Source organism: Phocoena phocoena, chromosome 2, assembly GCF_963924675.1.
Source record: "Phocoena phocoena chromosome 2, mPhoPho1.1, whole genome shotgun sequence".
NCBI classification, from domain to species: Eukaryota; Metazoa; Chordata; class Mammalia; order Artiodactyla; family Phocoenidae; genus Phocoena; species Phocoena phocoena.
This window is the reverse complement of record NC_089220.1, coordinates 105,958,078-106,030,166: the sequence shown is the minus strand read 5'-3', so window position 1 is coordinate 106,030,166 and position 72,089 is coordinate 105,958,078. Positions and strand designations below refer to the sequence as shown.

The 72,089-nt window shown below is 40.1% G+C and overlaps 2 protein-coding genes and 1 pseudogene across 3 annotated transcripts; 2 read left to right on the top strand and 1 right to left on the bottom strand.

The window, feature by feature from the left end:
- The first annotated feature begins 17,895 nt into the window (after positions 1-17,895).
- On the top strand, positions 17,896-21,330 carry RPS27L (ribosomal protein S27 like). The gene is made up of 4 exons (XM_065871913.1): positions 17,896-17,964; positions 18,849-18,957; positions 19,918-20,028; positions 21,136-21,330. The coding sequence occupies exons 1-4, from the start codon at positions 17,959-17,961 to the stop codon at positions 21,162-21,164; spliced, it is 255 nt and encodes an 84-aa protein (XP_065727985.1). The 5' UTR covers positions 17,896-17,958; the 3' UTR covers positions 21,165-21,330.
- A 9,687-nt stretch (positions 21,331-31,017) lies between these two features.
- LACTB (lactamase beta) lies at positions 31,018-46,448 on the bottom strand. 2 transcript variants are annotated; one of them, XM_065872109.1, is made up of 6 exons: positions 46,015-46,448; positions 45,518-45,584; positions 43,858-44,048; positions 43,222-43,573; positions 42,130-42,295; positions 31,018-31,811 (listed from the first exon to the last, which is right to left on the bottom strand). In XM_065872109.1, the coding sequence occupies exons 1-6, from the start codon at positions 46,375-46,377 to the stop codon at positions 31,280-31,282; spliced, it is 1,671 nt and encodes a 556-aa protein (XP_065728181.1). In that variant the 5' UTR covers positions 46,378-46,448; the 3' UTR covers positions 31,018-31,279. The 2 variants fall into 2 exon arrangements, with proteins under 2 accessions (XP_065728181.1, XP_065728182.1); XM_065872110.1 differs by lacking the exon at positions 31,018-31,811 and having other exon boundaries at positions 42,245-42,291; positions 46,015-46,377.
- Positions 46,449-60,016: 13,568 nt separating this feature from the next.
- Positions 60,017-62,905, top strand: LOC136118487 (heterogeneous nuclear ribonucleoprotein A1-like; annotated as a pseudogene).
- Positions 62,906-72,089: the final 9,184 nt, after the last annotated feature.

The following is a 72,089-nucleotide window of genomic DNA, read 5'->3' as shown; positions in this document are numbered from 1 at the left end:
TCAGAGGGCACCAAGCGGCGGGTTTAATTAATGACGAATGTGATGGGCTTTGTCATGCAAAGTCATATATAAATGAAAAGGAGCACTGGAGCTATTTTATCCAAAATCTGGAGCGCATCCTGCTTTCCACTGCCATCGATAAGACTTTACGTCCTGATCACAGACCACTGCAGACTTCAGGGGTGCAGAAGAACGCAGCTGGGCTCGCCTTACCTGAACAGAAAGCAGGGTTTGGTTGCGGAAGTGGAGCACAGAGCAAGCAATCGGTGCATGGTTCAGATTTCTGGCAGCAGGCAGCACTGAGATCCACTGGGTCCAGCTGGCGGCAGACGATGGACTGGTTTCTGCAATCAAAGTACAAAGAACAGGTGTACCCATTTATTCCTGGGACTGTTCTGGAAAGATCCTTGAGATTGAAAGTGTCACGTTGAGGGGAGAGTTCTTTCCAAAGATCTCCCCTGCCTCTCTCCCTGTTGTCCCTGCCTCGGTTTGCTGGCTGACAGCTCACAGCAGTGGTGTTTTCTTCAGGGACAGTGTTTACTGAGAACAGGCCACAAGGATCAGTCCTGTCTAGGATCCATTTCTTCCTTTAGTCTTGTGTCTTATTCATAAGGATCACAACCCACAGTTCACTTAAAGACACGGGTACATGATTAACCAGAAGTTGTACTGGTCCTGCTGAGAATTGTTGATTACTTTGGCTAACAGGGGATTTCTGTTCCCTGACATGATTCAGCTAACAGCAGCAAATCGTAACTTTTATATACTTAGTAGACATGATCATTCCTTCCCTTCATCTCCTAGAGCTAGGATGTTACTGGAATGAGACACCATATTCAGCGTTATAACTATTTTGTACCGCCTCTTGTTAAGGATTAGATGACCTTGAGCTCCTTGAGAAACCCAAGAGGGTCGTAATCATTTTTGCATTACCCTTGACATTAGTGCCTTCCTTGTAGGAGACAAAAACAAAAACAAAACCCCCAAGAACTTGTTCAGATGCATTGAAAATGAAAACTTCTCATGAGATAAAAAATGATAGGAACTCCCACTGTCCATTAGGGAGCTTCATTTTCAATTTTTTATAAAAATTTCTTGTTGGATGATCTAAGTATTTTATATAGGTTAAGATCTTCAGCTTCAGCCAGACTTGGGCTTATATGCTTGTTCTGCAAATTACCATTTGTGGGACCTTAACTAGCTTGGTGCCTTAGTTTCTTCATCTGTAAAGTGGGGAAAATAATACTGTCTATCCCAGCGGTCCCCAACCTTTTTGGCACCAGGGACCGGTTTCGTGGAAGACAATTTTTCCACAGAGTGGGATGTGGAGCGGAGGGTGGGGGAAAGGTTTCGGGATGATTCAACCACATTCCATTTATTGTGTACTTTATTTCTATTATTATTACATTGTAGTATATAATGAAGTAATTATACAACTCACCACAATGCAGAATCAGTGGGAGCCCTGAGCGTGTTTTCACTTGCCACTCACTGATAGGGTTTTGATATGAGTCTACAAGCAGTTGATTTATTATGGTCTCTGCACAGTCAAACCTGTCTGCTAATGATAATCTGTATTTGCAGCCACTCCCCCGCGCTAGCATCACCGCCTCAGCTCCGCCTCCTGTCAGATCAGCAGCGGCATTAGATTCTCATAAGGAGCCCGAAGCCTAGATCCCTCACATGCGCAGTTCACAGTAGGGTTCGCGCTCCTATGAGAATCTAATGCCACCGCTGATCTGACAGGAGGCGGAGCTCAGGCGGTAATGCGAGCGATGGGGAGCGGCTGTAAATACAGATGAAGCTTCACTCGCTCAGCCCCACCGCTCACCTCCTGCTGTGAGGCCCGGTTCCTGACAGGGTTGGGGACCCCTAATCTATCTCATAGAGAAATTATAAAGATGAAATGTGATAATCTATGCAAAGTGTTTAGCACAGTGCCTGGCACAAAATCAGCGCTCAGATAATACCATCCTCCTCCTCCTCCTCCTCCTCATCATCGTTAGAGATTATAAGGGAAGGAGTCTCGGTTGCTCTCGGAGCCTAAGAGTACAGCCTTCAGATTTAGTAACCTGCCCCATGGTTCCATTAATGTTACCTTATTAATCTGAAGCAGGAGCCCATGTAAGTCAGAACCTCCAGATTTTCTGCTTCTAGTCTTTGACTTCAGGTTTTATTCTTTGGATACCTAGAGAAGAATGAATAAGATAGCTTTCATTCAGACATAATTTGAGGGCTGTTTAAAAAGGCACTTTGCAAATTAACTTCTTGTACATATGCCTCAGTAATTTTGTTGGTTGTAAAATATATTGTTAGGCGATGTAGATCCTTGTAAACAGGCTCATTTCCAATGTCCTTGGTGGGCCTTTTGTTTAAACTGGTTTCTCCCCTTAATGTGTGGTCCCTAGATTTGAAAATAAAAGTTTTTGTTGCAGACATTCATCATCAATGAAGTTCATGATGAAGGCCTTTTCACTTAACAAACTATGTTTAGGTACTGTTCAGTGTTTGAAGGCAGCCTGAACGGGAGGACTTAGAGCCACTGGCTGCCTTGACAACAGTTTGGAGGGAGTAGGCACCTTAGGGGGTCTTAGTTCAGTCTGTGCCTCCTTTTCAAAGAGCTTCTGTGCATCCACTTCCACAGGGGTGGGCCCCAGGAGTCACTACCACCCCAAGTGCCTACGGCTGATTGGAGGAGACACTCCTGACCCAAGCTGAGATTCTGTCTGCAGGACGTCTGGAATGCGGACACAACCCTTCTGGTCAGTCACTATTGGCCTAGATCTAGGACAGCATACAATAAGGGGCTGGCATGGCCATTTTCACGATGTACTCTGGGAGGCAGAAAAAACTGGAATGTAGCAAAAGATGACTAAAAGCGTCAGGGAGAAGTAGAGATGAGAAACCAGGTCGCCCCTGGGAGAAAAGGGGAGGTGGCAAGAGAATAGCTGTCTGCGTTCCCATGGGCCTCTCAGGGCTTTGTTCTAACCCCCTTGAGGCCCAGCTGCCCTTCCGGCTCTGGCCCATGTCCAGTCCACTCTCTGTTTTAGCTCAGGCAAACCTTGAACTGTATCTGTTACGTGAAACCCAAGAAGCCTTGGCTGAGTGAGTGAGCTGGCACCGAGAGAGAGGCCACACCAGGCGGGGTCCACATGGGGATGCCCACCCAGGGGGATCCCATCACACTGGCCTGCCAAAATCAGACATGCATACAAGTAATTTTTGCTGATGATAAAACTGAATAGAACAGATTCATAGTTATTCCGAAACAGTGTTCTCTCCTAGTCACTTCCTGAAATGCTTTTTTGTGTAGTAGGAAGCAGCTGGCATTATAGATGGCACACCCATAATTGCGTCTAACCCTGAATATTTTTAAAGGGGTACGTGTACCTACAGCTGTCATTGGTCATGCATGTTGCAGGAAACAAAGCAAAACACAACGCGATAGGCACTGGTCTCTTCTAAGGAGCTATCAGTCCCCATCACTGTGCCACTTGACATTCATCTATAGCTTTGGCCTTCCCCCAGATTCAGGGCCCAATCCTGTCTCTAGCTGAAGGCTTTAAGGAGCCCTGTTTCAGTAGTTCAGGGGACAAAGTTAGGATATCCTGTGACTTGTCCTGCTCCGATCAAATGCCCTGGTTCTGGCCTCTGGGCTTTTGCCTTCAACCAGGCTTCGAGTCCCTGTTCTAATTCCCTGTTGTAGAGCCTGAGTTCTTGATTCCTCAGGCTTTAGCTCCTGCCTCCATAACCTGACCAGAACCCTGGTCTCTTACGTCTATTTTCTCCAGGTAACACCCCTGAAAGGCAGACCGAGCTGGGAGCTTGCTGTCACTTGTCCTGTCTGTCCCACACTGCCCACACTGTCTAGGTCACTCCCACTGTTTCTCCCATTCCCCCACCCCAACTTTCACCACTGCCAATAATCATATTTGCTCCACGTATGGGACACCTACCTTTTGCTACCTTCTAGGTCTTTCTAACACTGAATCTCTCTCAATTATCATGTCACCTGTTACTCCTCTCAGGACCCATGTGGTCCTCCAGCTCTGCCTGCCTGGCAGACCTCCTCCACTGATTTCAGCTGGGCACCAATCACAAAGCCTTGCACACAGCAAGGTGGCAGGGAGGTGGGGTGGCATGGTGGAATGAGCATGACATGAACATGGGCATCCCGAGCAGACCTGGGTTCAAATCCTTGCTCCTCCACTTGCACCTGTTCCCTAATGCTTGTAGGACTCAAAGGAACAAGGTATTGTTGAAAGAATTATATTATGAGATAATGTGCCTGTCAAAATATAGTAGTTATTTTATAAAATACCAAATTTAGCTTTTTGGGGGGGGGTGCAGGGCCTGCACCGCGCAGCATGTGGGATCTTAGTTCCCCGACCAGGCATCAAACCTGCATCCCCTGCATTGGAGGCGTGGAGTCTTCACCACTGGACTGCCACGAAAGTCCCCACCAAATTTAGCATTTAATAAAACACATCTGTCTTTCTTTCTTGAACTTATATTTCTAACAGCTTTATTGAGATATCCACATATCATTCAACCCACTGATTTAAAGGGTACAATTCAATGGTTTTTAGTATATTCACTGGACTTAGATTTCTTAAAATGTAATTATAGCATAAGGGATATGAGGATTAATAAGTTAAAAAGATGTAGGATTTTACTCAGCTATAATTTTATATAAATCAAGAGTGTGATACCATTGCATTGCCAAAAAACTTATGCGATTTTGGGCTGTACAGATACACATGTGATGATAAGAACAAGATGGATAGTGGTTCCCTGTTATTCTGAGCAGGACATGTGTTCAGTCCTTGGGCCTAGTTTAAGAGGGATATGGGCAAATTGGAGCATGTCCAGAGAAACATGAAAAGGGTGACGAGAAACAGCAAATACTGTTTGTAGGAGCCTATGATATTCACCCTGGAGAAGTAAATCCAAAGAGGAAATGAAACCCCATCCTCAATTAGCTCTGGGTTGTCATTTGGAAAATGAATGACATGTATTTTCTACGTTCTTTCGCTAGGCCAGAACCTCAATAAATGAATTTAAGTTAAAAGCAAGCAGATTTTTTCTTTTTAACATCTTCATTGGAGTATAATTGCTTTACAATGTTGTGTTAGTTTCTGCTGTATAACAAAGTGAAACAGCTACATGCATATGTATATCCCCATATCCCCTCCCTCTGCGTCTCCCTCCCACCCTCCTTATCCCACCCCTCCTAGTGGTCCGCAAAGCACCGAGCTGATCTCCCTGTGCTATGCAGCTGCTTCCCACTAGCTAGCTATTTTACATTTGGTAGTGTATATATGTCAATGCTACTCTCTCACTTTGTCCCAGCTTACCCTTCCCTCTCCCCTTGTCCTCAAGTCCATTCTCTACGTCTGTGTCTTTATTCCTGTCCTTCCCCTAGGTTCATAAGAACCACTTATTTTTTTAGATTCCACATATATGTGTTAGCATACGGTATTTGTTTTTTCTCTTTCTGACTTACTTCACTCTGTATGACAGAGTGTATGTATGTATGACTACAGAGTGTATGTATGTATGACATCCGCCTCACTACGAACAACTCAATTTCATTTCTTTTTAGGGCTGAGTAACATTCCATTGTATATATGTGCCACATCTTCTTTATCCATTCATCTGTCGATGGACACTTAGGTTGCTTCCATGTCCTGGCTATTGTAAATAGAAGCAAGCAGATGTTGACATGATATAAAGGAGCAATTAAAGCTGTCTAAAATTGGAGTGGATTGTCCCTTCCTAACCTGAAATTCTGTATTTAATATATTACCTCTTAATAGGAAGTCAGAGAGCTACACCTTATAGAGCTTTGACTGTGTTGAGCTCAGGTGGGTAAAATGATCAAGTAGGTCACCCCTTGTTTACTTAAGGCCAATCATTCACTTTGGGTGAGTCTAAGTAGTCCATTCTTCCTCCCATTTTTCATTCCCACTCTCTGCTTTTTGATCAGAGGAAAGAGAAAAGGAAGCCCCAAATCGTCAATATGGGTATTTTATTAGCACTTCTGATGACAATGGAAATATTTCTAAAATAAGACTTTGGCATTACCTGATCAGGATATTGTGCTCATCTCTTCCCTGCTCTGTGTAAGGAACTGCATCTTAGCACTTGAAACTGGCCATGGTGGAAACATCTACAGAAATTAGCAAATACGGCAGACCATCTTCCCCCACTCCCCCAGCTCATCGACCAGTGCCCACTGCTTTAGCATCCACACCACCCAGTGATGACAGAGCTGGCACTGTTAATAATGATGACAGACCTTCTACTAGATTTTTGGACCATGTGTCTCTATAAGAAATACATTTATAGACAACGGTATTTAACTTTCATATAAGGGCAATTTGGAATTTAAGTAGTTTAGTGTAATTAACTAGTTTCAGATGAGTGGAATCTTTAGGGGAAAGTATTTGGGAAAAGCTGGATTCATTCTCAACTGCTTTCTAGACCACATCTCTTTTTTCTTTAAGGAAACCCCATAATAACCATGGTCTGTATATTTGAAGTCTGTTATGCACAGCTACTTATGGAGTGACCATGTGACAGACTAGGAAGACATGTCCAAGATGAAGGCCCTCTGGAAGTGGGAAGATAAAGCTCTCTGCTGGCCAGTACTCCTTGTGCCACCTATTGGATTTTGAAAGAACAATCTCTCAGCTTTTGATTCAAAGGTAAGACTCCAGCAAGTATTTTCTGCAGATGGAACATATTCGTAATCTTCCTTAAGGCAGAACTATTGTAAAAACTTTGCATTGTACGCGTTGTTATGAGGGAAATCACCATCAGCCCAAGATTCCCAGGGCCAACTGGTTTCTTTATCATCAACAAGCTCCAGGAATTATAGTCGGCATTTACTGAGCACTCGCAGTATACTATGTACCTTACAAGCATTCTCTCATTTTATCTTCATCTAACCTTATGTAATGGGTATAAATATTTTCATTTTACAGATAGGGAAACAACTTCAAGTGGTTAAGTGGCTATTAGAGTTAAAAAGTTTCTGTGATCCTAGGAAACAGGATTTACATTGCCTACTGCTTTGTATACAGCAGACATTCCATACATAGTTGAATCAGTTTTTTAATGTGAATAAATAGAGCACCATTCTTCTTAATACTTGGAGCCCTTTGACCTATTAGCCTTTTAAGCAGCTTTTATCTAATGGAAAATCAGAATGATTTTCATTTATTTTGCTTCTACATACATTCCAAGGGCAGAGCTCCCTGTAATATCTCATTAACCCTACAATGACATAGAATTATTCTCCCAATTTTAGAAACAAGTTAATGGAGGCTTAGCTGGAATTAGGTTGTCTTTTGATGTTTTCATCACACCAAGTCAAGGCAGAGGAAAGACCAAAGGCATGCATTAAGAAGAACCTAGTTCCTACTGTACAACACAGGGAACTATATTCAACATTCTGTGATAAGCCATAATAGAAAAAATAGGAAAAAGAGCGGATATATATGTATAACTGAATCGCTTTGCTGTACAGTAGAAATTAACACAACATTGTAAATCAACTATACTTCAATAATAAAAAAAAAAGAACCTAGTAAAGTTATGACCAGAAAAAAGGGTTCTAGATAAACCCGGAGGGAAACAGTCCTCAGAGAGTGACCACAAGTCAGTTCTGCTGAGTATGTCACTCAATGGACAGAGTTCTGTGCTTACTAAGCACTGTAGTAGGCATGGGGGAGATAAGACCAAATCCTGATTTTGAGAAGCCTATGGGCTTTTAGGGAAGAGAAGACAGAGACACATATACATAAGGAAAGTGAATTTGCAGTACGAGAGACTAAAAAGGAAAAGCAGACAAGACAGCGGTGGTCATTGAGAAACAATTAACACAGGCAATAAGCATTGCAGGAGTTCAGAAAAGGGAGCGATTATATTTGCATAAATTTACGCTGACCTCAGCATCTTCACTATGAGCTGTGGGAAGACAATGAAGTTTGAGAGAGCACCTGGCTTCCAAGGAGCTCACTTTCTTCCCTGGAGACTTGAGCAGATCATGAGAGGGCTTGCAGGAAGTAGCCAGAGAGATGAGGAGAAGACCAGAGACCTGATGATCAAGACCAGCAAGATGGTGCTGGGACAGCTCACGTGGCTACTGAGCCTGGATGTTCTGAATTATTAATGATGTTTCTCTCTCTGTATTTTTCCCGCTTTCTACCTTTAAGCAAAAGTAGCCTGGAGTTCTTCCTGGACTTTGCTTTTGAAATTTTTAAGCCCTCCAGAGAACTCTCAACCTTGGCTCCTCTTGGAATCACCTGGGGAGTTTTTAAAACACTGCCACCTGGGTCCCACGCCCAAATACTCTAATTGACCTAGGGTGCTCCTTTGGTGATTCTAATGAGCAATCAAGTTTGAGTATCATTGACTTAAAGCGTTCCTTGACAGGAGAAGAGAGAATGAAATTTGCTAGAATGAACAAAGTATCTCGGAGAAACCGGAGAGGTGGGGAACTTCCCTGCTCCAATCTAGAGAAATAGCCTTGATTTGCTACTCTGGAGTACTAGGAATCTGGGTCGGGCTTCCCCACAGCCCCATGGGGGAGGTAGGAAGACTCCAGAGAGAGTGGCTGTGTGGTGGCCAGGGCTTCTCACACTGGGATATACACACAGATCACAGGGGATCTTGTTAAAATGTAGTTTCTGACTCAGTAGGTCTGGATGGGGCCTGAGAGTCTGCATTTCCAAAAAGTTCCTAGGTGATCCCAATGCTGCTGGTCCACAAACTGGCAAAGAACTGCATAGCCAAGACCTAGGCCGTCTACCTTAAGATTCTCATATCCATCTAAAGCAACAAATAGGAGGAGCCATGACCCGTCAAACCTGAAGGGTTCCACAGACAGGGACAGTAGACATCTGTGCAGTGACCTGGTTAGACTGACAACCAAGAAGCAGATGGACCCCATCTGCAAAGCCTTCTAGACTAAAAGAGGAGCATATCCTGTCAGGGGGTACTGGCAGATCACAGATGACCCATTCAAAAGGGGTCTAGAAACCAGAGGGCAAGAGAAGCCAGCTGATATGGCCCATCAAAGTCAGCCTCCTGGGCACAGAGCAGGGTGAAGGATGGGCACAGACCTGGTGGGGGACACATACAGGAAACTTAGCACAATCCTCAAGAATGAGGTGAAGTGTTCGCCAGGCCAGCTATCTTAGTCTGTTTGGGCTGCTATAACAAAATACTATGGACTGGGTAGTTTAAACACTAGACATTTATTTCTTACAGTTCTGGAGGCTGGGAAGTCCAGGATCCAGGCATCAACAGACTTGGTGTCTAGTGAGAGACTGCTTCTTGGTTTATAGATGGCATACTTCTGTGTCCTTACACGACAGAAGGAGTGAGGGAGCTCTCTGGGGCCTCTTTTTTAATGGCACGAATTCTATAATGGAGTAGGACCCTATGGGGCCTTCCCGGAACAGACCCCCCCACCCGCTCAACGTCCTCCCCCCCGCCTCTTTGTAGAAAAGCTGTAGTCTCCCAGGCCCCCGCTGAGTCACAAAAGCCTGCCTCAAGAATTAATGATTGAAAGGATGTGAACATGTAATGACAAAAATAGCAAATTTAAACAGTCAAACAGCCATATGGCAGTCACAGAATTTTTAGTTCCTCCCCGAAGTACCTGAATAACAATATCTGATGCACATTTCCTGAGTTGTTTTACAGATGCTAAAACCGCCACCAAATGGAAGAAGTTAACTACTTGACGACCATAAGCACTTAGCCCCCAGACCTACTGGAGCCTAAGGATTGGTAATGTTGATCCCTGTGACCTCACCCTGTTACCTCACCATCAATCACAACTCTTCGATTCACACTGTGAATCCCCTCCCTCACCTTGCCTTTAAAAATGCTTCCTTGAGGGGCTTCCCTGGTGGCGCAGTGGTTGAGAGTCCGCCTGCCGATGGAGGGGACACGGCCTCGTGCCTGGGTCTGGGAAGATCCCACATGCCGTGGAGCAGCTGGGCCCGTGAGCCATGGCCGCTGAGCCTGCGCATCCAGAGCCTGCGCTCCGCAACGGGAGAGGCCACAACAGTGAGAGGCCCGCGTACCGCAAAAAAAAAAAAAAAAAGCTTCCTTGAAACCCACTGGGGAGTTCAGGTCTTTTGAGCACAAGTGGCCTGTTCTCCTTGCTCAGCCCAGCAATAAACCTTTCTTTGCTCCCATCCCAACTCCAACATTTCAGTTTGTTTGGCCCCACTGCGTGTCGGGCACACGAACTTGGCTTTGACAACAATTCCAACACGAGGGCTCCATCCTAATGACCTAATCACCTCCCAAAGGCCCCACCCTCCAATACCATCACATTGGGGGTTAGGATTCAACATATGAATTTTGTGGGGGATACAAACATTTGGTCTATAGTACCAGCCCAATGGGGGCTCAGCCTCAGTCAGAAATTAAGTTGGTATGGAAAATAAAGAAAATGACACCAGCGTTTGCATCTGAGACTCTTACCCCTTAAGATTGGAGCTTACCTTAAGTGTCAAGGATCCTCATGAGTGGCAGATGAATCACAACCCGAACAGCAGAGCTTTGGGGATAATACTTGTGAACCTGTTGGAGAACTGATGTGCAGAGAAGATGTGGGTTTCAGAAGTTACTGCTGCTTTCAGGAATGTGTTGAGAATAAGCCACACGTGCTTTGCAACCTGCCAACAGGTGGACAATAGAAGGAAGAGAAAAAGAATGCTGCCTTGTTAAAGTTTTGCTGACAATGTGGATTTCTTTGAGCTTCTCAGAAAAATACTTAGAAAGGCAGGGGTAAGTAAAGTTAACTTTAGGGCCCCACCTCACACCCTGAATTTCTTAAACATCAAGACTAAACTAAACCTCTGACCATCTTTCTGGGAAAAGGAAGGGCACAAGCCTGAGGAACTCCAACCTAGGGGAAAGTGGCTAACTGACCTATTTAGAACTGGTTTTGGCCGGCTTGAGATTTAGCATCAGTGGGTTCCTGGCTTACCCTGAACACCTGTGACTTTTCCCAGCGTCTGAAGTTTGGCAAAGGAGGAAGGGGGTGGAAATGGCCACACACTTTTAAGGTGAAGTGCTGAAAAGGAGGGTTCAGCAGCACCTCCTCAGACCTGGCCAGATAAAACAGCTGGAAAGTCTCTAGTTGCAGAGAGCGGGGGCTACTCTTCGTTAAGGTGCGCCAGTTTCTCACTGCAGTGGCTTCTCGTTGTGGAGCACGGGCTCTAGATGCGCGGGCTTCAGTAGTTGTGGCATACGGGCTCAGGAGTGGTGGCTCAAGGGCTCTAGAGCGCAGGCTCGGTAGCTGTGGCGCACGGGCTTAGTTGCTCCGTGGCATGTGGGATCTTCCCAGACCGGGGCTCGAACCCATGTCCCCTGTGTTGGCAGGCGGATTCTTAACCACTGCGCCACCAGGGAAGTCCCCAGCACACAGAATTTCAACTGGCACTTCTCAGTCCTTTGGGAAGCCAGGCAGGAGTTCCTTGTGCAGGCCCTGAGAGTAGGTTGCCAAGGCAAAGGGACTCTGTGTCTCTGCACCTGCCTGCATGTCCCTTTACCTGCCATCAGTGCAAGGGCCTGGGGACATGTTACAAGAAACTGAGCTTTGGACGAGGAGGCAGAGTTATAAATAGAGTCCAGGTCTTCTTGACCTTGAGTTTTATTTCTCACACTATTACAGTGTCTCAGAAGTTGAAGGCTTTTGACAATGTGACTGTACTGGGCATTGGTTAAGTAACTGAAACAATAACTAGGCCTGATGATTAGATATTGTTCTGAGACCTACTACACATCAAGTGCCAAAATAAATTCCAGGTTAGGGAGTTCTGTGGTGGGCTAGTGGTTAGGATTCTGGGCTTTCACTTCCATGGCCCAGGTTCAATCCCTGGTTGGGGAACTGAAATCCTGCAAGCTGAGCTGCATGGCAAGAAAAAAAATTCCAGGTTAATTAAAAAGTTAAAGAATAAATACTACAACAAAAGAATTAAAAGAAAGCATAGGCAAATATTTAGCTGATCCTAAGGGGGCCAAGGCCTGTCTAAACACAATAGCAAAAAGGAAAAAAATTATAGATTTGAAATATATATAAATTCCTCTATGATTAAAAAATTGCCAAAATTTAATAGGAAAAAAGTTGGGAAAATATTTGCAGTATCTATGATCAGTGGTTAATATCGCTAATCTAGAAGGATACATAAAGAAATAGATGATCATCTCACTTTAGAAGTGCTAATGGCCAATAAGCATTTGAAAAATATTAATGAAGACAACAGTGAAATATAAAAAATGTTTTGCGAGGTTAATTTTATGTGTATTTTACTACAATAAAAAATGGGGGCTTCCCTGGTGGCGCAGTGGTTGAGAGTCCGCCTGCTGATGCAGGGGACACGGGTTCGTGCCCCGGTCCGGGAAGATCCCACATGCCGTGAGCCATGGCCGCTGGGCCTGCATGTCCAGAGCCTGTGCTCCGCAGCAGGAGAGGCCACAACAGTGAGAGGCCCGCGTACTGCAAAAAAAAAAAGAGAGGGAAAAGGATATAGTTATGTGCAAAGAACTGAAATCTTAGGTAGGAAGAAGAGATTAAAGAGCTTACAGGAAAGTGAATTTCCTTTAATACTCAGTCTTATCCCTGCATGTGTTTGGAGACTTTCCAGAGAGTAGTTCCCAAACTCTAGTAGATGGTGAAGTTTTTTTACTACTCTATGGGGAAATGAGAAGACAGCATAGTCAGCTTTTCCAAAAGTTAAACATTTTCAGTGTTTACCATGAGCGTAGTCTTTCACACCTGTTTGTTATTACAGGCTTTTTTTTCTTTTTGTAATTTGTAGTGATAGTGTAAGATAATTTTTTGAGAAAGAGAATATGTATGGGTCTCTAAAATGTCTGCATCTGGCTCACAAGAGACCTGACAACACAATGTTCTCCCTCAAATTAGGGGAAGACAGTGACAAGTCCAGACACTTGCAAACAACTACTCTCAATTTTTATGGAAGACTTATAGCAAAGTTTCATTTACTATTCCATAATACATGATATTATGACAAAATACCATTTACTTCTTTTGGATTGACTGAGATAGGGAAAAACATAATATCCAGTATTGTCAAGGTTGTGAAGAAAGGGGCATTCTCAGACATTTACATCTGGATTGTAAATTGGTTTGACTTTTCCGGAGGGTAATTTGGCAGTTTATATTATAAATCTTAAAATGTGCATAACTTTTGACTCAGCAATTCCTTTTTAGGAATATCCTAAGGATGATCAAGGATGGACACCAAGACTTATCTACAAGAATGTTTACTATAGCGTTATTTTAATAGTGAAAAATTGTGGGGATGGAGTATTGAGTGTTATGTTTGACAGATTTGGGCGGTGGGTAGAGGGGTATTCATTATTGTATTAATTTTCTATTGTTGCTGTAACAAATTACTACATAAAGTTAGTGGCTTAAAACAACACAAATTTATGTGCAACATCATGGATGGACCTTGAGCACCTTATGCTAAGTGAGATAAGCCAGACAGGGAAAGACAAGTACTGTATATTATATGTAGAATCTAAAAAAATCAAACTTGTAAAAAATACCCCAAGAAACAGAGTAAAATGGTGGTTACCAAGGAATGGGAAGTAGGGGGTAAGATTGATGGTGTTTAAGGGTACAAACTTGTAACAAGTACTAAAATAGCCATAAAGATTTTTTTTAACATCTTTATTGGAGTGTAATTGCTTTACAATGTTGTGTAGTTTCTGCTGTATAACAAAGTGAATCAGCTATATGCATACATATATCCCCATATCCCCTCCCTCTTCTGCCTCCCTGCTACCCTCCTGATCCCACCCCTCTAGGTGGTCACAAAGCACCAAGCTGATCTCCCCAAATGATGCAGCTGCTTCCCACTAGCTATCTATTTTACATTTGGTAGTGTATATAAGTCCATGCCACTCTCTTACTTCATCCCAGCTTACCCTTCCTCCTCCCCGTGTCCTCAAGTCCATTCTCTATGTCTGTGTCTTTATTCCTGTCCTGCCCCTAGGTTCATCAGAACCATTTTTTCTTTAGATTCAATATATGTGAGTTAGCATGTAGTATTTGTTTTTCTCTTTCTGACTTACTTCACTTTGTATGACAGACTCTAGGTCCATCCTCCTCACTACAAATAATTCAATTTCATTTCTTTTTATGACTGAGTAATATTCCATTGTATGTATGTGCCATATCTTCTTTATCCATTCATCTGTTGATGGACACTTAGGTTGCTTCCAGGTCCTGGCTATTGTAAAGAGTGCTGCAATGAACATTGTGGTACATGACTCTTTTTGAATTATGGTTTTCTCAGGGTATATGCCCAGTAGTGGGATTGCTGGGTCATACGGTAGTTCTATTCTTAGTTTTTTAAGGAACCTCCATACTGTTCTCCATAGCAGCTGTATCAATTTATATTCCCACCAACAGTGCAAGAGGGTTCCCTTTTCTCCACACCCTCTCCAGCATTTATTGTTTCTAGATTTTTTGATGATGGCCATTCTGACTGATGTGAGGTGATACCTCATTGTAGTTTTGATTTGCATTTCTCTACTGATTAGTGACGTTGAGCATCTTTTCATGTGTTTGTTTGCAATCTGTATATCTTCTTTGGAGAAATGTCTATTTAGGTCTTCTGCACATTTTTGGATTGGGTTGTTTTTTTGATATTGAGCTGCATGAGCTGCTTGTATATTTTGGAGATTAATCCTTTGTCAGTTGCTTCATTTGCAAATATTTTCTCCTGAGGGTTGTCTTTTCATCTTTTTTTACGGTTTCCTTTGCTGTGCAAAAGCTTTTGTTTCATTAGGTCCTATTTGTTTATTTTTGTTTTTACTTCCATTTCTCTAGGAGGTGGCTCAAAAAGGATTTTGCTGTGATTGATGTCATAGAGTGTTCAGCCTGTGTTTTCCTCTAAGAGTTTTACAGTGCCTGGCCTTACATTTAGGTCTTTAATCCATTTTGAGTTTATTTTTTTGTATGGTATTAGAGAGTATTCTAATTTCATTCTTTTACATGTAGTTGTCCAGTTTTCCCAGCACCACTTATGGAAGAGGCTGGCTTTTCTCCACTGTACATTCCTGCCTCCTTTATCAAAAATAAAGTGACCATATGGGCATGGGGCTTTCTATCCTGTTCCATTGATCTATATTTTTGTTTTTGTGCCAATACCATACTTAGCATACTGTCTTGATTACTGTAGATTTGTAGTAGAGTCTGAAGTCTGGGACCCTGATTCCTCCAGCTCCGTTTTTCTTCCTCAAGATTTCTTTGGCTATTTGGGGTCTTTTGTATTTCCATACAAATTGTGAAATTTTTTGTTCTAGTTCTGTGAAAAATGCCAGTTGTAGTTTGATACGGATTGCATTGAATCTGTAGATTGCTTTGGGTAGTAGAGTCATTTTCACAATGTTGATTCTTCCAATCCAAGAACATGGTATATCTCTCCATCTGTTTGTATCATCTTTAATTTCTTTCATCAGTGTCTTATAGTTTTCTGCATACAGGTCTTTTGTCTCCTTAGGTAGGTTTATTCCTAGGTATTTTATTCTTTTTGTTGCAGTGGTAAATGGGAGTGTTTCCTTAATTTTTCTTTCAGATTTTTCATCATTAGTGTATAAAGAGTTGATGTAAAGTTTATTGAACATAGAATATTGTAAGAATGTAATGTGATAATTATTGTTACAATGGCAACCATATTACATAAATATATCAGAGTAACACATGTATACCTTAAATTTATACAATGTGACATGTCAACTGCATCCAGAAAAATAAATAAATGATAAAAATAGATAAAACAACACAAATTTGTTATCTTACAGTTCTGTAGTTCAAAGTATGACCTGGGTCTCACTGGGAGAAAAATTGAGGTGCTGGCAGGGCTGTGTTCCTTCTGGAGGTTCTAGGGGAAAGTCCATTTCCTTGTCTTTTCCAGCTTCTAGAGGCTGCCTGCAATCCTTGGCTCACCACCCCCTTCTTCCATCTTCAAAGCCAACAACATGGCATCTCTCAGGCTCTTCTTTCATCACCACATGTCTCTCTCTTTCTTTCTCTTCCACTTTTAAGGATAATCCAGGATAATTTTCCTAGTTTAAAGCCAGCTAATTAGCAATCTTATTCCCACCTGCCATATAACTACAGGTCCTGGGGATTAAGAAGTCTTTGGGGGCCATGATTCTGCATACACAATTGTATTATTCCATATACTTATCTGTCTGAAAGTATATAATATTAATATTTTAAATATTAAGTATTTAAAACCCAGCTGAAATGTCTATTTTACTTTATTTTATATTTTTCCAGACAGAATTTTTATTTTATTTATTTATTATTTTTGGCTTTGTTGGGTCTTTGTTGCTGCACGTGGGCTTTCTCTAGTTGCCACTATTGGGGGCTACTCTTCCTTGTGGTGCACAGGCTTCTCATTGAGGTGGCTTCTCTTGTTGCGGAGCATGGGCTCCAGGTGCATGGGCTTCAGTAGTTGTGGCATGCGGGCTCAGTAGTTGTGGCTCACAGGCTCTAGAGCTCAGGCTCAGTAGTTGTGGCGCATGGGCTTAGTTGCTCGGTGGCCGGTGGGATCTTCCTGGACCAGGGCTCGAACCTGTGTCCCCTGCATTGGCAGGTAGATTCTTAACCACTGCACCACCAGGTAAGTCCCCCTAATGTCTATTATAGTGTATGGATGAAATAAGGACATATATTCACAGGATGAATGCTATGTGCCCATTAAAAGTCATAGTGTAGGAGAACATGTAGTAACATCGAGTGATTTTCATTATACAGTAAGTTGTGGGGGGAGGGGATCAAGTCTATAAAAGAATATGTACAAGATGATACCAATTATGTAATACCAAAACCCAAAACAAACCTACATGCAAGTGAATAAAAAAATGTCTGGAATGATAAAGGTCAGAATATTAACAATGCTTATCTCTGGATGGTGATTTAAATTTTCTTCTGTTTTTCTGTATTTTCCAAAATGTACATTACACATGTACTATCTTTTCGAAGAGAAATAAAAATTGATCGAGAACGTCTATCTAGGACAATTTTCTGATGAAGCGTCTCCTTGGTTTCTTAGGTTTTGACGACACGCATTCACAGGATGGTCCTCTTCATCAAAAATATTTCAAGTCTGGCCATCGGCGATACTCGCTGTTTTTTTCAGGCTCCAGCTGTCTGCTCTGGAAAGTGTGACCCACGGAGGACAGGAAGGAGCCACACGATGAACTAAGCACGGCAGCGAATCGGCGCTTCTTAAAAACTTTTTTCAAGGCCAAGCAAACCCAAGGCACAGCTACATCCCGCAAAGAACTTAATAACCGGTACCGGTACCTTGGAAGCAGGATGCGCAAGTAAACGAACTTCTTTCATAATCTCGCTGGCACGTGTTAATGGTTTTAATTAATAATATTGTTTTTAATACATAAAAGAACAGAGGCATCACCCGTGTGCCCGCCCGCAGGGCAGCCGAGAGCGGAAGGCTTGGCGGCGGGACCTACAAGTGACCCAGCGTGTCTAGCCGGGTCCGCTCTGCAGCGGCGCCGGCGCTCCCGAAGCCCGAGGGGGCTTCCCATCCGGGCGTGCACCGCCTGAGCCTGGCTCCAGGAACCACTTGCCCAGGGCGAAGCCCTGGGGACGGCGGCCTTGGCCCAGGAGCCCGTTAGGTTCGCGGGCTTTGGAACTCGAAAGGGCTAGGGGCTCGGCACCTCCCCTCGCCCGCCGCCCGCGGACCCCGGCCGGAGCCAACCCTCACCACAGAGAGGAGCGCCTAGAGTCAACGGGCCCGCCGCTCCGCTCCTCCCAGTCTCCTCTATCCCGGAAGTTGACGCCGCGCTCCCGGTCGCGTGCTGCTTGCTTGGGGTGTCAGCTTAGAGATCTGCACGGGCTGGGCTTGCGAAAGGATCAACATGCCTGTGAGTTGTTTACTTTCGGGCTTCGCGTGTCTGCCTTCTCTGTAGGCCGAGGGGCCCCAGGGGCGGGCTAGCTCGATGGCTCCGCGGGCCCCCGGGGCTCCCGGCCGAACGCGGCTCGGCGGCTCGGATCCCGCGGCTCTTTCGCGCGTGGTGGACTTGTTGGGACTTGCCCGGCGGCGCGGCAAGTCGGGCCCTGCCTGGGCGTGGAGCCGTTGGGACTGCACCCGGCGCCGCCCTGGGTGCAGTCTGGAGTCGATGGCTGGGAGGGGACAGCTCCCCGGGTACCTTAGTCAGCTCTCCTGGGTTTCGGTGGGAACCCGCGAGGCTGTGACCGCTGAAGTCTTCTTGCTCTTCTTTTGCTTCGTGGGTCTTAACCCCCGGTGCCTTCTTTTGGAAGCGATTTCCTACTTGTTTCCTTTTTGGAAACTGTCTTCGCAGTTGCCTTACAAATTATTAAGGACCGTCTCGCGTCAGCCACTTAAAAGAGTTCTTATCAGATGTTGAACCCTGGGGGCAGAAATCACCTCGGTGTTGGCATTCGCCGGGTCTACCTCAGCGACTTGTACTCTCAGCGGGTCCAGGGTCCGGATCACGTTCTTACTTAGCACCACAGTTTTATTTTCACTGGCGACTGTTACTAGTTAAGAAGAACGGAGCTAACCTTACCACGTTTCCTGATCGTTCCCCTTAACCGGAACTTGGAGAACACAAGCATTATAAAAAAGTGTTGATGCAAGTTAACAGGCTTTAAAATAAGTAACATCTAAAGTGTTGTCTGCTGAATATGACTGTTATTCCTATTTTTGCATGTATATTTCACATATGGTTAAATCGGCCAGAGTTGTGGTGTCATTCTAGTAGTAATAATATGCTTTTTTATTCAGTTGGCTAGAGATTTACTGCATCCTTCCTTGGAAGAGGAAAAGAAAAAACATAAGAAGAAACGGCTGGTTCAAAGTCCAAATTCTTATTTTATGGATGTAAAATGTCCAGGTAAAATTTCAAACTTTAACTCCTTTCCTAAGGAAAATTTCTATAAGAATTACTTACAGAATTTCTCTGTAAGGGTTACTCATAGTGTGTTGTGTATGATATTAGGACCCGAAGTGGGATTACAGAATTGGAATGTCATAAGGGTTATTTCCATAATAAACCACTTTAGAAACATCTGGGTGGTGGGGGTGTGTGTGTGTGAAAATGGGACTCCACAGGGGACATGACGTTGGACTTACTAAGTCTTTAAGCTGTTCAGATGATAAGTTTTCTTTTTCACGATGCAATGAAAAGTATATTGATTCTTCAGTGTAAAGCTGCAGGGTCCGGTATGGTGGTCATTAGCCATATGTGGCTACTGAGCACTTGAAATGTGGCTAGTCAAAATGGAAAAATTCTTTCTCATTCTTTTCTTCTTGAGGTATAATTGACATAAAACAATATATTAGTTTCCGGTGTGTGACCTCATGATTCCATATTTGTATATATTGGGAAATGATCACCACAATAAGTCTAGTTAATATCTGTCACCATACATAGTTACAAAATTTTTTTTTCTTGTGATAAGAACTTTTAAGATATACTCTTAGCAACTATAAAATATTCAATATGGTATTATTATTAACTATAGTTACCATGCTGTATCTTTTTTTTTAATGCTGTATCTTTAAGTGTGAAATATACACCAGATTTTGAAGATGTAGCATTGAAAACAAAAAGGCTTTGATTATATGGTGAAATGATAATATTTTGGAAATACTGAGGTTCAATAGAATATATTATTAATTTCACCTTTAAAAAAACTTGTTTTTAATGTGGCTACTAGAAGTTTGTTACATACATGGCTTGCTACTGCACAGCACTGAAGTTCCTAATCTTTTACAGGGTCTTTACTAGAAATATGTTGAACAGGTACTGTGTTTTTTTCTGCTTTTCACTTTTAACACTTCCCTTTTTCAGGCTGCTACAAGATTACCACGGTTTTCAGCCATGCTCAGACAGTGGTGCTTTGTGTAGGTTGTTCAACCGTGTTGTGCCAGCCGACAGGAGGAAAGGCCAGACTCACAGAAGGTAAATCATTTGGCATTTTCTAACCCAGTGATCAGATTTTATGATTTTAAAATCTCTCTTTACTAAAAATCAGTTTAAAAGAAATCTTAAATTCATAATTACCAAAATAATTATCTTTTACTGCTCTTTTAGTATAGAGTGCCCTGTTCAATTAGATAAATTTGTACTCTTGACCTTGTAAAGAATTGCTTTATCTATTATTTTTCTTAGTTTAGAGCACCTGATTCTGTTGTATTTAGTTTGCTTAACTTGGAATGTTAGACATAAATCAGAATGGAGCAAAAGAATAAATACATAAGATATCTAAAAACATAGGATTTAAAAATTTCTCCTGTAAATATTTTGTTTCAAATGTACTTGGTACATATGATTTAAGACAGTTTTAATCATTGCTAGCTAAGCAACAGATAACTATAATGAAAATGTCAGAGGTTTGATTTCTCTGAGCAACTTATGATTAATATAGTCTAATTTTAATTCTTTCACTTTTGTGAAGAAAAAATAATACGTATGTATATAATTTTCCATAGTAGTACTTAGAGATTTACAGTTCAATAGTGATATTTGAAATTTGCTTGTGGTATTTTGAGGAGCTGTGAATTCCATGTTATTCTCATTGGAAGAGTTATAAGTGGATTGCCAATAAATCCAAGATCTATTTGGTGTGACTTTGAGAGATCTAACTGAAATTAGCACAATATTTAAATGCAGTATTGCTCTTAAAAATGTACTTGCAAGATTGCCAAAACCTTTATATCATGCCATGATTTTAGAACTTTGTGTCCATGTGCTGACAGATGATTAAAAGGGTGCATCTGTACCAGAATTATCCTAAAAGATCTGAAATGAACTCTAATCAGAATTATTTTCTTGAACTCCATTATAACATTTGAGAATCGGGAGTGACAGTCACATCAGAGTAAATTCAAATATAAAAGATATCTTTTAGCAAATTTCTGGTATAAAAAAAATAAATAACCTATATATGAATATTGCTCTACTATTTCTAAAACTTAAGCTTTTATTTAAAAAGTATTTTTTGTCATTAAAACTGTACCAAAGATAGAACAGACTTGTGTTTAATGTGCTCTTGTGATTCCTTTGCAGGGTGTTCATTTAGAAGAAAGCAACACTAATGATCCACACAACTTCCTGAATTTGTGTTCTATCACAGAAAGCCTTATCAGTTCAGTAATTCCAGTTAATCTACCAAGATAATGTAATTATGTTTAATTTTGTAAGGTATACAACAGCGCTCTCCTATTTTGGTGTCAGTTTTTCAATAAAGTTTTGATTATGGGCAAACTTTTTTTCAAGTATGTGTTAATGTACTATACATTTATATATGCTGTGTATATGAATTTGGTTTAAACATTTTTAAAAGGGTATTCTGATTAGTTTGTGTCTCGCTTCAGGAGTAGAAACTTTATTTGATTTTCAGTCCTTTTCCAAATTTACGTGAGGGGGCTAAATACAAATGGAAAGAAGTTCATTATTTATTAATTCTAAATATAGTTTTGGTATTGTAACTATGGAAACATTTATAGAAGTACATATTTAATGCAGTACCAATCACAGTGTAATGCCTTGGATTTATATGCCCATAAATACTGTATACTTTAGTACAGTAACTGCAGCTGGGGTCTGAGTTATAGAAAGCTCGTTTTGGGGCAGAAAATTTGAGAGGAGAAATCAGGAGTAGCATGATTTACCTGGGATGTTCTGGCAGGGGGCAGTAGATGGTATTGAATTCTCTGGTCCAGACAGGTGAGCACTCCTGACTGAAAAATGTGTTGAGTGGTTGTTATCTCATTGTCACTTTTACGGTTTATGAAGTGGCCCTCGGGAGTTAGGGGGTAGAGTGTATCTTTCCCTCTCTAGCACCTATATGACTGCTCATTAGATTGGGAAGATAACTGCTTCTCTTTTACCTGTTACCTTTAAGGCAGGCACTGAAGACAGTCATTTCCTATCAAGAGGTGTTCCTACATATATACACCCCCAATCCGAGAGACTGATCCTTTAACATACGGATTGGTATATCAGAGGAATGTTGCATGAGAACTGAAGAACTATGGAAAGTTTGGAGCGTATTTAATATACGGAGAAATAAATAACTCAGAGCTTCCCAAACTTTCTTGGTTTATGGCATCTTTAGTCTCAGTAATTTTTTCATGGAGTCCCCTGGCCAAAAGAAATACCTAACAGTTAAATTTATTAAGTAGTTAGGTTCTAGCAACTGTAGTAACCATTTGAAAAAAAAGAGCACATGAATTAAAAGCAAAGTGATAATTTTTACCTCATTCTTAAATTACCTACTAATGGAATGAGTGTGCCTTTTGGGCACTGCAGTTTCTCAAAATTGGGATCATGTTGGACACAGCCATCCTCATTTTGTTTCACATTGATTTTTGCATAGTACTAGCTTTTTATCACAGCAATGGCCCAAAACCCAGCTTCACAAAGATACATCATCAAAGGGAATGTGGTGCTATCTAATGTAACAATTACCTGGAACTAGAAGTTTGCATGGTATCCAAAAGATGTCAAGTATCAATGTTTCTCCCATGATGCTCCAAGCCACCTCAGCTTGCACAGTTTAGGAACCTTGGAAAAATCTGTGGTAAATAAGGAGCAAATTCCTGAAAATTTTCTTGGAAATAGTATTGGAAGAAAGTATTGTACTTTAAAGAACCTATCTAAGGATTAATTTAAAGAGATACTTGGCACTGGGAACTGAATGATATATTAAGTTTTACTTCATTATTAATCTAAACATACTACTGGGTTTGAAAAATGCTCAGTAGAGAACACTCAGACTTTTCCAAACTTCAAGGTTTGCAACATACATTATTTACTGAATTTTTTTCTTTAATACTATTATTTATATTGTCTTCATTGAGCAGGCTCAGCGGCCATGGCTCACGGGCCCAGCCGCTCCGTGGTATGTGGGATCTTCCCGGACCGGGGCACGAACCCGTGTCCCCTGCATCGGCAGGCAGACTCTCAACCACTGCGCCACCAGGGAAGCCCTGTCTTCATTTTTTAATGTAAATGTATTTTTTAAAAAAACCTTATATCTCTTCCGTAAATTAAAATAAAAAGGTTACATAAAGATAATTAAAAATAAAATGAAATTCTTGGCTTCTGACCTGGTCGGGTGACAAACGGTTTCTTATCTGGTTGCCCCTGTAAGTCACCTGATAAAGGTCAGTTTTTTTTGGTTTGAGATATAATGTAGATACCATAAAATTCAACACTTTACCGTGTAAATTTCAGTGGTTTTTAGTATATTCACAACATTGTACAACCACTACCACTATCTAATCCCTGACAATTTTCATCTCTCCAAAAAGAAACTCCATACTCATTAGCATTCACTCCCCATTTCTTCCTCCTCCCAGCTCCTGGCAACCACTAACAGACTTTCTATCTCCTTGGACTTGCCTACTCTGGACATTTTATATAAATGGGATCATACAATATGTGGCCTATTGTGTCTGGCTTCCTTCACTAGCATAATGTATATCATGGCCATTCATGCATGTATCAGTACTTCATCTCCTTTTTGACTGAATAATATTCTGTTGTAAGAATATACATTTTGGACTTCCCTGGTAGCACAGTGGTTAAGAATCCGCCTGCCAATGCAGGGGACATGGGTTCAAGCCCTGGTCTGGGAAGATCCCATGTGCTGCGGAGCAACTAAGCCCATGCGCCACAACTACTGAGCCTGCGCTCTAGAGCCCGCGTACCTAGAGCCTGTGTTCTGCAACAAGAGAAGCCACTGCAAGGAGAAGCCTGCGCACCGCAACAAAGAGTAGCCTCCACTAGCTGCCACTAGAGAAAGCCCGCACGCAGCAACGAAGACCCAACGCAGCCAAAAACAAACAAAAAAAAACCTATTTAGAAAGAAAAAAAGAATATAAATTTCGTTTATCTATTAATCAGTTGATGGACATTTGGGTTGTCTTCACCTTTTGGCTACTATAAATAATGCTGCTGTGAACTTCTGTGTACACATTTTTGTGTAGACATGCTTTTTGTGTGTGTGCGGTACGCGGGCCTGTCACTGTTGTGGCCTCTCCCATTGCGGGGCACAGGCTCTGGACGCGCAGGCTCAGCCATGGCTCACGGGCCCAGCCGCTCTGCGGCATGTGGGATCTTCCCGGACCGGGGCACGAACCTGTGTCCCCTGCATCGGCAGGTGGACTCTCAACCACTGCACCACCAGGGAAGCCCTGTAGACATGTTTTAAATTCTCTTGGGTATATACTTAGGAGTGGAATTGCTCGGTCATACAGTAACTCTGTATTTAGCTTGTTGAGAAACTGCCTGTTTTCCAAAGCAGCTGCACTATTTTACATTCCTACTAGCAATGCACAAGCATTCCAATTTCCTACATCCTTGCCAATACTTGCTATTGTCTATTTTTTTGATTATAGGCATCTTAGTGTGTGTGAAGTTATCTCATTAGGGTTTGATGTGTATTTCCCTGATGACTAATGATGTTGACCATATTTAAATGTGCTTATTGGCTATTTGTGTATCTTCTTTGGAGAAATGTCTATTCAGATCCTTTGCCCATTGTTAACTGGGTTGCCTTTTTATTTTTGAGTTGTAAGAGTTCTTACGTATTTTAGATACAAATCCCTTATATACATGGTTTGCAAATATTTTCTCCCATTCTGTAGGTTGTCTTTTCACCTTTTGTCCTTAGAAACACAAACATTTAAAATTTTTATGAAGTCTAATTTATCTAATTAGATATGGAAAACAGTATGGAGTTTCCTTAAAAAACTAAAAATAGAGTTACCATTTGATCCAACAATCCCACACCTGGGCATATATTGATATCTGGAGAAAACCATAATTCGAAAGGATACATGTACCCCAATATTCATAGCAGACCTATACCAGGTTGACTGTTATTTTCTTACCTAGCAAATCCTCACATTAGAAAAAAATTAGGGAGACTAGTCCTGTCCGATTTAGTTAAAAGCCTACATTTTACATTTTTCTTAGGGAAGCAGGTTTAGTTTCACTTATTCTACAGGAACAGAATACTGGAGCTGCCACTGCCTTCTGGACCCAGAGCTCAGGAGACGCCAGCTTCAGCCCTGGTCGATGTTTTGTGTTTGTATTCTGAAGTCCATGAGTGTCTTTTTCATTTTTTCATTTCACATTTTATATATCATGCTATGTATATAAGAGAGGGGGTGTGTAAAAGCATGACTCTACTGTGCCATCTTTGTCTTTAATTTGCATATTAATAACAAAAGTGTATTTTTTATTTGCAGCCAGATTTACTAATTAAAATCCCAATACATGTTTTTTTATTCATTTTATGTGACTTTTTTATTTTTGCTAAGCACTCCATCTATAAAATTGCACGCCACTAACTGTCCTTTTATTGGGTCTGTAAATTTTTAGAGATGCTTTTTTTATGGGAAGACAAGATAATTTTAGAACAGGCTGTTGAGTCAGATATGCCTGAATTTGAAATGAGTTCTAATGGTTAATGCTTGTGTGACTTTGGGCAAAATAAGTACAATAGTTTCTATTTAATCGGGTTGTTTTGAAGATAACATATATAAAGTGCTTAGCACAATGCCTGACACATAGTAAATACTCTGTTAATAGTATTCTTTTAAATAAAAAAGGATCCTGTGTATTCAAAATCAAGCACTTTCAAGTTCTGGTTTTTTCTTCCAAATTATTTACCCACTTCATTACCACACTGGAGCATAGTTAACTATTGCTGCAAATGAAGTCACCCCAAAATTTAGTGGCTTAAAATAATGATGACATTCTTTTTCATGATTCTGTGGGTTGGTCTTACCTGGGCTCACTCATGCATGGAGGCTCAACTGGACTGGAAGGTCCAAGATGGCTTCAGTCACATGTCTGGTACTGGCCGTCAGCTGGGTTATCCAGTAAGGTAGTCTGGTTTCCTTACGTGGCCGTCTTGGGGGCAGTGTTCTTGGAGGGTGAAGATGCAAGTTTGATGGCCTCTTGAAGCCTAAGCGCTGGAACTTGTGCAGCATCATTTCCCTGGGTCAAAGCAAGTCACAAGGCCACCTCTGGTTCAAGGGAGTGGAGAAATAGACACCACCTCTGGTTGAGAAGAGAGGCAAAATCACATTGCAACGGAGCATGCACAATGGAATGGGAGGAATTTGTGGCTATTAAAATTTTTACCACATGTTGGGAGAACTCCAATATTTATCAAGGTTATTCATTCTCTAACCCATGAACATGTCCACAATCAATTCTTAAAGAAATGCTGTATTCATTTCCCTATTCTGGATGAGCACAGAATATAAGTGGGAAATTTACATTAGAGGAAATCCAGATGGCCAATGAACATATGAAAATAGGTCTAACTTCACTAACAATAGGTAAATGCAAGTAAAAACAACCAGATACCATTTCCCATCCATTGCATAGTCAAAAATTGAAAGTCAGTGTTGTCATATAAACAATAGAATTAGTTTCAACCATATAAAATTGTTTATATTCATGCATTTTTGAGGTAGAAAAACTGCAATTTCATACGGTCAAAGGATGTTCCTTATAGCACTGCATATAATAGTAAAAAAAATCCATCAATAAGAAAATGGATAGTATAATGTGATATAGTCATACAGTGTAATATTTCATAGCAGTTAAACTGAATTTATATTTACCAACTTGACCAGATCACAAAACAATGTTAAGTTTAAAAGGAGAGTGTAGAAAACATCTATACTATGGTGCTATTTGTGTAAATGTAAATAATACAATTTAATACTATATCAGATATGAATATATATACTTGGCTGTGAAAGTATTAAATAAGGGACTGGAAGGATATACCCCAACTCCTGACAGCAGATTCCTGCAGGGCAAAAGGAGTGGGACTTTGGGTGGTGGTTCTAGGAGTCTTCAGCTTTATCTAGTATGTTTTATCTATTAGTATTTTTTAAAATATTTATTTATTTGGTTGCACCAGGTCTTAGTCGCAGCACGTGGGCTCCTTAGCTGTGGCATGCATGCGGGATCTAGTTCCTGGACCAGGATACGGAGTCTTAACCACTGCACCACCAGGGAAGTCCCTAGTATTTTTTTTTTTTTTTGTGGTACGCGGGCCTCTCACTGTTTTGGCCTCTCCCGTTGCGGAGCATAGGCTCTGGACGCGAACGCTCAGCGGCCATGGCTCACGGGCCCAGCCACTCTGCGGCATGTGGGATCTTCCCGGACCGGGGCACGAACCCGTGTCCCCTGCATTGGCAGGCAGACTCTCAACCACTGCGCCACCAGGGAAGCCCCCTAGTATTTTTTAAATGAAGAAAATTTGACTAAATGTTAACATTTTAAATTCTGGGTATTGGGATCATATGGGTATTTGCCATGTGAACCTTTTGTGCTTTCTAGTATTTTTTTTTTTTCACAAAATAAAAGATCAATTAGCTATTCTGGTATCCTCTAAGAAACAGAACTCAGACTATTTGAACCTGAATCAATAGCAAATAACAATATAATTCTTTAAGCCTATAGTTATGAAAATGTAGCTGTAAAATCCTAAAAGGTTACAAGGTGAGGTTATTATTCTATAAAAGTAATCTTTTTTCTTTATAAAATGCAACAATGAACTCTAACCCATCTATGTTTTTTCTATTAAAAATTACAAAGACATATTTCCATAATCTCAGCTTTCAAATCTGGGGTAGAATTTTAAACTTTTGTATTCTGTGATAGGAAGGTAAAGAAAATCATTTGTTGTCAATAATCACCTTGACAAGTTGTAAATTTCAGGAAAAAAAAAAAACTAAAACACAAGAAATTTGTGTCAAGTTCTCTTGTGTTCTTTTCCCTAATATTAAGGATCAGCCACACCAGAATTACCACTTTGGAAGATGTAGAAATTTATCAATGCTGTTTCTAACAATATTAAGTAAGAAAATAAGTTATCATAGCAGACAGGAATTCCATCTGAGGTCTGTGAACCCCTGATGTTTGTACATTGGTTCATTTTCTGAGAAGATTCCCAGCTCTTCTCCGAGCTTCAACAAGAATTCTAAAAGATGAAAAACCAGTCTAAAGCAAGTACCCTGCTCATAATGCACATTCACTAACTTCACAGGGCTCTTCACACTTCGTGGCTCTTCCTGCACAGACAGTTCAGTCACGCTGCACTTCTCCCGGACACCCAGACAATGCTCTTCCCTCCTCTCCCAATGTAAATGTCACCTCCTTGGCAGCTCCAAGCAGTTTGCTCTGTGGTCTGTGCTAAGGTTCAAAGCTCACATTGATATCACATGATCAAACTAAAAACATGTATCTGCCAATATCGGAAGTATTTTTTAAATTGCCATTAATTTGATTTGCTTTTAGTCACAATATTTAATGTTTAAAATTTAGAATAACATTAAAGGAAGGCATTTTATATTTATCAAAGACAGCATGGATCGAAAATTTTGACAAATATGAATAGAAGACCTAAAGGTCAGGAGAAGCCAGAAAGAAATAAGGAGATGAAATGCATCTGTTGTAGGGAGCTGCTTTCTCTGTACTTTGACCCCTCAGAAATATCCATCTACTTATCTTCACAGATCAAAGTGGAGTGAAGAAACAGGCTGAGAGCTCAGAACTATAGAAAAGCCCTCTTTTATTAGACTGTATAAAAACTTTGATTTCTTTTTGAATTTTCCTGAATTCAGTCTCCAATATTCGTCATCTATGGCTGTTATGCAGTATTTCCCAGTACCTCAACACTACAATAAGCCATCCATGGAGCCAGTCTCCAAGATAGTTCCCAATGAACCCTATCTTCTGGTATTTAGCCTTTGTGTAGCCTTCTCCCACATTGAATCAGGGTGGGTCTGTGTGACCAGTAGAATTTGGCATAGGTGATAGTGTATGACCTCCAAGGGAAGATTATGAAAGACACTGTGGCTTTTGCCTTGTTTCTCTCTTTAATCACTCAATCTGAGGGAAGCCATAGGACAGTCAAGCAGACCTATGGCGAAGTCCATGAAGTGAGACATTGAGACCTGTTCCCCAAAGCCAGCAAGTAACAGAAGCCTCTTGCCTATAGCCACATGGGTGAACTATCTTGGAATGAGATCCTCTAGCCTCAGTCAAGCCTTCAGGTGACTGAAACTCCTGCTGACATCTTGTCTGCAGCCACAGGAGAGACCGTGAGCTAGAACTATTCAGCTAAACTGCTCCCAGAACTTATGAAACAGAGAATTTGTGAGATGGGGTAGTTTGTTATGCAGCAATAGATAACTAATGCTCATTACGTTAAATAAAAGAAGCCAGACACAGAAGGCCACATATTATGATTCTACTTACATGAAACATCCATAATAGGCAAATCCAAAGAGACAGAGAGTAGATTGGTGGTTGCCAGGGCCCGGGAGTAGACAGGAATGCAGAGCAAATGTTAATGGGTATAGGATTTCTTTTTTGGGTGAAGATGTTCTGGAATTGAATGGGTACACAATCTTGTGATTATACTAAAACCACTAAATTGTACAGTACACTTTAAAGGTTGAATTTTAAGGTATGTGAATTGTGAATTCTATGTGAAATTACCTATTTTTTTTACATTACAGACTTTGATACCTGGAAGTGGAGTGCAGCTGTAACAAACACCTGAAACGTGGGGGTGAATTTGGAAGAGAACAGTAAACAGAAGTTGAAAGGACTTTGAAAAGAGTGTCAGTGAAAGCCTGAGGAACCCTGAAGAAACTGTTTAGAAGTATGGTGGCCTTTGAGGAGGCTGCAGGCATGGACTTAAAGGAGAGTAAGGAAAAATGTTACTGGAAATGGGAGGGAAGAGGATTATTGTTCTCCAGTGGCAGAAAGTTTAGCAACACTGTTGCCTGCAAGACCACAGAAAGTAGAAAATATGCCTAATGAACTGGGTGAATCTAGCTGAGATTTCCAGACACAGTGTTGACTCTTGGCTTCTTCTTGTTGCTTATGCTAAAAAGAAGGAGAGAGAGAAGCTAAAGGAAGGACTACTAAACAAAAATGAATCAATAATTGATGGTTTGGAAAGTTCCCAGACTCCCCAGATGGCAAAAGATGCTAAGATTAGGAAACAATTTCAAAGCAAAGATAAAATTTACGGTACTTCCAGGAAAAAAACAGTCTAAAGACAAAGTTGAGGGTATAACTATAAAACCCTTTATGACTGTGGAAAGAACCAAGATGGTGCCTCGAAAGCTACTTAAACAATAGGCCTTAATAGAAGCTTAATAGAAGCTTAACAGTGTTTTTTCCAATTGTCTCAGCAGAATTCTAAGTTAGAGAGGGGTATATTTTGAAGAGATTTGGGGGTATGGCTTTTTTTTATTAGCATGAACCTCAATGAGATTAGCAAGAACCTCAATGGGACTCACAAAGTTTTTAAAAATTATATTAGCAGGAAGACTGTTAACTTAGACTGAAAGGAGAGTACAAAAGAGCCCTCTGGACCCTCAAACTTGTACAAGCAGAAAGCAGGCTGAGAAAGCCACTCAGATACAAACACATACTGCCTTTCATGAAAAAAACAGTAACTCAGAGGGCAGAACTAAGAGCTCTGAGAACACAGCCAGGAGCCAAGAATTATTCTCAAGCCTTGAGTACTAATCAAGCAGCTGCCAACCTGTGTCTGGTTGGATGTGGGGAACAAATAACATCTTCAGTTCACAGGTCTTAGGATCTGTGAGTGAATGAGCCATTTGGGAAGGATTTCCTCCAGGACCAGAGAAGTCTTTAGAAGACTACAACATCTTATCCGAAACCTCCTTACAGACTGCCACCCAGCCAATCTACTCCTAAATTCCTGAGCCTCAGAAACCATGGGATAATAAATACGTGTTCTTTTAAGATGCAAGAGATAACTAATATACCATTTCTCATAATCTTGTTTCTGCTGTCATATTAAAAGTACAATATTATGAGGTTCCTGTCAAATGAGATTTTCTCTATACTATACATTTAAAAAGTACATTTTTATCAGAATGTTTTATTTCAAGAATTAACACTTTTTTCAAAAAGTAAAAATATAGTTACTTCCCTGAGTATAAAGAATTCATCTTACAATAAAAGACAATTACAAAATTAAGCAATTAGAGGTACATAATTCTCTGCATTCAATTATACTCTATTACAAATTTATTCTTTAAAATCTCATGTATTTGGGGACTTTAATGTTTCAAAAAAACAAACAAACAAAAACAAAATCATAACGGCTCGTTTTGCACCTGTGATGTTAAGGCATGTCTGATCTGTCTTTATCAAATTCCAGAGCAATCTTTAAAGCAGTGTTGTTGAGGCCAACAGATTGCATGTTACATATGATAGAAACAACTGTTCCTCTTGGGGGAAACTTGTTATTTATAGCTTCTGCATCCAGTTCTTCAGGAAGGACCAGTAGGACACTACTGGCACCCACTGCACCTCCAGTGTGTGAGGCATAATGCCGTTGCTTCCTACAAGAACCATATGTTTGCTTCTTTTCCACAACACCCCATGCCATTGCATATTTACCCTCTTTATCCCAAGACATCTCTGTGTTAGGCACTGGTGTCCAAATCATAAGCATTGTTTCTGGTTTGAGATATCCAGGTAAAAGATTTTCATTTGAGTTCTTAAACAGCCCGACTTGGTAACCATACAGCATTGCATTCCCAAATTTCAGAAGGTCACCTACTGTAGACAGAAATCCACCACCAGCCCATTTATAGGAGTTATCCACGTAAGGTGTGTTGACAAGACGTCTCTTTTTATTGTAAACATAAAATCTAAAATGAAATAAGAATAGTCATTAAAAATTTGATAGTCTATTATTGACTTTATACATGAAGATGAACAGGAAAATGTATACATGAGACAGATTGTATGTAGTGAACATACTTTCTCAGAAACTAACCACTAATTTTCAGTATGAAAATGAAACAGAGATAAGTGAGTAATTAAAGTATAGAAAGTGGGTTGTTTTTTCTATTGGCAAGGCTTGCCCATGCTAAGTGTATCAAACTTCTAATACCTGTAAAAAATGTACTGATTAATACTACACATGATATTTTCCCCGTGCACATGCAGAAACACCTAATGTTTGGTAGACATTTTCAGTCCCTGGGCTCAATGAATCATGTGCCACATGTAAATTTTATAACTGAAAATGTATATATGGGGATGTTCAGAAATAAGATTAATATTTGTAAGGAGACTATTTCTCCTGGTTAAAAATACATAGAGATACTGTGTATAATGACGTGATGTGGTACTTTCTTGGTGTAGTGGAAGAAGCAGGAGTTAGCAAATCTCAGTTTGAATTCCAACTCTCACCCTTACTGGCTATACTTATTTGATTTAACAAACACTTATACCAGCGGTCCCCAACCTTTGTGGCACCAGGGACCGGTTTCACGGAAGACAATTTTTCCACGGACCAGGGCGGAGGGGGGATGGTTTCGGGATGATTTAAGCACATTACATTTATTGTGCAATTTATTTCTATTATTATTACATTGTAATATATAATAATTATATGACTCACCATAATGCAGAATCAGTGGGAGCCCTGAGCGTGTTTTCACTTGCCACTCACTGATAGGGTTTTGATATGAGTCTACAAGCAGTTGATTTATTATGGTGTCTGTGTAGTCAAACCTGTCTGCTAATGATAATCTCTATTTGCAGCCACTCCCCAGCGCTAGCATCACCGCCTCAGCTCCGCCTCCTGTCAGATCAGCAGCGGCATTAGATTCTCATAAGGAGCCCGAAGCCTAGATCCCTCACATGCGCAGTTCACAGCGGGGTTCGCGCTCCTATGAGAATCTAATGCCGCCGCTGATCTGACAGGAGGCGGAGCTCAGGCAGTAATGCAAGCGATGGGGAGCGGCTGTAAATAGAGATGAAGCTTCGCTCGCTTGCCTGCCACTCACCTCCTGCTGTGCGGCCCAGTTTCTAATAGGCCACAAACCAGTAACGGTCCGTAGCCCTGGGGTTGGGGACCCCTGACTTATACAGTTCTTACTATGTTCCAGCCATTGTTCTAAGAACTATATAAGTATGAACTAATTTATTCTTGTAACAATGTTAGGAGGTAGGTAATATAATTCCTGTTTTACAGATGAGGAAACTGAGGCACAGAGAATATAAATAACTTGTCCAAAGCCACAGTTTTTAAGAGGCAGAGTTGGATTAAAATCCAGGCAGTCTGTTACCTCTCTGCTTCCATCCTAATTTGTAAAATGGGGACAAAAACATCTACTTTGCAGAGTTAGAAATAAATGTATAAAGCACTTTGCATATTTCTGATAGGTACTTAATAAATGGTAGCTGTTATTCATTCAATCATTCAACAGTTATTGATGGAACACTATGTGCCAGGCACTGTTTGGATGTTGGGATAAAGTGTAAACAAAAGAGAATAACCTCATGGGATTTCCATTCTAATATGAGGAGACAGTACCATAAACATTAGGTACATGAAATGAAATCACAAAATAAACAAAAAAAGGACACTTGGCTCATGAGCCTCCTTCCTTTCAAGTTTCATAATAAAATGGTGTTTTAGGGCTTCCCTGGTGGCACAGTGGTTAAGAATCCACCTGCCAATGCAGGGGACACGGGTTCGAGCCCTGATCTGGGAAGATCCCACATGCCGTGGGGCAACTAAGCCCGTGCGCCACAACTACTGAGCCTGCGCTCTAGAGCCCGTGAGCCACAACTACTGAGCCTGCGTGCCACAACTACTGAAGCCTGCATGCCTAGAGCCCGTGCTCTGCAACAAGAGAAGCCACCGCAATGAGAAGCCCGTGCACTGCAATGACGAGTAGCCCTTGCTCGCCACAACTAGAGAAAGCCGCGTGTAGCAATGAAGACCCAATGCAACGAAAAATAAATAAAATAAATAAATTTATTTTTAAAAAATGGTGTTCTTAGGTTTTCAGTTTGCTGACAGTCTCACCCGTAATGACCTTCATCTTCATCCTAACTTGGTTGTTCATAAAGCACTGTCAGACCTGAATCTCACCATCACTTTAAACTGTTTTTATCACTAAGGTCTCAGACTCAGACATTTCTTCCTAGGACTATGACTTCCAACCCTTCCAGCTCTCCAAATGAACCTGCTTTCTGCCCTCAATGGGACCTTCATCCATCCCCCTTGGGTCATCCCAACTTTCCCAGGTCTTTTAGTTCCCAGTGGTTTCCCCTGATTTTCTCTTCTAGGCTGAACTATATCAGCTGTGGTCTCATTAGCACTCTTTTGAACTAACAGTACACCAATCCATCAATCCTAAATAAATCTAGGTACCCCTTATCTATCAAGAAAGGCTCCAGGAATTCATATAACAAAGCTGACTGGTATAAGTTCATACTCTTGCTAAGGGTCTTCACTGCTGTTCTCAAATCCTTTTATTCTTTTCCTGGGTACTCCCTGGTATACTCTTCATAATAGGTATTCCCAATCTCTTCCACCCTCAGTCCTCTACCCTACCTCAGGCCCAGTCATTTTACTGAGAAGATTGAGGCCATCCAAAGTGAGCTAGAAACTCCCATCTTTATCTTAAAATGCATTTACATCATCATCCAATCTTTAAAAATTTTCCTATTGTTTTTAAGAGGCATTTTTTAAGTTGTCACAATTATTAGAGGGCTCTTACTGACATTTAGTGGATAGGGGCCCAAGGGTCCTAATGACCTGTGGTGTATGGGAAAGTCCCACACAGTGGTGCATTCTCCTATATCCTGTGAGATCAACTATCCTACGAGATACCCATGTAAGTAAAGAATCTGTTTATAACTAGCTGAGCCTAGAACCCTCTCCATTTTATATGTAAATACGAAGTACTTTGTACTCTACAATGTATTTTTCTTGAATGTAACCACTGTGAAAATTGAAGATCACACTCTATTTTGCTCAAAACTTCAGCCAGAGTTAGCCACCAAGGACATGAGTTGAAGCACCAATGCAATAAACCTGTATTGGTCTGCATTTTGTTGTCACATTTAAAGTAATTTTATGTATTAAGTTGCAGTTGACTTTATTATGTCTTCTCGTGTTGTTGTGAGTAAACATTATCCTATTGAGATATTATTATAAATTAAAAATATTCCTTTTATTTCTTCTTTATATTTCAGTTAGAGTATTGAGTGTAGGTTATATGATCTCTTTCATTTCAGATATTAAAGGAGGTGTTATTACATATTTGTTAAATTAAGGGGCAGTGGGTCTAAAGGCACTGATACTCACTGTTCAGTATAATCTAGCCCTTGCTTACCTATTTGACCTCATCAGTACAACATCTTGCCTTACTTTTTTCATGCCAGACTTCTTTCTGTATTTGCAATAAGGCACACTAGCTTTCCTTATTATTCGTGTTTCAACTCAACAAACATGGCCTAAAACTAATATATTTTAAATAGATCTCCCCACTAACATCCTCTCCCTCTACATCCCATCACCCTGTTTTATTTTCTTCTCATATCTGAGATTCTTAGTTTACATATTTGTCTGTCTCTTCCCATAGAATGTAAGTTTCATAAAGGCAGGAATCTTATCTACCTGGTTCATTGATGCTTCCCCTACCTATAACAGTACTGGCCATCCACTAAGTACTTGTTAAATATGTTGAACACATGAAAGCATCATTTGTTGGCTAGCATTTAATGGAGACCCCTTGCAAGGAACTGGAGAGAAAAGAAAAACCATACACCCGTGGCTGCTCTCAAAGGGCTAACTGTCCAATAATCTTGTGAGACAGTTGTTAAATTTCAGAGCACCGTATGAATCACCTGGAGATTTTGTTACAATGCAGATTCTGCTTCAGTACGTCTGGGGAGGGCCCCAAATTCTGCAGTTCTAACAAGCTCCCACGTGATTCCAATATCGCTTTGAGTAACAGGTTGTGGGATGACTAGCAAGATGGATGTGAGGAATCCTGAGCACTAGTGAGAGCTAGCCTTGTTGAAATTGTTCCTGGGGAGCAAAATAGTTCAGTTTGACTGAAGCAGAGAGCTTTAAAAGGTGATGCGGAGGAGTAGATATGGGACAGGGCACAGCTCACAAAGGACTTTCTGCGCCATGCTAGGAATTTTGACTCCTTCACCTTAGTTCACAAAATGCTCTAGTTTTCTATATCCTAAGGGGAAAAAAAACCTTTTCTTTTTTGTTTTACCCCTGTTACAGCTTCCAGCTACCAGTCCTTTCACTCTCATTTATTGCCAAACTACATAAGACAGTCCGCACCTGCCGTTTCCATGCACTCACCCTCTCCATTCATTCAATTCTGTAAAATCTGGCTTCTGTTCCCCCATCTCTACTAGTCAGCTCTCTTGCGGGTTATCAAGATCTTCTAATTCCCTTTTTATGGTCCTCATCCTAACTGCCCCTGTAGCACTGCGACCCAGCACTTCGCTGACACTCCCCGCAGGCCACTTTGCTCTGTGCTCTCTCTTCTCACTCTCAATCCTATGATTCCCCGTATCCCTCCAATCACCAGTGATTCCAGTGTCCCAGGTCTTCTCTTCTACAGAGATAACTACAAAACTGCAGCTGTACCACAAACTCTGTTCCAAATTTACCATCGAATTTTCTACTAGCATTAATAATTCTCAGATTTCTTTTTTTCTCAATGTTGTTTATCAGAATCAGCATTGGGCCTCATCCCTCCCTTCAAAATTCGTAAATTTGAAGGGACAGTGGGCATATATAATTTGAAAAAGGACTTCTCTTTCTTCTGTCAAGATTCTTATATGTCCCCCAAAAGTCCAAGTCATAATATTGGGTGAAGCAGGAGTGACCACAGGTATGTGCTCTGAAGGTTAAAAGAGAAAAAAGTCTACAGAGGATCTTAATACGCTCTCCTGAGAACCAATGATTTGATACGTGGTCTCCTCAGTTCTCAAAATGAACATGTCCAAAACTACTCTCTTCTGAACCTTCGTATATTTCTCCTCTCCATTAAAACCTTTCTTGCCTCTCTTGCCCTCAAATCTCTCATATCCAATAATGATAAATCCTCATTCAACCTCAGCTTTCTGTCCGACCATTCTCCCTCCTTCCATTCCTATGGCCACTCCTGTATTTTAGGTCCCCATTACTTTCTGCCCCAACTCTGATTACACTTTTATTTCCTGCCAATCAAATCTCAAAGAAGCCACAAAACAGAATAACAAAAATGTTTTCTCACTGAGAAATATATTTATTAGAGTGAACTCCAAGTTTTTAAAGTAGGAGAGAACTACCAATCTATTTTGGTTAATAATCAGCTTTGTGCAACTTTTAATAAAGCATTTCAAAGCACCTACATCAAGGTTGGAAATTAGGATGACTCAGTCACTCCTCTTTTAAAATACAAATTTATGGAGAATTTTAGACTTTAATCTAGAATTCTAAACTTTAAAAAGGTAAATTCAGCCTTTAATCTTTTGATTCCTCTTCACAGAGGACAAATTAATGACTTTTCATGAAAATAAATTTGTCCAGCTGAATGATAACTTTATTATTTCAAATTCTTAAGGAATTTCTGCACTAAAAAGAATGGAATTATAGACACGAGTTCTTAAGTTACTGGGACATCTTTGTAACTGAATAATTGATAGAATGATGCCAGATGACAAACAGCCTCTCCCCACTTATTTAAGAATCCCTAGTTTCTACACAAGATTATATTATCACAGAAATATACATCTACAAACTCACAAATTCAAAATAAATTTTTAAAAGCTTCTTAGGGCTTCCCTGGTGGCGCAGTGGTTGAGAGTCCGCCTGCCGATGCAGGGGACACGGGTTCATGCCCCGGTCTGGGAAGATCCCACATTCCACGGAGCGGCTGGGCCCGTGAGCCAGTGGCCACTGGGCCTGCGCGTCCGGAGCCTGTGCTCCGCAACGGGAGAGGCCCGCGTACCGCAAAAAAAAAAAAAAAAAAAAAAAAAAAAAAAAAAAAGCTTCTTAAATGCCTTTACAAACAGTTATGCATCACTTTGTATTTTATTGCTATGAGAAGTTTAAAAAACCACAAAATTTAAAATGCATATTATAAACACCCAATCCCACTCTAACATTTAGCATTAACATGGACTGAACCTACTACTAGAGTCCATCAGCTAAAGCATAGAAAACAGCTTCATAAGAAACAATGCTTAATTTTAGAAGATACTTCAGAAAATAAAGATAATAAATAATAATTAAGATAATAAGAAAAGGTAAAGACCATATCTATACTGTCAAAATACAGCAAACCCTTCAGAAAACATTCATTTTATTTGATTTTGGTCCTATCCAATTATGAAAGAGATTTTTGTTGCAAGTATTGTGCCAAACACAAAGAAAATATGAACAGAGTCTAATAATAAGCTAATGCATTGACTAAGGATTCCCCCCATCAACAAACTGAGTGTCTTTCAGTGGCAAGAACATTCACTCCATTCCCCTGTGGTCTTTGCTTAAAGAGTTATTTAGTTTACTTGCCTATACAGACTATACTTGAAATACAGAATCAATATCTATTTACATATACAGAATCAATGTTCCCAGTCTTCCATTTAAGAAACCCCAGTTTTATTCAGGACAACAGTGCACCCAGCTAAAAACTAATTTCTCTGCATTCCTTACAGCTGAATGTGCCCTGTTGCTAAAATTCTGGCCGAAGAAATGTAAGTAGTATTTTGGAGTGGGATTCTGGGGGAATACCTTAAACAGGTGACAGGCACTGGGAGGCACTATTTTAAACACACACACATACATACAGAGAAATGATAAAGATGATAAATATTTACTCTTGGGATACAGTAACTCTAAGAAGCCTAGGTCAAGATAATGTAAACATATTTAATTTATGATTATACCAAGGGGTCAGTAGACTAGATAACAAAGCTGCAAACTTTTGCTGGAAATTTTATTTCTTGTACAATGGTACCATAAAACAAATGAACAGAAACATATGCATTTACTAAATTTTACTTTAAGGTTTTTTTTTTAAAACACACATCTTTGAGAAGATTTCTTTTACTCCCTGAACTTCTCCCCAAAGCTGGTGAAATAATTACTAAGCTCTTTTGAAATAATTACTACAAAAATAAAAAAAGAATCAGAGTTGAGCTTTAGAGGCCCAAACAGATATTGTATCAAGTAAAATAAAAACAAAGCAAATGGACAGAACATTTTCCTTGGTAACATATTTCCTTCTTCTTTTAGTGTCCTATTTTATTTCTGCAGCCTATTTAATCTACCTATAATGAATCACTTACCCCTTTAGCACCACTGGGCATAACTAAAACCTAAAGAAAAAACCCAGAGTTGACAGCAACCTTTAACAGTAGAAACAGAAACCCACTGCCTTTTTCAAAGAATGGGAGATAAAATGAAATTAACTCAATCATATGCCATATTTTGATTTCTGTGCATCATAAATTAATCACTCATTAAGAAAACAGTAAATGATAGCTGCCTTGCAGTCTGCACATTCATGGAGCCTTAATTTTCAGCTGAGAAAAGAGGCTCAATGCTTCTCCCTAATATGTAAGTGTAGGCATCTGTTATCAAATGCCTAGATTTGAATCAAAATACGGTCATGCGTCTATGCCATCTTTATTAGAGAATCTTTTCTAGATTCAACTGACAACTTCAGGTATTTGTCATTTTTTCTTATGCTTTCCAGTAGAATATAATGTTGGACCTAAAAATAATAAACACTGTCTGAAGTGGTTGAAAACTACAGGCCATTTCCATCATTACAAAGTCTACAAATAACAAATGCTGGAGAGGGTGTGGAGAATAGGGGACCCTCCTACACTGTTGCTTGGGAATGTAAGTTGGTGCAGCCACTATGGAAAACAGTATGGAGGTTCCTCAAAAAACTAAAAATAAGAGTTAGCATATGACCCAGCAATCCCACTCCTGGGCATATACCTGGATAAAACTGTAATTCAAAAAGATACATGCACCCCTACGTTCATAGCAGCACTATTCACAATAGCCAAGACACGGAAACAATCTAAATGTCCATCAACAGATGAATAAAGAAGATGTGGTACATATATACAATGAAATACTACTCAGCCATAAAAAAAGAATGAAATAATGCCATTTGCAGCAACGTGGATGCAACTAGAGATTATCATACTAAGTCAGAAAGAGAAAAATACCATATGATATCATTTATATGTGGAATCTAAAATATGGCACAAATGAACCTATCTACAAAACAGAAACAGACTCACAGACATAGAGAACAGACTTGTGGTTGCCAAGGGTGGCGAGGAAGGGAGAGGGATGGACTGGGAGTTTGGGGTTAGTTGATGCAAACTATTACATTTAGAATGGATAAACAACAAGGTCCTACTGTATAGCACAGAGGACTGTATCCATAATCTCCTGGGATAAAACATAATGGAAAAGAATATAAAAAAGGAATGTATATATGTGTATAACTGAGTCTCTTTGCTATACAGCAGAAATTAGCACAACACTGTAAATCAACTACACTTCAATGAAAAAAAAATAGAGAATAAAAAAGAAAAAAACTACAGGGACTTCCCTGGTGGAGCAGTGGGTTAAGACTCCAATGCTGCCAATGCAGGGGGCTTGGGTTCGATCCCTCGTCAGGGAACTAGATCCCACATGCACGATGCAACTAAGAGTTCGCATGCCACACTAAGGAGCCTGTGAGCCGCAAGTAAGGAGCCCGTAAGCTGCAACTAAGGAGGCTGCCTGCCACAACTAAGACCCAGCTCAACCAAATAAATTAAATAAATATTTTTTAAAAACCACCCAAAATAAAAAAACTACAGGCCATTTAAAAATTAAAATTCATTGCTTGCTGCTAACCTAATTTCTTTTAGGTTCAAAAAAACTTCTTTCAGGCTGATTTGCAATGCATATTTGATCCTTTTGAATAAGCTGGTAATTTAAAAATGGTAACTTAACGAAATACAACAGAAAATTGAACAAAACTAGTATGGGGATAGGAGGATAAAGCTACAAAATCTACCATTTCATCTAGTCAAGTACCATTTAGCCATTTGTAAAGCATGTTCTCTAATGGAACCGTAAAAAGTAAAAGTAACAGCTGATTTAAACACAGTTAAATGTGTTGTTACCTTTCTAACAAACCAAATAATAATAAGAGTAAAATGGAAAAGAAAACACCATAACAGTAAAACTCATGTTACGTCTTTAGTCCCCAAATTCTCTTCCAATGCCTTTTTTACAAATTACTTGTAAAAATTATGATAAAATTTTAGTTTGATATATTTCAATAAAATGATTTTCAAACTTTTACAGTGGAGAAACCTGGTATATACCACCTCAACAAAGTGATTAAAATTACCATCACCAGTAATGGAACAAATTGAACTCATGTGACTTCTGAGAGACTTGACGACTAAATGTAATGTGTGAGCTTATATTAGACTCTGCACCAGAAAAACAAGTTTTTTTCCTTTTGTTATAAAGGACATTATTGGGACAACTGGCAAAATTCGAATAAGGTCTGTAGACTTGATATGAACCTTGTGTTGATATTAATTTCCTGGATGTCCTTATCTTTAGAAAATACACATTCAAGTATTTATGGGCACCATGTCTGCAACTGATTTCCAAACGGCTGAGAAAAAAACAACATAGAGACTGACAGATAAAGCAATGTGGTAAAATAATTAACATGTGGGGAATCTGGTTGAAGCGTATATGAAAATTCTTTGTACTACTTTGTGTAACTTTTCTATAAGTATGAGACAATTTCAAAATTAAAAAAAACAATTAAAAAAAGGTAAATAAAGCATGAATGAAAACATAAAAAAAGGGATGGTGGAAGAGCAAATTATAGATGCCCGTGATGGGTGCAATTTTAGTTTAATTATTCATGTGCTTAAAATTATTATTGCTATCTTTCACCTAAGGATCTTGGGGTACTTCAAATATATGTGTATTTGAAAAATAAAATATATTTTATTTTCCTTACATTATAGGTGGAAAAATAGACATGTAGAAAAGCTCCCAAAATGTGGCAAGTTGATTCTGGAATGGAGACAAGCAAAATGTGACTTTAAATTGATAACAGTATAAAGATGTGATACAGCCAGACACACCAGAAGGTATTCATTTACCTTGCTCTATTGTAAATCACTGGCTCATTTTCTTCCTGCACAGTTGTCAGCATATCCAAGTCATGGAATATTTTCTGCATATAGTCCAAATATTTATATCCTGAAGCTCTTTCTACTATGGCTGCCAATAGGGTATAGCCAAAAGTTGAATACAAAAACTGACTACCTTGAGACATCATTTTAAGGGGGAAAAAAAAGAAAATGCTTCATTATTATTTAAAAACATGTAAAATATTTTCCCACTGAAAATTGGCATATCTTTAAAACTGGAATATTTTACTTTAGCGTTTAGGTAAAGATCATGGATGATATATTAACAAATTTAGTCAACTTTGCAATGGCCCTGCTTATTCCATGTCTCTAACACAAGAATAAAATGATGATCCATATACTTATCAGTTTTTTTGTTTGTTTTTTTGTCTTTTTTGGCTGCACCGAGTGGCCTGTGGGATCTTAGTTCCCCAGCCAGGGACGAACCCCGTGCCCCCTGCCATGGAAGCACGGGAGCCCTAACCACTGGACCACCAGGGAATTCCCACAAACAAGTTTTAAAATGAAAATGGAATACAAGTACATAAACCTGCAATAAATTTAAAGATAAAGTGGTTTTAGTAAGCATGATATCAAAAAATATACAGAAAAAGTTATTTTTATAGATCAGCTTTTTGGGAAATAGAATTTAGTTGATGCATACTAATTTAAGAAATGAAAGCACAAAAGAAGTTGAACAATTTAAATACTAAGTTAAATACTAATGAAATACTAAAATATTAGCAATACTTTATCATGCCAACATCGGTTTAGATTTTATTTGGAGAATTATTCCAATATTTAATTTTTTCCATGAATATCTTGATACTGAGAATCCTCTAAATGTCTAGGTAGCCTCCAATGAAGCTAAATCAAACAACTAGCTGCCTGGATGCTAGGCTTTGTTAAGAACTACAGACAAAAAAGCAAACATCTGACAACAAAACCCATGCCATAATCATCAACCACACTGAATGCACTCAGGATGGTATCATTTTGCATTTTCTGAAAATTAATACTTCAGTAATGATGACTTTGTAAAAAGAAGAAATTAACACTCACCAGGTTTAAAGAACAAAGGGTCATTTTTAAATAATCTTAGGGATTCAATTGAATTTTCAAATTTTTCTTTCAAATATAATTCACCTTGTTCAAAATCATTCTTTTTCTTGCAAGGTTTTGAATTTCGGCCTTTGGCTTCATTATCTTGCTCTATCTTAGCTTTAGCAAAGTCATTCTTTTCATTACTTTTGCCTCCTTTTACTTTTAACTCTTTTTCTTGGTCAGATTCCATCGTCCCTTTCATCATCTTCAAGGCTTTATAAGCTTTCTCTTCTTTCACCTTTTTCATGTCCTTTTCATAATGACGAATTCCACTTAAGTGGGAAATCAACAATCTTGTTGTGACAGAAACCTAATTGTAAAAACATGAAAATTCAATTACAATATTAAACTGCGTAATAAAAAGTTAGTAGCCCTGGAATAATGTTTCAGCAATATTTTCCACTTTAAACTGCTGCTAGAATCATGTGTCATGTACACACCTTTAGCCTCAAATTTTGGAAAAATACCCACTCGGTTATTATCTGGATAAAACAAAACTTTAATCCATTAACATTAAAAACAAACCAAAGAATCCTATGAAAGCTTTTAAACCACTTAAATGTCATTAGAAAATTGAACTGTAAGATTTATTACCTTTTCACCTTCATATTCTTTTTCTGGGAATTCAGGAACATAATGTTGTACTGGAATATCAAGATCCAGTTTCCCTGCTTCCCACAATTTGGCAATAGCAACCATGGTGAGGCTTTTGCTGATACTAGCAATTCTCATAACTGTCTCTGGCTTGCATGGTACACGGTTCTCAACATCAGCATAACCTAAACCTTTGGGAAAAAAAGCAAAAAGTCACTATTAATAGGCTTCGTAGCCAAGGAGTCTTCAAAAACTGTAATAATACTATCTTAAAACATTCTATGTGTTTATCTAAAGGAAAAGGTATTTCACTTGTATAAGTTAATTAAAACTCGACATATAAGGGATGAGTCTTAGCAATACTGACAACAGTAAGCCTAACAATTTAACCTTATAACTAAACTGAAATTGTACACTGTACACAACAGTAATTTTCTGATTCAGTTACTAATGTTTCTTAGCTTATCTAAACAATTTGGTTATTCCACATTTTAAATAAGTTACTCTACATTCTTTAAAGAAAATATCATTGTTCTTCAGATTACATTTATTCTTGATTTTTGAGTGACTTTCTACTGAATTCCTTAAAATAACCAATAAAAACAAATGTGAAAACCCAATCTAGTTAATCATTAATTTAATTCATCTGCAAGTCAGAAGAAAAACAATGTACCACTAATTTAAAGCTCTTTCTAGAAAATATTTTAAGTTTGGTTTCATCTTCTACAGGATAAAGATGTGGAAATCTGAGACATACAAAGAACTGAAATCTGAAAAGAACAAAAAGGCATACAATAATTATTTTCACCTGTAAATGTAAATCATGCTGAAAAATATCTGCAAAAAAACCAAGCCCTCACCTATAGAGCTGACTTTTATATAATTTTGGATTACAGTATCTGTCATAAATGTTGATCGGGGTACACTTAAACTTGAAGGAAGAATCATTTCTCTTTAAATTCAAAACCTTATTGCTCCTATCAACTTCTAAAGGTACTACTTCCTCTAAACGATGTCTGAAACAACATTTCCTAAAAGTTGAGTTCCTAAAAGCCTGCTGTGATGAGTTGGACCAATTTGTGTGCAATGAAAAAATAAATCAAATTATAAAATGCTTTGATAAAAGTATGATAAAATGCTTAGAAGTCTCTCTTCCAAAGCTGCTTGCTTTTTGTTTGGAAAAAAAAGCTGACACCTCTGCATAGTAAAAACAAAACAAAACAAAACAAAAAAAACTAATAAAGTAGGTTGTAAGCTCATTAAGGACAAGGAATCGTGTATATCCCTTGTTCTTAGTACAGTGCATTTTACAGAATGGGGGACTCAGTAAATTGTTGACTGAACTAAAAAAGAAAAACATTAAATTCTGACGTTTTAGCTAGTCATCAGGGTTATCTACAAATGTGCAGTACACCACTTTGAGAACAATACAACAAACCATCTTTAAGACTTCAGTTTACTCATCAGAGTCACACTTTAAATCTTGCTGTTTATAGAAAGTCCAATTCTTCAGTTTGTTAGTTTTCTCTACAGTATGTATAGTTTTATGAAAACTGAACAGCACTTCATGGGATTCACGCCGAACAAGTAACACATCAAGATTTCATTCACCGACTGGCACAAAACAAGCCAATAATAAATAAAACTATTCTGAGCCCACCTTCTGACCAGACTTCTTTTCCATCTACAGAGACTCCAACCACAATGCCCGGTGCGCCCACCTCATCCTAAGAGCCAAGGGGAGAGAACGGTTCAAAGACAGGCCGAAATCCCTCGCACGTCCGCCAGCGCCTTCCTCTGGTGGGGCTTCCCTCGGCCCGGGCCCCGCCCACCTCGGCTCGGGCCCCCGCCCACCTCGGCTCGGCCGGCCGGGAGTTAACCGTGAGGGGTGTGCCCACTGGGAGCACTAAAGGGAAGGGGCGGTCCCCGAGGCGGGCCGTGACCTCCGCCCCGACTTGGGCAACCCCCCGAGAGCGTCTGACCATGGCCGGGAGGTCCGGACACGGGAAGTCTTTCTGGGAAGCCGACCGCGGGCATCCAGCCGCCCGGGGTGGCGTCCGCTCGCTCCGAGAGATGACCACCAAACGGCCTCATGCCGGGGTGACGCCGGGGGTGGGGCGCCGGGTTCCCGGCCGCCTACGCCCCCCGTCGCCGCACCTTGATCCTGTGCAGGAGGTCGCGGCTGCGGTCGATGGCTCTGGCAAAGCGCCTGGAGTGCGGCGGCGTCGGGGTCTGCGGAGACCACTGGGCGAGGGGCTGCTCCTGCGGCGGCAGCGGCTCGGCCTGAGGCGGCGTCTCGGGGTCTGGGGCAGCGGTGGGCGGCGCGGGGGACGCACCCCTCAGCCCGCCGGCCAGCTTCACCCCGAGCGCCAGCCCCAGACCCAGCCCGAGGCCTCCGACCCAGCCGGGGCCGAGCGGCGGCAGCCCGGCGCGCTGGTGAGCTGCGCGCCGCCCGCAGCCCCAGGCGCAGCTCCCGTGGGTCACGGCCCGGTTTGTCACGGCTGACAGGAGCCGGTACATGGCGTCTCTGGCGAGCCCGCAGCTTCAGAGCTCGCGCAGGCCTGGCGGGCGGCAGAGGCGCGAGGAAGGGAGGGGAGGAGGGGAGGGGGCGGTGACCGCGTTCAGGCTCTAGCAGTCGAGGCCCGATGGCCGGAGCGCCGATCGCATCGAGTCCTTCCTCTTTTCCTTTTTTTCTTTGCCTCGTCTCTTGATATTTCTTCATCTTTCTCCCCCCCCCCCCCACACACTTTTCCTTCTCTGCCTCCCCTTAGATCAAGTGTCACCTCCTCAGAGAAGCCTTCCTAGCCCCCGTCCCCATGGGAGCTCTCGCCACACCTAGACCCCCAGTGCGCACGCCTCCTTACTAACACTTAACACTTACGTTTCACTGAACTAATCTGATTTCTTACCAGACTGTGACCCTTTTCAGAACCTTGACTTTTACTTTTGGATCTTCATCTCCTGCAACAGCGCTTGGCACACAGCAGCCGCTCAGCAGGCGTCTCCTTTCCCCCCAGGACCCTCTTTTCTAACTGTCTCCATTCTTTGTCTCTTTTGGGCTCCTTCCATTTCTCTGAGGCCCTTTAAAATCCCTTACTTCTCAAAGTCTAGCTCCATACCACATCAAACATATTGTTATATCTACGCCTCATATTTTTAAAAAACTTGGTTGTTGTTGTAAAAAAAAAAAGTTGTAAATAAAATCTGCAGACTTCCCTGGCGGCGCAGTGGTTAAGCATCCGCCTGCCAACGCAGGGGACACGGGTTCGAGCCCTGGTCCGGTAAGATCCCACATGCCGCGGAGCAACTGGGCCCGTGCACCACAACTACTGAGCCTGCAAGCCACAGCTACTGAGCCCACGTGCTACAACTACTGAGCCTGAGCACCTAAAGCCCGTGCTCCACAACAAAGAGAAGCCACCCGGTGAGAAGCCCGCGCACTGCAAGGAAGAGCAGCCCCCACTCAGGGCAACTAGAGAAAGCCCTCGCGCAGCAACGAAGATGCAACGCAGTCAAAAAAAAAGAAAACAAGAATTAAAAATAAATAAAATTTGCACTTAAAACTTTTAATCCAAAAGTAAATCATATAATTTAGTTAGCTATGATTTCTGACAGCTGTAGATGATCAGAGCTTCTTGTGAAATAAGAAACCTAACCTCAAATTATCAATACTACAAAATGTAAAATGTGTATAATCCAAATTGAACCATTATGTTAATTTTGAAGATAAACATCCATTCCAATTTTTACAATTTTCTCTTTATACTTTGGGATATATAATTATTTTTTATATATTACATATTATATATATCCACTTTAAATGTTTTATTTTTAAATTAAAATATTTAATATTTTAAATATTAAATAAAATTATTTAAATAATAAATATATGTTTCCCAAAGCCTTAATACTGGGACAATATACCCAATGTATAAAATGAGTGTCTTTCCTTACAGGTGGAATTTGTAGAGAGAGAATTTTCAGACTTGAATCGACAAGCTATTGTCAAGAGAAAAAGGTATAAACATCTTGAGCTACTGTTTAAGGAAAACGCAATAACAGTAACCACATCTAGTCAGAAGATACTGGGGCTAAATAATTATAAAGTGGTGGGCTGTTCATAAAGCCTACAACCCTGAAGAAATCAGTGTATCTTAGGACCCAGAGGGTTTGGCAGTGAAACTCACTGAGGTTCCTGGAGCACCACCTGCTGTTAGAGTGGACAGGTGCACCCTGTCAAGATGGTATTGGAGGTTCCCATCATAGGGGCCCCCACTATTCCAAGCACATGTCAGTGAGAGAAAAAAATATAAAGAGAAGAATGTAAAAGACATAGCCAGTGGTGTTTACAATAAATTCTCACTTTATCATTCTTTTAAAAACTATACATATATGTTTTATGTACTCTTCTGTACCTCTCCTTGGATCAGAAGTGGAACAGAAGCAGAGAGCCATATAGCAAAAGACAAAGTCCTGATGGACTTCTTCCAGTTTAGGGTTCTCCGTGAAAGCCAGGTGCCTAGGAGGCAACTTAACCAAGCAGCTGGCAGACAGGTTGGCAGGATTTTTACTATCACTGTGAGTCAGAAGCCCAGAGCTCCGATATGTCAGCTGGCTCTGGACTGGGAGCCACAGAAACCAGGTAGAAGAAAAGTAAACCACAAGACAGGGAGAGGAGTGGGATGACAGAAAAAGAAAGGAAAAGGAGAGGAAGGCAAAGGAGGAAGCAAAGAAATTTTCCACTGAAAATAAACCTACAAACCAAATTTCTGAAACATATAAGGAAAATATTTCTAAAAAGACTGGCACCAAAATCAATAATCAAGAAGTGAAATCAGCTCAGACAAATGAACGCAGTAGAACAATCTACAGAAAAGAAAAGGAAAAAAAAAAGGAAGAAAGAAAGAGAAAAAAGGCCATTCCCTGGCTAAAAAAAGATGGATTAATAGAAAACAAAATAAACATGTTTTTTTTCAAAGAATTCTCAAAGAGAGAAGTGAATCATAATATTCACAAAACGAACAAGGAATTATGAAATAATAAATGAAACAAGAATATAAGGATGAAAAAGAACTTATCAGAAATCATATAAATAAAAAATCATGAGAGCTTTAGAAAGAGTATCTCTTCCTAAGTTGGAAGTACAAATTTGGTGAGCTGTCTCTATCCGAGGTCAGTTTTTGTTTTCCTTTAGTGTTTACTTTTGCAGGCTAAACGTCTCCAGCTGCTCTAACTATTCTTCATTTTTCAAGGTTTCCAGGCCTCAAACTGGCTCTAAGAACTAGACACAGTACTCGAGAATATACCAGTAAAGTGAGACCATCAGTTCCCATCCTCTGGACAGTTACCATTTTTTTACCAGTTGTATCATGGCATTTGTTCATAATGAATTTGTTGTCAGCAATCAAGTCTTTTTTTACATAAACCATGTAGTCAAACCCAGCTTCTTTTCCATATCAGGTACTTGCAAGATTGATTTAATATGTACAGTGTCTCTATTGACCTTTATCTTATTGGTTTTGGCTTTGTATTTCCATGATATTATTTTAAATCTAAATTCTGTCAAAATAAACCTTTGACTTTCATCTTATCTGCAAACAAGATAGGCAAGCTTTCTGTCTTGTTCAAAATACTGAATAGGGCTGGACCTTAAATAGAACCCACTAGTACACCAGTAGAAACTTCTCTCCAGGAGATCAGAGGTCCAGTAGCCAATACTCTTTTGATATGGTTGTTCAAACAGATGGAAGCTCATCATTGCTATTCTGTGACTACTTTGTGACCCTCCAGTGTGATAGACCCTCTAGTACTATCATGAAGATAGTACTTCTGTTTCCTCTTCTTTTTTCCTCTTCTGAATGTTTCCCATTGCAATCTTGACCTCAGGTCCATTGAAAGCTTTTGCAAAACCCTACTGTATTCATCCAACACAAATTTATGGGTATCTGCTCTTTGCCAGACAAAGTGTTGAGGTTACAACGGTCACTCAAAAGAGACACACTCTCAGCCCTCCTGAAACCTCCTAGGCTGGAGAGTAAGATAGTCATGAATCACATAAACACACAAATAAAGGTAAAATCCCAACTGCATTAAGTGTGTTGCAGTGTGAAATGCAGTGTGTTGAGAGTTTATAATGGTGACATTTGACCTAGTCTGGGAGATTAGGCTTTCTTGATTAAGTGAAATTAGATCTAAAACCTTAAGGTTAAATGGGAATTAACTTGGTTGAGTATGGGCAGACAGAAAGAGGAAGTGTTCCATGCAGAGGAATCAGTAAGTACAAAGGCCCTGTGGTGGGAGAGGAGGTTTCATTCAAGGAAGTAAAAGATAACCATGGCAGCTGGCATGGAGAACTAAGGGAAGTGAGGTGAGGGATGAGGGTGGGGACTGACCATTTAGGACCTTATCTCTCTCTCCCCTGTTATTTCTTTAGAAGGAATACTCTTCTAGAGCAGCTTCTCCTTGTAAGTCCTGCTCTAGTATATAGTGTAATATGTAATATTATGAAATACTATTTATTTTCTTGGCTTAACATTTCAGGTTTGCTTCATCATTCATACTCTGTGCTTTGGTCATAAATATTACTGTTAATCAGCTTCCTGCTCCACCTTCCAACCCCAAGAATTAGTGAGTTACTTCCCCCTTCATGCTGATACTTTCTTTATTCACACTTGTTCCTCATACTATCTGGTTTATAAGTTTTGTTTCAGTGACTTATTCTTTTATCCCTTAAAATTTCAATAAGGATATATTTACTTTGGATAGCAGTTTGGGAGTATCGATTTAGCTATTAAATATGCTTATAATTCATGACCCAGCAATACCATTTTTAGGTTATATATTCTACAGCAGTGATTTTCAAAGTATGGCCCTTGGACCGGCGTCATTACCAGCACCTGAGAACTTGTTAGAAATGCAAATGCTCAAGTCCCACCCAGATCTACTAAATCAGTGGTGCCCAGCAATCTGTGATTTTAAAACCCCACCAGCTGATACTGATACATGCTAAACTTTGAAAAAAATCTACTCTAAAGAAATATCTGCATACATTGTATCAGATAACTTTTGCTGTTAGAACAAGTATTTATTTAGCTCACAGGTCTCCAGGTTGGCAACTTTGGCTAGACCCAGCTAGGCAGTTCTGATTTCCTCTGGCTCAGTCACTGTCAGCAGTCCGCTGCTGGGATAGCTGGGGGCTGGCTGGCGTAGGATGCCCTCAGCTGACACAGCTCAACTCTGTTCGGTGTGGTCTCTCTTTCCCCAACAGCCTGGCCTGGGTTTGATCACCTGGTGGCTGGACAAAACTCCAAGGGATAGAAAGCAGAAGCATTCAAGGCCTCTTGAGGCCTAGGCTTGAAATTGGCACACTGACATGTCTGCTGCATTCTACTGGCTGAATTAAGTCCAAGGTCATCCTAGGTTCAGGGGGAGGAAAAAGGACTTTACCTGTTGGTGGGAAGAGCTGCAAAATAAAATTGCAAAGTGTGTGGATACAGGGAGGGTGGAGATTGTGACTTTTTTTTTTGCCATCTTCGACACACATGCATATAGAAACAATACAAGGTTATTGCACCATTTTTGATGATAACAAAACAATGAAAACAACTTAAATACCCTTCAGTAAGGGAATGGGCAGATTGTGGCACATACATACCAAGGAATACTATGTATCCATTGAAACGAATAAGCTAGATCTCTTTCTAGGTCAACTAGAAATAAAAAACTTTGTTTTTGAATGAAAAAAGGAAACTGAAGAGCAATTGGAAAGAATACCATTTATATATATATATATATATATAAAATAAGCACCCCTATTTATTTATTTATTTAGGCTGCACCAGGTCTTCACTGTGGCATCTTTTAATTGTGGGATTTTAGTTGCGGGATCTTTTAATAGTTGCAGCATGCAGGCTTCTTAGTTGCGGCATGCATGCATAATCTATTTCCCCGACCAGGGATCGAACTCCGGTCCCCTGCATTGGGAGCGCAGAGTCTTACCCACTGGGCCACCAGGCAAGTCCCTACCATTCATATATTCTTAAAACCTACACAATATTATATATTTCTGATGGGTACATATAATACATTTATGAAAGTATTACAGAAAGTCTAGAAGTATATACATCTAACTTATACCAGTGATTACTCTTGGAGAGTGGGAAAGGAGGCAAGAATTCAAAGTGGTAGTCAGAGAGGATATTAGCTTTATCTGTTAGGCTCTCATTTAAAAAACACATTTATATGTATTCTGTGAAATTAAAAATTTAAAAATAAAACACAGATTTCGTAGGAAGCTCATTTCAGAATAAGTCTCTTCTTTGACATGTTCTTCCAGGTCGTTATGAGATTCTGTCATTCACTCAGTCACGTTTAGTGAAGACTGCTGTGTTCTATGCACTGTGCTAGTCGCCAGGAGCACTCAATCTTGCCAAGTTCCCAACATTTTAGTCTCTAAGTCCTTCATTTTCTGACCCTTGTCTTTGAGTCGTTAGCAAGAAATTCTAGGTTTTTTCTTACTGCATCATGGAGTTCCATGTTTATCACAGAAAAGAGCTGTGAATGGTGGGACTTAACCAAATCTGGATCTGGGAAGATGCATACCTCCCAGTGAACTTTGTCATGATTAAATAGATAGATGTCATCTCTCAGCAGGGATCACATACTGTGTTAGCATTGTCATTTTCTTTTTTTTTTAAAGTTAATTTCTTAATTTATTTATTTTTGGCTGCGTTGGGTCTCCGTTGCTGCGTGCTGGCTTTCTAGTTGCAGCAAGCGGGGGCCACTCTTCGTTGTGGTGCGTGGGCTTCTCTCGCTAAGGAGCACGGGCTCTAGGCATGCGGGCTTCAGTAGTTGTGGCACTTGGGCTCAGTAGTTGTGGCTCACAGGCTCTAGAGTGCAGGCTCAGCAGTTGTGGCACATGGGCTTAGTTGCTCTGTGGCATGTGGGATCTTCCTGGACCAAGGCTCGAACCCATGTCCCCTGAATTGGCAGGCAGATTCTTAACTACTGCACCACCAGGGGAGTCCCAGCATTGTAATTCATTTTCATCCCATCCCTATACCCTCTTGCAAAACCTACTCTGAGAGCTTGCTCCAAAGCTTTTATTGAGCAAAGGACAGAAGTTCATACATACTTGTCACAAATGACTGGATGACAGGTAGACCCTTACTCAAGGTAGGCCAAATCAGTTTCTCTGTCCCAGAACTTTGTAACTGTGGTACAGAAATTCTGGTCAGTCTTTCCTGAGTGGTTGTGCTGGTGGTATGTACTTCCATCCTCATCACTCTTATTCAACACAGTGCTAGAAATTCTAACCAGTACAATAAGGCAGGAAAGAAAGTAAAGGGTATACAGATTAGAAAGGAAGAGGTAAAACCATCCCTATATGCAGAGAACATGATTATCTAGGTAGAAAAATCCCAAAGGAATCTTAAAAACAAATAAAACCTCATAGAATTAATAAGTCCAACAAGGTCATAGGCTATAAGAAAAGCATACAAATACTAATTGGATTTCTATATAATAGCAATTTGGACACCAAAATTTTAAGTGCAATACCATGTTTTATCACTCAAAGAAATCCCAAAAGCTTTAGGTGTAAATTTAACAAAGTACGTACAGGACTTGTATCCTGAAAACTACATAACAGTGATGAAAGAAATCAAATAAGATCTAAATAAATGGAGAGACCTACCATATTCAAGGATTGGAAGATTCAACATAGTACAGATGCCAATTCTCCCTAAATTGATAGATAAGTTTAATACAATTACTATAAAAAAAGCAAGATTTTTTTTGTAGATACAGGCAAGAATATATTAAAATTTATATGGAAAGACAAAGAAACCAGAACAGCTAAAACAATTTTGAAAAAGAAGAATAAAGTGGAAGAAATTAGTCTACCTGATTTCAAGGCCTATTATATAGCATAGTAATCAAGACTGTGTGGTATTGACAGAGAAAAAGACACATAGATCAATGGAACAGAATAGAGAACATAAAAAGAGACCAATACAAATATGTCCAACTTATTTTTGACAATTATGCAAAAGTAATTCGATGGAAGAAAAATAGTCTTTTTAACAAATCATGTTGGAACAATAGGACACTCATAGGCAAAAAAAAAGTCTCAATCTAAGTCTCACGCATTATACAAAAGTTTACTCAAAATGGATTATACATTTAAATGTAAATGTAAAACTATAAAACTTTTAGGAAAAAACTTAGGAGAAAATCATCAGGGTCCAGGGCTACTGAAAGAGTCCATAGACTTGACACCAAAAGCATGATCCATAAAAGGAAAAATGAATAAATTGGACTCAATCAAAATTAAAAACTTGCTCTGAGAAAGACTGATAAGAGGATAAAAAGACAAGCTACAAAGTGGGAGAAAATATTTGCAAACCACATATCCAACAAAGGACTAGTATCTAGAATATTTAAAGAATTCTCAAACCTCGACAGTATAAAAACCAAACAACACAATTAGCACATGGCCAGAAGACATAAAGAGACATTTCACTGAAGAAAATATACAGATGGCAAATAAGCACATGAAAAGATATTCAACGTCATTTCACTACAGAAACAAAAACTAAAAGTACAATGGAACATTAATACACATCTATTGAAATGGCAAAAACAGAAAGCACTGACAACACCAAATGCTGGCAAGGACGCAGAGAAACTGAATTACTCATACATTGCTGGCAGAACTGTAAAATGGTACAGCCACTCTGAAAAATAGTTCGGCAGTTTCTTTAAAAAAAAAATAAAACGTGCAACTACCATATGAACCAGTACTTGCAATTCTGAGCACTTAGCCCAGAGAAATGAGGACTTATGTTCATACAAAAGCCTGTACACGAATATTTATGCTAGATTTATTCATAATAGTCCAAACTGGAAGCAACTCAGATGTCCTTCAACGGGTGAATAGTTAAAAAAAATTGTGGTACATCCATACTATGGAATACTATTCAGCAAAAAACGGGAATAAACTGTTGATACACACAACAACCTGGATGGATCTCTAGAGTACTACGGTGAGTGATAAAAGCAATTCCCAAAGGCATGTATGTGTATGATTCCACTCATTTAACATTCTTGAAATGACAAAATTATAGAAATGGAGAACAAATTAGTGTTTGCCAAGGGTTAAGGAGGTGGTGGGAGTGAGAGGGAAGTAGATGGTGCTTTAAAAAGGCAACATGAGGGATCCTTATGGTGATGGAACAGTTTCTTGACTGTATCAATTGTTAGTATCCTGGTTGTGATTAATGTACCATAGTTTTGTAAGATGTTACCATGGGGAAACTGGGAAAGGAATACACAGCATCTTTCTGTCTTATTTCTTAGAACTGCATGTGAATCTACAATTACTTAAAATAAAAAAGCTTATTTAAAAGTCAAAGAAAAAAATTTTTTTAATTAAAGAAAAAGTAAAAGATGTGGTAGGAACCAGGGTGAGTATTCTAAAACTCAAATACAATCATATCTATCCCCTATTTGAAATGCTTTAAAGTTCCCTTTACCAATAGGAGAAAGTCCAGATGCCTGTGGTTAGGCATGTTGATATCCTGCTGAGAAAAACTATTTTTCCCCAGGGGAAAAAAAATTCCACAAAGGAGTGAACCACATTATCTCCCCTGCCAAGAGGGTAGCCAGACCTCTGGGTCCTGAAGGTCTGGGCTTTCCTTACCCACCAGGGGGGTAGTTAACAACTATAACTTGTCATTTGAGAGTTCTCAAGACCAATGAATTATATAAACAGAGATGGTTTTGTCTTTCCTAGCTATCTAATTTGCTTGGCCAAATCCCTTTCCAACTGGGCAGAGGGGAACTTCAGTGACATCTCTTTCTGGTCCAAAACCTTTTCAGCAATATCTAGCTATTAAAATAGTGTATTTTCAAGGGCATATTCAGTTGCTTTAGGTACTATTTCCTTGGCCAAGTTCATTTCAATGCCCCCTCTCCTAGAGCTGGGCAGGTGCCTCCCCCATGGAGGCCTTGGCAGGGCTTGAGTGGAAGCTGCACAGGGAGAGGCATCTGCTCGCTTTCTTTCATCTCCTGCTTCCCTTCCTTCCAGTCCCTCACACCCACACCCCCTGTCAGGAGCAGGTGTGGGGAAAGGAAGCAGACTGGAGAATGGTGGTTGGTGCAGGTTCCAAGACTATGGCCTTGAGTCTTGGCCATGCAGCTGGCAGAGCCTTGGAGAACCTGCCCCAGAAGGCATGACTGTCTGTGCACCTTGAGCAGGAACCACCGAAGCTCATGGCTTTGCAAAGCTCAGTGAGGCCAGGAGAGGCTAAGATGCACATGGAAATAAAGTTAAATGGCATAATCAGAATTTGAATTGGGGTTCACTCCACAGTCTGCCCACTTCCTTGCCTGGTTCTCCTGGGAATTTGTGTAATTCAGGCAACAGAGTGTGCATTCCACATGAAAATTTGCAGAGGAAGGAAGGTCATAACCTCCGACAGCCTCCATTCCCCTGCCCAGCACTTCTGTGTACTGTCTTTTCAGCCTGTTTCTTTACCTCTATCTTCAAATAGAGACAAAATAGCCAGGGACAGTACTGTAGGATTTCAAAGCTGGTAGGCACATTAGATGTTACTTAGTGTGGTTTCTGTGAGATAGGGCATTTCGAAACGCACAGAGCTTTTTTTTTTTTGCTTATCATAATGTGGTGGTGGGGGGGATGATTTTGAAAGTCCTCAATCTGTGAGACAGTTATGCTGACAAAGATTCTCTCCTTGACCAAACTCTAGCCAGCCTCTACTGAGCCCTCTTCTTGACAAGGCCTCAACTTTGACTGTAAAGACTTGAACTAACAGTTTCTAATCATTCAAGGGCCCCCTAAAGTGTCTGTCTGAGAAAACCCAAGGCTGCCAAAATCAGGTACTGTTTGCTTCAGCAACACCTGATGATAGGGTCCCTACCTCCCAGTCTCTATGCGAGGGCAGGAGCCTAACTTCAATTAATAATTAATAAGCCTAACTTCAATCAATAAGCCAGTTAGCAAATCGATATGGCTTTCATGTGGACTAACACCCTTGTCCAGCTTTTTGTAATTTTTACTTCCCTGACAGCTCCTTCCTATTCCCCCATTTTTACTTCCTACTTCAGCTCCTTCCTACTCCCCCATTCCCTCTGCACCAACAGAACTGGTGCTCAGCTCTCCCCCTACTGTCAGTAGTTTCTGAATAAATCTGTTTTCACCACTTTAATGTCCAGCTGTGTTTATCTCTGACAGTTCACAAAAATTGTTCTGCCCAAAATACCACCCTTGAGAAAGAGGGATCTTGTTTCCACAAGGTCTCATGGGTGTGTTCACTTTGTGATAATTCGTACACTTATGATTTGTGCACTATTCTGTCTATATCTTATACTTTTTATACTTTAATGTAAAAGTTCATGTATAACAAAATAAAACCATGGAAAAATTGATTAAAAAGGATAGGTTAAGAAATAATCCCCAGCAACCACTGACACGTTTTCTGTCACTATGGATTCATTTGCATTTTTTAGAATTTTATATTTATATATGAAGTCATATAGTATGTATGTACTCTCTTTTTTCTTTTTGACCTGGCTTCTTTCACTCAGCATAAGTATTTTGAAATTAATACATGCTAGTTTGTATATAAATAGTTTTTCTTTCCTTTTTACTGATGAGTAACATTGCATTGTATAGGTATACCACATTTTGTTTATATACTTACCTGTTGATGGACATTTGGGTTACTTCCAGGTTTTGATCATTACAAATAGAGCTGCTACGAACATTCATATACAAGTTTTTGTGTGAACATAGGTTTTCATTTTTCTTGGATATACACCAAACACCTGGAATTGCTGGGTCATATGATAACTCTGTTTAATCTTTTGAATATCTGCCAGATTGTTTTCAAAGTAGCTACATCATTTTAATTTTCTACCAGCACAGTAGGAGGGCTTCAATTTTCCCACATCCTTGCTAACACTGACTTTTTGATAATAGCCATCCTTGCAGGTGTGAAGCGGTATCTCATGTGGTTTTGCTTTGCATTTCCCTGATGGCGAATAATATTGAGCTTATTGGCCATTTCTACGTCTTCTTTGGAGAAATGTCTATTCAGTTCCTTTGCCCATTTATATAACATTCTTGAAATGACAAAATTATGGAAATGGAGAACAGATTAGTGGTTACAGGGCATTAGGGACTGGGGTGGGAGGAGGAGAAAAGAGAGGGGTGATGTTTTATAAAATGTCAACATTAAGGAAACTGATGGTGATGGTGATGGAGTTGTTCTTTATCTTGACTGTGGTGGTGAATACATGAACCTACATATGTGACTAAATTACATTAATTAAGTACACACACATTCAAATGAGTACAAGTAAAACCGGGGAAACCTGATTCTGATTGGTGGATTGATTTTATATCAATATCCTGGTTGTGGGCTTCCCTGGTGGCGCAGTGGTTGAGAGTCCGCCTGCCGATGCAGGGGACACGGGTTCGTGCCCCGGTCCAGGAAGATCCCACATGCCGCGGAGCAGCTGGGCGCATGAGCCAATGCCGCTGAGCCTGCGCATCCGGAGCCTGTGCTCCGCGATGGGGGAGACCACAACAGTGAGAGGCCCACGTACCGCAAAAGAAAAAAAAAAAATCCTGGTTGTGATATTATACTATAGTTTCGTAAGATGTTACCACTGGGGAAAACTGGATAAAGGATATATGGGATTTCTATGTACTATTTACCAGTACATGGGAATCTACAATTATCTCAAAAAATAAAAAGTTTAATTAAAAACTGCAATTTAAAAAACCCTTATGATCAATTCTTTAACAAGATGTAACATCCCTTTCTGTAACAACAGAAAGTCAAACTATGTGAGGTAAAAACTGATAGAACTGCAAGGAGAAATAGATGAATCTACTATCATAGTTGTAGACTTAAACAACTCTTCACCAGAAATAGATACAGCAGGAAGGACCCAGCTGAACTCAATAACACCATCAATCTACTGGATATAACGGACAACTCCAGACAACATCATCCAATCACAGCAGAATACATATTCTTTTCAAGCTCACAGGGAACATTCGCCAAGATAGACTACATTCTGGACCATAAAATACAAAACAAAACTCAACAAATTTAAGAATAGAATTCCTACAATGTCTGTGTTCAGACCCTAGTAGATTTAAACTAGAAATTAATAACAGACAGATAGTTGGAAAAATTCCCAACTACTTGGAGACTTAATAGTACACATAGATCACATAGATCTAACACATAGATCAAAGAAGAAATCTCAAGGGAGATTAAAAAAATTATTGAACTAAATGAAAATGGAAACACAGAATATCAAAATTTGTGGGATGCCGTGAAAGCAATGATTACAGGGAAATTTACAGCACTGAATGCATATATTAGATAAAAAGAAAGATGTAAAATCAATCTTGTAAACTTCCATCTTAGGAAACTAGAAAAAGAGCAAATTAAATCCAAAGTAAGCAGAAAAAATAATAAAAATTCAAGCAAATATCAATGAAATTGAAAACAAAATTAATAGGGAAAAAATCAATGAAACCAAAAGCTGGTTCTTTGAAAAGGAAAATAAAATTATCCTCTAACCAGGATAACTAAGAAAAAAAGGGAGAAGATGCAAATTACTAATATCAGAAATGAAAAAAGGGAGTTCACCACAGACCCCATGGACATTAAAAGGTTAATCAAGGAATACTATGAACAACTCTATGCCCACAAATTTGATAACCTAGATGAAATGGACAAATTACTTGACGGACACAATCTGCCAAAACTCACACAAGAAGAAACAGTCTGAGTAGGCCTATATATATATTAAAGAAATTGAATCAATAATTAATAACCTTCCAAAACAGAAAGCCAGGCTCAGATAGGTTCACTGGTGAATCCTAGCAAACATTTCAGGAAGAAATTACATCAATTCTCTACAATCTCTCTTAGAGGTTAGAAGCAGAGGGAATACTTCCTTATTCCATGAGGATAGCATTACCCTAATATCAAAACCAAAGATATTACAAGAAAAGAAAACCGTGAACCAATATCTTTCATGAACAAATAAGCAAAAATCCTCAACAAAATATTAGCAAATTGAATCCAGCAATGTATAAAAATAATAGTATACCATGGGCAAGTGGGATTTATCCCAGGTAAGGAAGGCTGCTTCAATGTTCAATTTAATGTAGTCTATCACATCAATAGGATAAAGAAGAAAAATCACATGATCGTATCAACAGATATAGAAGAAGCCTTTGACAAAATTCAACACCCATTCATGATCAAATGCTCTCAGTTAACTAGCAGTAGAGGAGAATTTCCTCAACTTGATAAAGAATATCTACAAAAATCCTACAACTAACATCTACTTAATGGTGAGAAACTCGAAGCTTTCCTGCTAAGATCAGGAACAAGGCAAAGATGTCCCCTCTCACTGCTTTTCACATTGTACTGCAAGTCCTAGCTAATGTAATAAAGCAAGAAAAAGAAATAAATTGTATACAGATTGGAAAGTAAGAAATAAAACTTTGTCTGTAAATTACATGATCATCTATATAGAAAATCTGAAGGAATCAACAACAAACTCCTGAATAAGCCATTATAGCAAAGTCACAAGATACAAGGTTAATATATAAGAGTTAATTGCTTTCCTACATACCAACAATGAATAAGTGAATTTGAAATTTAAAATATAATACCATTTGGATTCCATTTGTGTGTGTGTGTGTATATCTATTATAGATTTTTGCTTTGTGGTTACCATGAAGTTTTTGTATAGTAGTCTATATATATGTGACTGTTTTAAGTTACTGATCTCTTAATTTCAAATGCATTTTTAAAACCCTGCATTTGTGCTGTCGATTCGTGTTTTTGATATCATATTTTATATTTAACTGTTTTGTGTACCCCTTAACTGCTTATTGTGGATATAGATGATTTTACTACTTTTGTCTTTTAACCTCCCTACTAGCTTTGTGTTTGGATGATTTCCTACCTTTTCTGTATGCTTGCCTTTACCAGTGAGTTTTTCATTTCCTAATTTTCTTATTTCTAGTTACGGAAGCAACCTAAGCGTCCATCAACAGATGAATGGATAAATAAGATGTGGTATATACATACACACACACACACACACACACACACACACACACACACACAATGGAATACTACTCAGCCATAAAAAGGAACAAAATTTTGCCATATGCAGCAACATAGATGAAATTGGAGGGCATTATGCTAAGTGAAATAAGTCAGACAGAGAAAGACAAATCATGATATCACTTATATATGGAATATAAAAAATACAAAAAACTAGTGAATATGACATAAAAGAAGCAGACTCACAGATACAGAGAACAAACTAGTGGCTACCAGTTGGGAGAGGGAAGGCGGAGGGGTAATATAGGGGTAGGGAAGTAAGAGGTACAAACTATTAGGTATAAAAGAAGCTACAAGGATATATTGAGCAACATGGGGAATATAGCCAATATTTTATAATAACTATAAATGGAGTATAACCTTTAAAAATTGTGAATTACTATATTCTACACCTGTTAACTTACATGATATTGTACAGCAACTATACTTCAATTAAAAAAAAGTTAATCTAAAAAAAGTAATACCATTTACATTAGCACCCCCAAAATGAAATACTTAGGTATAAATCTAACAAAATATGTACAAGATTTTTATGAGGAAAACTACAAAACTGATGAATGAAATTAAAGAACTAAATAAGTGGAGAGCTATTTCATGTTCATATATATGAAGGTTCAATACTGTCAAGATGTCAGTTCTTTGCAACTTGATCTATAGATGCAATACAATCTCAATTAAAATCCTAGCAAGTTATTTTGTGGATATTAACAAACTGATTCTAAAGTTTATACGGAAAAGCAAAAGACTCAGAATAGCTAACAGAATAATTAAGGAGAAGAAAAAAGTTGGAGGATTAACACTAACCGACTTCAAGCGTTGCTATAAAGCTAACATCAAGTATTGGTGGAGATACATTTGGTAGATTACTCCTTTCTGCCCGTGGACGCCGCCGAGTAAGCATCGTTGACGTCTCTCCTCCCCCTCCACTGCCGTTATGTCTAGTCAGAGTCACCCAAAGAGCCCGAACAGCTGCGGAAGCTCTTCATCAGAGGTTTGAGCTTTGAAACAAGTGATGACAGTCTGAGGAGCCACTGTGAGCAGTGGAGAACGCTCACAGACTGTGTGGTAATGAGGGATCCAAACACCTGGTGCTCCAGAGGCTTCGGGTTTGTCACATATGCCACTGTGGAGGAGGTGGATGCGGCCATGAATGCAAGGCCACACGAGGTGGATGGAAGAGTGGTGGAACCAAAGAAGGCCGTCTCAAGAAAAGATTCTCAAAGACCTGGTGCCCACTTCACTGTGAAAAAGATTTCTGTTGGTGGCATTAGAGAAGACACTGAAGAACATCACCTAAGAGATTGTTTTGAACAGTATGGGAAAATTGAAGTGATTGAAATCATGACTGACTGAGGCAGTCGCAAAAAGAGAGGCTTTGCTTTTGTAACCCTTGATGACCATGACTCTGTAGACAAGATTGTCATTCAGAAATACCACACTGTGAATGGCTACAACGGTGAAGTAAGGAAAGCCCTATCTCAGCAAGAGATGGCTGGTGCCTCATCCAGCCAAAGAAGTCAAAGTGGTTCTGGAAACTTTGGTGGTGGCCATGGAGGAAACTTCAGTGGTTGAGGTGGCTTTGGTGGCAGCCGTGGTGCTGGGGGATATGGTGGCAGTGGGGATGGCTATAATGGATTTGGTAATGATGGACGCAATTTTGGAGGTGGTGGAAGCTACAATGATTCTGGCAGTTACAACAATCAAACTCCAAATTTTGGACCCATGAAAGGAGGAAACCTGGAGGCAGAAGTTCTGGCTCCTATGGTGGTGGAGGCCAATACTTTGCCAAACCCTGAAACCAAGGTGGCTTTGGTGGTTCCAGCAGCAGCAGTAGCTATGGCAGTGGCAGAAGGTTTTGATTACTGCCAGGAAACAAAGCTTAGCAGGAGAGGAGAGCCAGAGAAGTGACAGGGAAGCTACAGGTTACAACAGATTTGTGAACTCAGCCAAGCACAGTGGTGGCAGGGCCTAGCTGCTACAAAGAAGACATGTTTTAGACAATACTCATGTGTATGGGCAAAAAAACTCGAGGACTGTATTTGTGACTAATTGTATAACAGGTTATTTTAGTTCCTGTTCTGTGGAAAGTGTAAAGCATTCCAACAAAGGGTTTTAATGTAGATTTTTTTTTTTTGGCACCCATGCTGTTGATTGCTAAATGTAATAGTCTGATCATGACATTGAATAAATGTGTCTTTAAAAAAAAAAAGTATTGGTGGAAAAAACAGACAGCTAGATCAATGGAACAGAATAAAGAGCCTAGAATTTTTTGCAGATCTAGAATAAAAAAAAATCTTAAAATTCATGTGGAAACACAAAGACCCTGAATAGCCAAAGCAATCTTGACAAAGAAAAATGGAGCTGGAGGAATCAGTCTCCCTGACTTCAGACTATAATACAAGGCTACAGTAATCAAAACAGTATGGTACTGGCACAAAGACAGACTTACAGATCAATGGAACAGGATAGAAAGTCCAGAAATACACCCACGCACCTATGACAAAGGATGCAAGAATATACAATGGGGAAAGGACAGTCTCTTCAATAAGTGGTGCTGGGAAAACTGGCCAGCCACATACAAAAGAATGAAATTAGAACATTCTCTAACACCATACAGAAAAATAAACTAAAAATGGATTAAAGACCTAAATGTAAGAGTGGATACTATAAAACTCTTAGAGGAAAACATAGGCAGAACACTCTTTGACATAAATCACAGCAATATCTTTTTAGATCCACCTCCTAGAGTAATAAAAATAAAAACAAAAATAAACAAATGGGACCTAATTAAACTTTAAAGCTTTCGCACAGCAAAGGAAATGAAAAGACAACCCAAAGGACTTCCCTGGTGGTGCAGTGGTTAAGAATCCACCTGCCAATGCACGGGACACAGGTTTGAGCCCTGGTCCAGGAAGATCCCACATGCTGTGGAGCAACTAAGCCCGTGAGGCACAACTACTGAGCCTGTGCTCTAGAGCCTGCATGCTGCAACTACTGAAGCCCGCATGCCTAGAGCCCGTGCTCCACAACAAGAGAAGCCACTGCAATGAGAAGCCCGTGCACCGCAACAAAGAGTAGCTCCTGCTCGCTGCAACTAGAGAAAGCCCCGTGCGGCAACAAAGACCCAACACAGCCAAAAATAAATAATAATAAATAAAATATATTAAAAAAAAAGATAACCCACAGAATGGGAGAAAATATTTACGAATGATGCAACTGACGAAGGATTAATCTCCAAAATATACAAACAACTGATGCAGCTCAATATCAAAAAAACAAAAAACCCAATAAAAAATGGGCAGAAAATCTAAATAGACATTTCTCCAAGGAAGACATACAGATGGCCAAAAAGCACATGAAAAGATGCTCAATACCGCTAATTATTAGAGAAATGCAAATCAAAACTACAATGAGGTGTCACGTCACACTGGTCAGAATGGCCATCATCAAAAAGTCTACAAACAATAAATGCTGGAGCAGGTGTGAAGAGAAGGGAACCCTCCTACACTGTTGGTGCGAATGTAAATTGGTACAGCCACTATGGAGAACAGTATGAAGGTTCCTTAAAAAACTAAAAACAGAGCTACCACATTATCCAGCAGTCCCACTCCTGGTTATATATCTGAAGAAAACCATAATTCGAAAAGATACACACACCCTAGTGTTCATAGCATCATTATTTACAATAGTCAAGACATGGAAGCAACCTAAATAAATGTCCATTGACAGATGAATGGATAAAGAAGATACGGTATGTATGTATCATGGAATATTACTCAGCCATAACAAAGAATGTGATAATGCCATTTGCAGCAACATTGATGGACCTAAAGATTATCATACTAAGTGAAGTAAGTCAGACAGAGAAAGACAAATATCATATGATATCACTTATATGTGGAATCTAAAAAAAAATGATATAAATGAACTTATTTAGAAAACAGAAACAGACTCACAGACTTAGAAAACAAACTTATGGTTACCAAAGGGGAAAGTTGGGGGAGGAGGGATAAATTAGGAGGTTGGGATTAACATATACACACTACTATATATAAAATAGATAACCAGGGACTTCCCTGGTGGTCCACTGGTTAAGAATCTGCCTTCCAATGCAGGAGACAAGAGTTCAATTCCTGGTTGGGGAACTAAGATCCTACATGCTGGGGGGCAACTAAACCCATGCACTACAACTAGAGAGAAGCACTTGGGCTGCAACTACTGAGCCCGTACACTCTGGAGCCCACATGCCACAACTACTGAGCCCAAGCACTCTGGAGCCCGTGAGCCAGAACTACAGAAGCCCATGTGCCACAACTACTGAGCTCTTGCGCTCTAGAGCCCATGTGCCACAACTAGAGAAACCCGTGTGCTGCAACTAGAGAGAAGCCTGCAACAAAGAGCCCCACACACCACAACAAAGACCAAGTGCAGCCAATAAATAAATAAATAAACTAAAAAAAAAGTAATATACATAAGGACATCTAATAACCTAAAAAAAAAGTACCACATAGAAAAGAATATATATAATAGATAACCAACAGGACATACTGTATAGCACAAGGAACTCTACTCAATACTCTGTAATAACCTATATGGGAAAAGAATCTGAAAGAGAATAGATATATGTATATATGTATAACTGAATCACCTTGCTGTACATCTGAAACTAACACAACATTGTAAATCAACTATACTCCAATAAAAAATAAAAATTAAATAAAAAAGAATAAAGAGCCCAGAAATAGACCCACATAAATATAGTCAACTGCTCTTTGACAAAGAAGAAAGGCAGTACAATGGTGCAAAGAGTCTCTTCAATAAACAGTGCCGGAACAACTGAACATTCACATACATACATACATAAACAGACAGACCTTACACCCTTTACAAACATTAACTCAAAATTACCTAAATGCAAAACTATAAACTCCTAGAAGAAAACATAGGAGAAAACCTAGATGATCTTGGGTATGGCAATGTCTTTTTAGGAACAACACCAAGGACATGATTACATGAAAGAGTTTATTGATATGCTACACTTCATAAAAATTAAAACTGCTCTGTGAAAGACAGTATCAAGAGAATGAGACAAGCCACAGACTGGGAGAAAAAACTTGTGTAAGACACATCTGATAAAGGACTATTATCCAAAATATATAAAGAACTTTTAAAACTCAACAATAATAAAACAAACAACCCAATTATAAATGGGCCAAAGGCCTTAATAGACACCTCACCAAAGAAGATATACAGATGGCAAACAAGCATATGAAAAGATGATTCACATCATATGCTGTCAGAGAAATGCAAGTTAAAATGAGATCCGACTATACACCTATTAGAATGGTCAAAATCCTGACTACTGACAACACTAAATGCTGGCAAGGATATGGAGCAACAGGAATTCTCATCCTTTGTTGGTGGGAATGCAAAATGGCACAGCCACTTTGGAAGACAGTTTAGGAATTTATTATAAAACTAAACATACTTTTACCATATAATACAGCAATCACTCTCCTTGGTATCTACACAAAGGAGATGAAAACTTATACCCACACAAAAACCTGCACGTGGATGTTTACAGAAGCTTTATTCATAGTTGCTAAAACTTGGAAGCAACCAAGATGTCCTTCAGTGGGTGAATGGATAAACTGTGGTACATCCAGACAATAGAAGATTATTCAGCAGTAAAATAAAAAATAAGCTATCAAGCCATGAAAGGACAAGGAGGAAACTTAAATGCATATTACTAAGTGAAAGAAGCCAGTGTGAAAAGGCTACATACAGTGTGATTTCAACTACAGGACATTCTGGAAAAGGAAAAACTAGAGACAGTTAAAAGATCAGTGGTCACCAGAGGTTAGGGGTGAAGGAGGGATAAACAGGTGGAGAACAGAGGATTTTTAGGGCAACGAAACTATTCTATATGATTATAAATTTGACCAAACACATAGAATGACCCTAAAGTGAACCCTAACGTAAAGTGTGGACTCTGGGTGGTAATGATTTGTCAGTGTAGGTTCATCAGTTGTAACAAATGTACCACTCTGGTAGGGAATGTTGATAATGGGGGAGACTATGCATGTGTGAGGCAGCGGGTATAAGAGAAATCTCTGTACCTTTGGCTCACTATCGCTGGTAACTTTAAACTGCCCTAAAAAAATAGTCTATTTTAAAAGGTTTAGGGTGCAAATGAAATTGTGACCAGTGAAGTGAGTTCAAATCCCTGCTCTGGTACTAACTGTATAAAAACAACAACAGGGACTTCCCTGGTGGCACAGTAGTTAAGAATCCACCTGCCATTTCAGGGGACACAGGTTCGAGCACTGGTCTGGGAAGATCCCACATGCCGCGGAGCAACTAAGCCCGTGCGCCACACCTACTGAGCCTGTGCTCTAGAGCCCGTGAGCCACAACTACTAAAGCCTGTGCACCATAACTACTGAAGCCCCCGCTCACCGCGATTAGAGAAAGCCTGTGTGCAGTAATGAAGATCCAAGGCTGCCAAATAAATAAATTTTAAAACACAACAACAAAAAACACCTTATCACCCTGAAAATATTTTCATGTCTTGTCTTGAATATGGTTATTGCACAACTTCCAAAGCCCAACTCAATTCCTGTCTCCTGCACGTAGACTTCTTTGATCAATATAAGGCCTAAATGCTCTCTCTTCTACCTCAGTCTTCTGTTTTCTAATTATTGTTTATGTTGTTTATTCTGGTTTAGATTGCAAAGCATTGAAGGCATAACTTTGTCTTACACATGTTTATGTCTCTCACACGCAAAGCACGGGATTTGTTTTGTGGTTTGATGGGTCTGAATTTGGGTGATGAGCTCCAAACCTCAGTTTCTTTGTCTATAAGTTAGGGATAATAACAATAACATTGAAGGTTTGTTGTGAAAGATAAAATATGCTTCAACCTGTAAAACGATAAAATATAAACCTTAGAAAGTGGACTGAGTAGGAGTAAAGATTAGAACTGTTTATTCCCCTCTAATATCATTTTTGGTGAAAGTAGAAAACAAGCTGTCAACTACTGAAGTCCCTAGCTCTTTTCCTGCTACATATGAACTAATCTTTCAGCTTATGTTTGTATGGTTATTTTCCTCCAGCATCTCCTTCCCTCAACTTGTCAATTTAATTGTTTAGTCACTGCCTCAGTGATTAAAGACAAAATAGGAATTCAATTTCAATCATCTGAAGAGCCAGCCTATGCCTCTCCTGGACTGGGATTGATGGAAGTTTAGCAAATAGTCCTGTCTTGAAATGTCATAATGACTTTTTTAAAGAAAGTAATCAAGTCATACATGAATACATTCTCACTGTAGTAATGGGAATCTTAAAGTCTTGGGAACTGGGACCAACCCTACAGCCATTCCATGCCCTTCTTCTACAGGTCAACAGGAAGTCGGAAACATGGCTCAGGAGCTCTGTTGTTGCAGCTGACTGTGTCCCCCAAGGGCCTGATGGGTGTTCCCACTTCATTGCTGAGCAAGTTGTGCAGGAGGGATCCAACGGAGGACCTCTCAGTCACGTGATTTCTCCAGTGGCCTTAGTAACAACAAGTCTCAGACAGATTTACCTCCTGGAGAAGTAGACAAGGGTTTTTTTTTGTAGGTCCACAAAGTAAAGGATGAGATCCCGGACTGCTGTAGGTATCTATTTCAGTCTCACAGCTCTAAACAATTTCCCGTTGCAGATGTTAAAATATCCAGAATCCATGGAGAACAGAACAGATGACATCACTCATCATGCCTCTGCTGCTCTGAGGGCTTTCTGCAATTCACAGGGTTTGACGACACCTGTATGGAGCAAGCCTGCCTGTGCTTACAGGCTGCGTTCAATCCACAGCAGCTTGTAAAACTTTCTATGGAGAGTCGTTACAGGGTCAGACTTTTATGCTGGGGATGCACAAACATGAACAAGCACCAGGGACTCTCATGAGCTCTCCATTAGTAGAGACAACAGGCGCAGAGCCTCTGCACATGGTCGACAGGCTCCGTCCTGCACTCGGGTGCCTGCAGAAGGGCCAGTGAGCTGAGATCCCGCCTGTGCTCCTATTGCCAAGCTGTGTGTCTAGCTCTGGAAGAAGGGGGGCCTTTTTCTAATATGCACAAGTGAACAGTGTGTGCTCCCCACAGCCCTGGTCTGAGATACAGCCTTAGAACTCATTAATACAATAAGAAAAGTGCTGTAATAGAGGCAGCTATCAATAGCTATGAGAAGGAAGGAGAGAGTAGGTGAGTCTTCGTAGGGAAGGAGTTAAGGGGAGTGACAGAGACTGAGGGACATTTCATGAGGGCCTTGGAAGAGGAACAGGAATTTGCTTGTTAGAATTAGTGAAAGAAAAGCAAACAGGCAGGGGAAATAGAGTGAGCAAAGATGCAGCGCTTGAAATAGAGTGAGCAAAGATGCAGCGCTTGACATTGCAACATGTTTCTAGAACAGGGAGTAGCTCAATCTGGCTGAGGGAGGTAGGTCAGAAGGTAGGCAGAGCCAGATGGTGCCAGGCTTCTAAGCCACCCCGAGGATGCTGGGCTGCAGCCCATAGGCTGATGGTTCTCAAACTCTGGTGCGGTCTGAAACACGCAGAAAGTTTGTTACAAGTGTAGCTTCCTTGGCCCGAGTCCCGGGCATGGGTTCTGATTCAGTAGGTCTGGGGAGGGGTCCAAGAATGAACATTTAAAATGATTTTCCTATAGGATTTTGACATAGTGGTCAGAGGAGAAACAGTGCTTAGATAAAAGGGTGTTCAGAGGAGTTTAGGCAGCAGAGGGTTTGCTGGGCTCACTGGAGCAAAGATTGCCAGCTGCCAAGTGGAGAGTGGGACAGCTGGGGAAGTCTCCTTTGCCAGTACGTGCTCTTAGAAAGCTATCTCAGAGCCCAGCCCTTAATTAATCTGCACCCCGCAAGCGCAAAGGTCAGGTAACAGCTTAAAATGTGAAGAAAGCAGACATTAGGGACAAAGGCAAAGATTTCAGGCCCAGCTGTACCACCTGTGGGTTGGGTCACTTCAGGCTAATAATTATTTCCCCTCTGAGTCTCTGTATACCAACAGGACCTTGGAGGCCCCTGTCAGCCATATGGTATGAGGCTTTGATCCCTCCCAGTGAGAAGTTCATTGTATAAGAGGATGCTGGATAAGGCCGGAAAAAAAAAAAGACTCTAGTAGTGGAAGTTGGAACAGAGTCAGAGTTGTTTTGGGGAAGGAAAGTTCTTTTTTCCTGAAACCTTCCCAAGCCTCTCTGTGCCTCACAGCACCCAGCACAGTGCCCTGCACCTTGCAGGCACTCGACACATATGGCTTAATGATGAACGGCATCAGGGTGTCAGAGTTGGCTCTTCAGGGCTGAGCACATCTGAAATGCCACCTCTGTGCTTTATCCAGTCAATGATCAGCAGGCATTTCATATGGTGACCCTCCTATTATCCACTTATTAATTAGGGCTCTCAATTATCTGGGTGCTTTAAAATATTCTCAGGTAATGATAACAATAACCCTGGGAGGCTGCAACATTTAGGTGATTGGATAGGGGAAAGAAGTAAAGATTTTTAAATATATATATATATATATTCCTTTTTTAAAAAATTAAAAAATAAATTTATTTATTTGGCTGCACTGCGTCTTAGTCGCAGCACACAGGATCTTCATCGCCGCGTGCGGGATCTTTGTTGCAGTATGCGGGCTCTTTTCGTTGCGGCACGTGGGATCTAGTTCCACTGACCAGGGATCAAACCCGGAACCCCTGCATTGGGAGTGCAGAGTCTTAGCCCCTGGACCACCAGGGAAGTCCCAGAAGTAAAGGTTTTAAAAGGTGATGAAAACTTTTTCTTGGGCTTAAACAGTCATTACTATATGCAAATTTTGGCTTTAAACTTTGCCAAATGGAGGTAGGTATGTAGGTTATTTGAAAGTATAATACAAAGCATATACCAGAAAAAGCAGCCTTTGGTTTGCTGCAGAAATTGTGTTCCTTCCCATCCCAAATCCAAAGACAATTATAAATTTCCTTTGTTTATCAGTTTGCGAATTGGGAGAGCCTGCAACTAGGAGGCCGTTAGTCCAGAACACTGCAATAGGTATGTTAAGCTCACTAGTGGTCAAGGAAAGGTTAAGACCAGAGTGGGAGCTGTGACCAGGAAGCCCATGCATTTAGCAGATGCTCCTCAAGTGAGGCAAGAGCTGTTGGTGTTCCACCCACAGTTCATGCCACCCCTGCCAGCCGTTAGTACCTGCATCCCTGTGCCTGAGGATTCTTTGGTGCCAGAAACTGTTCTGCCCATGAGTGCAGCAGTCAGGAGGTATTGGAGAATTAATTGCTGCCCCCCACCAAAAAAGAAAGATTAGGTATATGCCCCAACTGCCCAACTGACAAACCACCTGTACTGCCATCCTTGTCTCAGATACCATTTCTGGGGAAATCCCAACTAGACATCAGGTCACTGGGAGGGTGACACTGAGGTCATTGATTGGTAGTCAGGGTGCTAACAAAAGATAGGGCCACCATAGGGCTTGCAAAGCTACAGAGAAAGTGGCTGAAGAGTCCCACATAAAAAAAGCTGAGCACGGGGAAGGCTCACAGTGGAGGTGGGACGTGGAAGGAAGAAGGGGTAACCTTGTTTGGATGCCTACTCTGGTCCTGATCCTGTGTTTGGTGTTAGACATACATTACCTCTATCAATCCGTATAGCCACACTATAAAGCAGGAAGATGTCATCTCTGTTTTACAGGTTAGGAAGCCATGACTGAAGGAAGTTAAGTGACTTGTTGACAATCTGTGACTGTCAAGTGGCATGGAGAAGGGATTTGAACTCAGGCCTTTCTGCTGACAAAGTCTGTGCTCTATTCCCAAGAGCTCACCTAATAGCCCACACATAATGAGTAACTATCAGCGACCAGCGTGATCTCTACAAAGAAGAGCCAGTGGTGACTCAGGTCAGGCCAGGCTTCCCAGGGTGGAAGGAAGGAACTTAGGGAAGTTGAGGTCAGCCATACTAGTTCTCAGCAGATCCAGAAATTTGTTCTATGCCTCTAACAGTG

What these genes read in the sequence shown, in the direction of transcription:
- LACTB (XM_065872109.1), bottom strand. Translation starts at nt 46,377, where the DNA reads ATGTACCGGCTCCTGTCAGCCGTGACAAACCGGGCCGTGACCCACGGG. An exon ending in CCCTTTGTTCTTTAAACCTG is followed by an intron (nt 42,296 to 43,221) that starts GTGAGTGTTAAT and finishes TGATGTCTCAAG; the next exon opens with GTAGTCAGTTTTTGTATTCA. An exon ending in GTGATTTACAATAGAGCAAG is followed by an intron (nt 31,812 to 42,129) that starts GTAAATGAATAC and finishes ATTTCATTTTAG; the next exon opens with ATTTTATGTTTACAATAAAA.
- RPS27L (XM_065871913.1), top strand. An exon ending in TATGGATGTAAAATGTCCAG is followed by an intron (nt 18,958 to 19,917) that starts GTAAAATTTCAA and finishes TCCCTTTTTCAG; the next exon opens with GCTGCTACAAGATTACCACG. An exon ending in AAAGGCCAGACTCACAGAAG is followed by an intron (nt 20,029 to 21,135) that starts GTAAATCATTTG and finishes ATTCCTTTGCAG; the next exon opens with GGTGTTCATTTAGAAGAAAG.